Here is a 72,089-nt window from a genome sequence, read left to right as displayed (position 1 = left end):
TGTATACTATCTGTGCATACTAACTGCATAATTATATATATATATATATATATATATATATATATATATATATATATATGAAAATAGCTTAAGAAATATATTAAGCTCGCTAAAGAAAGGCAGTGTAAAGACTGTCCGGTCTACATTTGCTAAAGAGGAAAAGTCGCTCAGTTAGCGCATAGTGACAGTTAACCAATCAGCGTCATCAGTGTGTTCGGTATGTATGCCAGTGGTAGCGTGGCCGAGTGGTCTAAGGCGCTGGTTTTAGGCACCAGTCTCTAGGGGCGTGGGTTCGAATCCCACCGCTGCCAAAGTTTTTTCTTACTCTTTAAAGCTAATGAAGGAGGTAACCTAGAAAACCCATTGCATCATTCGATATAGTCGAGAGTTGCAAGATGTAAACGATTCAATTTATCTAATATGATTTCTTTCAATCTTGTGCTTTTCTTATAAACCACGATAAACGCTAACTAAGGGTAAAATTTTTTGCCATTTCGAAAATATTTAATCCTAAAGAATCCTAAAGCAGAAAATTCATTAAAATAGGGTCTTAAGCTAAATACCAAAACGTGAGAACCTACTTTTTTATGAGCGATAGTTATGATATGTGTTTATGAATTGGTTAATGAAGGGTGAAAAAGGCGTAACTGGTCAGTATAAGTATCAGAATGTCAAAAATTTTTAGCGTACTTGTGAGAAAATCGCTAGCCATCTTTTTTGACAAATATCAAAATGTGCGTATGCGTTGTTATCTACAGTATACAGATCGGGTAAAACGTAAGGTTAAATAACAAATATAGTTTAATTGAAAACACACAATGTTAGACAACAAGAACAACAACATCATTTTTAGTTAGGACCAGCAGGAGTTAGTTATATAATCATTTTTGTGTAACCATCACGTGAGCATTATTCAAGCACGTATAAAAAAGATCTAATCATAAGTAAATCTGCTTGGATAATAATATTCCCCCCATCGAACACATAACCGCAAGTTCTATGCCGCACCTGCTCTTTTTCAACGTTCAACAAAGTGCGAAGGCAGAAAAAAAACTGGGCTGGGCCGCTGACTTTCTGCAAGTCGTTTTTAAAATTAATGATGGTACAATAATGAAGGTGCCACATAACATTACGAGAGTGTATCTCTTTAAGGGATCGGACGTAGCTATACAATCGTTGCTGCAGGTTTTATAGATTTAAAATATCTTTTCTCCAAATCAAATCATAGAGTCAAAGTCAGAGATTGTGAAATGATAACACGAAAACAGTGGCGGTACCGGTTTACGCAAAATTTAGCATTTCGTCGAGTATCTGTCAAATAGATTTGAATAAATGACTCCATTAAAAGTTGAAAAAGATATTGCCTTGCCAAAATAAGGATTTGGCCAGGACATAAGGCATCCGTTTGAGGACTGAATTGTTGAATTTTTTTTATACTAATGAGAGCAGTTCTAAGTGGAAAACTTTATTTTACACATTTAATGTTACATCTAGCTGTGTAAAGCCGGGCTTTATTTGGAACTTTCTATCGAAAAGTTTTCCCTCGTTGATTTTGCTTGAATTGCTTAAGATATTAATGTCATTTTTTGAGATCCAAAGATTAGAAATTAGTGATTATTTATCAAACGTATCTGGAATTACGTTAACTGCATGTACTTTATATGCCAGACCCCGAAACTAAACTTACGAACCATTTGACTGGTACCGCAATATTGTTTAAATGACCATCTGTACAAAATACATTCTATTTTACAAAGACTTTCGGGCTTAGTACGGTGCATTTGAAAATGTCAAATTACCTTATTTCTAATCGAGATCAGAATTAATATGCCATTTGTAAGTAGAATTAATAACTAACGGCAAGTTTTACATGGCTTTGGTTTCACACATGGCGCACGTTGTTGTATCTCTTACCCTAATTGGTGGTAACAATAGATCTATAGGACAGCGCTGAGTTAAGCGTGACAGAGAAAACACCCAACTGGCCTGTTTGAAGCAGCACAATTCCGAATATTGTAAAATCTGCATGTTTCAATAAAAAGTCAGCTTCAATTAGCAAATATGCCCCAAGCTGGCTGTAACGGATAATCAAATTTCTACACATGGACCACTGTAGGAATGGGCTATATTATTCATATATCGAGCAACAAATTCTATGTTCATATATTCTCGGAATCAAAACATGGCACAACTATTTGTACAAGTTATAGCATCACACGTTATACATAAAATATTTTGTCTACGAAGCATCTTAATAATGTGCTATAACTTCGGTTCCTACTTGCAATAAGATAACAACTGCAAACTAATCTACGTAAAAGGTCTTATGTTTCCTTTCACTGCAAACGTTCAAAAGTATAGTTGTTGTGATATTGGATAACGATAGACTATTAATTTCCAAGCTTCAACAAAAATTTAAGTTGGTATTATGGGTCATCCCTATTCGATTGTGGTTTTTAAATCTTCAGCTGTCGTCGATTTTCTTCTCAAGTCGATTCTATCTTCAGGGTATCCCTGCAGCAAAAAGTCCATTGGCGTCAGCTTTGGGAAATTGACGGGGTACCCTATGAATTTCTTTGTTTAGCCCATCTGTTCGGAAAATTCCTATCAAAATATGCCCTTACCCCTTATGCCTCTTATTAGAAATACGATTCGCCTTTCTTATTAAGGTCTTACTCAAGCAGATTTTTGCAGTAAGTTCCAACTGTTCGGTATCAGTCTCTGTACTGTCAAAAAAATGATCCAATCGATCCTTTGCCTGAAATGCCGTATGACTCTTGATAAATTTATATAATACTCCTCTAAGACTGTCTCACAGTGGATTTACGGTTGCCCAGTAAATGCAATTATATACATTAATTGTGCTATTTAATTTGATTATAGCCGCACCGCTCTAAACAATCTTCCCCGAAAGCTGTATATCATATTTATATTTTTAAGCTACTCGTCGTTTTTTTTTTTTATTTACATTTTATTTACAATATGGCGGACATTTGCTTACGAATGAGTTGTCATGTACATATTTTTTTGGTGTTTTGTTAAAGTTTTGCGGTGTTTGTTTTTAGCATAAATATTCTTGATCTTCCAGAACATTCCCAATGAACATTCTAAATAATTGCATTCTTTTTCAAGCGATATTATCTCTGTAGTTCTGCTATATTTTTCTAGTTTCAATAGATTTTACTCGCTCAAATCTTAATTTTGGCTTACTTATATGCAACTAGTTACAATCTGAAAAGAAAGTTATAATTCGTTAAATAATGTATAGATTTTTTTGAATACACTTTGAAAAATTGAAATCAACATACATCAGAAAAACAAAGGGGCAATTTTCGTGTATTGATTTTCCCTTCGTGATCTTCATTTGCTGAATGTCAAATGTTATCTATAGCTAAAAGGCTCGAGTCATGATACTTCTGTATATACATAAGTGTTGGAACTCTAAAAAAAATAGTGTATCTTATACTAACACATAACACTTATATATTAGCGAAGAAACAAATAAAAACCGATATTACTTTCTAAGTAAACCTGCATGTTTGTGTTTATACATGCATAGTATGAATTCGCAATTGATAATAAAAACGATCGTAATAGTAATAATGGCATTTAGTTCCTTTCAGGATTTGAGAAGTCTGTACGCCCGTGCGAAGAAATTTCCTACAAACGTAGAGCTCACAAAATTGGTAAAACTACATATAGCGTGTCTTCGATATAACGAATACCAAATGGATTATTTATTTTAATTCATGTAAGCGGAAAATGTATAAGCTATTGATATTAACTTGGACAGAGAGTTATGCATCAGACGCTGGGCGTCACTTTTCTATGGCTACATTGTCCCAAGCAGACTGTACGGTGTATTCGTATAATCAAATATGGGACAGCATTCACTGGTTTCGCTACAGAGTTGTTGTGAAGGTACCTTAAGATATGCGAATTTTTTTAAACGGTTTTCGAAAAATGAAGATCGCATATTAAGTATGGTGGTTTCAAATAATACCACATATACGTATATATACATTAGCATAATTCGAAAATCAGCAAACCTACTATTTTTCCCGATGTAAAGCTCTAAGTCATTTAGGGGTATTTGTTCATTATCAAGACAACACATGTTCTTACCAAGGTACACCAAATTGTGATATAAACTTATGTTAAGAACTTATTCAAAATAATTTGTTCTCCATAGCTGCACGTAGATTTATGCACGTAGACCTTGCTTTTAACATATTTAGAGCTTGCATAAATTACCAGAATAGTCCGGTGATTGTCGCACTGCATTTCTGCGAAGGCAGGGTATATTTTTTCACTATAAAACAGATAGATATTAGCTGTATAAAAATAAAGTATATCTTTATGGGTAACAATATCCTATCAAATTATCTATTTTAACAAAGAATACTGACTTTATACTATTTTGTGTAAATAACCTTTAATTAGGTCGATGAACTATGCAAATTATGTAGACCTATCCCTCATTATTTGATTGATAGCGTGCTTTAGTGCGTTCTAGCCATTTTCGTTTCTGTTATTCTAAGAACTATATGAAGCCCAAAAGCTGTACGAAAGTGTCCCATGGGTAAGAAGGAAAGGATAGACTATGTAATTTTCAAAAGTGCCCTTCTTCTTTAGGTAATTACTCGTTCTATTGCATAAAATGTACGACTATAATGTAATAAAAAAATACCCTTAAATTGTTCATTTATACGTGCACTGAGCTATCAAAGTAATTAAATTCTTATGAAGTTGATTTGTGTTCTAAAAAAGCTATTGAGAGTATATGTTAAGCTAAACTATGCAGTGGAATGACACATCATCTAACAGAGGAACACAACAAAACTCTAAGCATGTTGTCCTATTTATTATAATTAATAGAGTATAATGTATTTAACGGGTTTCATAAAAAGTTTATTATAACATGAACTGTCTAGACTGCAAAATCTAGAAACAAAAAAGTATTTTATAAAGAAAACAATAAAGGAGGTTCGCTTATATAGAATATGTCATTGTATCGTAACTAAAATTTAGCACAATACCTTGTCATGTATTTTTTTTTTCGAAAATTTTATTCTGTTTGAGTAAAACACGGAGTGTGAGTAGGTGCTCGTATGCATAGGTGAATTTATATGAGCTTAATAGCTAGAATATATTTTTTGTATTTTATTTCAGAGCTCATTCAAAATGCGTTTACATTTTGCCATTATTGTTACGGTTGGCTGCTTCTTTCGTCGATCATTTCGAGCTGGTGACAATATCAGCATTGGCCTCAATACAATCCCATACAGCTAATCGGGCACGTGGCTTCCTCTCTTCGTCCAACTCGTCGACCCATGTCTGTAACTGAAAATGTTTATGAATTTTTTGAAAATAGCCAACTAAAAAATAGCAGCATCTTCTTTGCCATTATCTCATTGTAGGTTTTACTGTTGTTACATATACTATGCATACTTATTCGTATACGAATGTTGAACTTAAAATCGATATTGAAAAGAGCGTTAGAAAATGCTTAAGAAAATGAGTTACTTTATTTGATGTTTCGTCTCTGTCGAGTTTCAACATATTGCACTTTCTATGTAAACTAATGTATATTTTGATAGAATTAAGGACAGCTATGCTATGTTTTGGGGCATGTGCAGACAGTTAAACATTGTGTTACTGACATCTGCTCGATTTGTTTATATAGATAGAGAGGTTATGCAACTTTGTGAAAGGTTAATTCAAGTTTCCAATTGATGGGTATATGGCAGTCGTGTGGTTATGAAGTCGAGCACGCACATGCCGCTAGTTTTGTCATAGTGTGTCAACAACCTTAGAAACCGGAAGTTGTACGGCTTTCCAGACCGAGAACCGTCATGAATAATTTTCCTGTAATATATTTTTAATATAATAGGCAATATATAGAACTTTTAAGGTAATATATAGAACTTACCAGCATAGTGCCATCATCATTGTTATTTTTACAGACCAGTTTAAGCCCCTCGGCCACGGATAGACCTCCGAAGAGTTCCTTAACAGTTGAGGCAAACTCCGTTGCGAACTAGAAGTTAATCGGTACAAACCGCGGTTCATATTTGTAATAATGACTGTTTCATATATAGTACACATCGAGACGAGATGCTTATTAAGATATGTATAGGCTCCGGTTTGTGGATCCTGGCGACTTAATTGTAGTTGTTGCTTCAACTATAACCAAGACACTTCGTTACCTTATGGATGTTTGTATTTCTTGAAATGATTACGATGGAAAAAAGAATGGACAGGAAAAACAAGATAATACCAATGGTCTCTATGTTTCGAGTTTAAACTACGGTATCGCCATTATGCCTTCCATCACACGGCTGGCAATGAGATGCGTTTATGCCCAGGTTCAAATCTAGAGCGCAACGTGTCGCCAGGATTAATGGAAAAAATATTGACTATGCATAACCTAAGGCGAAAAAAATCGCCTCCGTACAACGAAACGTTGCAGCGGATTCTAGACAAAATTATATGTGCAGCTCAAAACGTCCAGGCTTTAATTCATTATCTACACATTAACAGGCCGTGTTTCCATAATAAATGTCATATTTAATATTATTGTCTGATTTAAGCCATGAAGAAATCATTTAAAAAAAATTAAAGAAGAAAAAGGTCTCAATTGGTAATTCAAGAGCAACATTGATGATTTTCGAAGGTATGTGTTATTTGGCGAAACTCAAGCGAGTGATTTTTCTTTTTTCGGCTAGAATCATCAAATAATAGGAATCAGCAGTAGAAACATGATGATTTCATAGACTTTCAGTATTTTTCTATAAAAATGTCATACAATTAAGTAGGAAAAAATAATATACTTTCAGTCTCCGGCATTACTATCGTATACTTCTGAACATTGTCATATGCAAGTTATGCGCATGTTTATTGCGTCACAAGATAGATAATATTTTCTAAAGGATACGTCCACAAAGTCTTACATTAGCCGCTAGTGACAAGATGAAGTCAGGCTCGGGTTCTAATAATAGAAACAATGTTTTAATGCCTCGTTGTTTTTTCGCATTCACCTTCCAGGATGTCGTGAAAACGAAAGGCTGTAGATCTCATAAACACTCGTATTGCTAGTAATCATAGAAAATTAGGCTAGTTGAATGTTGTACTTAGGTTAACATTAATCAATAACACAGTATTTTATAAGGACACTCACCTCTGAAGGTAGTTTGGCCAAAAAACAATCAACCAACACCGTTAATGGCTCCAGGCTGTAAACTGATGAAGAAAGCGGTTTAGACCTTCGATGTGTCAACGCAGATTCTATAGGACTGAGGTGAAATTGCTCGTAAAATGGTTTATGGACAAGTGGAAACATTTTATGGAACTTGCGGGTCAGCCAAACTGATTGCACGTCTCTACCTTATCCAGGACAAACAAAAATAATGATTTAACTCTGCATAGACATAAGCTTTTGCTGTATTTATAATGTAAGCAAAAATACCTATTCCAGAACAGCAGCTCCTATGTTGTCACTTATAGGCCCAAACCTTTACGCCTGCTGTATCTGAACAATTGATATTGTACGTTCCTAAGACAAGCCTGCTTTACTGTTCGACGTAGGGCAAAGACATTTAGATCTTAATCAAGTGTAGTTCATGCAAATCAAATTTTTTTGCAGGAAACGTACCCTAATAGCGATCGGTACCTATTTGAGATAGATGGTTTTTCAAATCTGACTTACTGTACTTGTTTTCTACCTACCGCAAAAATTGAAGTCGGGCTCGTTTTTTTTTTATAGTCGATGTCCTGTGCAACGGCACATTGCAAAAGCAATACACTAAACAGTAAAATTCTTGACTTCATGGTGGTTAAGTCACAACTACTACCAACTAAACAAGCTAATGATGCTCAAGAAGGTGAGGCTTTTATAAAGCTGAACGTAAATATGTCAAAGTGATGTTTTAATTGAAATGTTTACACAAGCCTCGATTCAGTTATTTGTTAAATCAATAAAAAATATTTGATGGACTGTTTCGTTTCAACGGAAGCGTGAATTTAGACGATCAGAAAATGTTATCGTTATCTAATTTCGAAATTACGAAAAACTGTTATCCTTCACAACTCAAATATAAAAAACAGAATTAAAAAAAACTATACCTAATCTAATTGATCTAATTAGTTCACGTAGAACGTCAATGCGTCAGTTGCAAATTTCTGTAGAGCATATGATCTTACATATTTCTTTCATAGAAATCTTCGTTCCCCTGACTTTCGAAGTAGTTTTTATTTATAAACAGACTTAAATTTATTAATCCTGCAAATGCAATCTGGCATTAAATTATATTAGGTAAATCAGCTCAATTAACAAGCCTGTTAACACAAATATCGTCAAGAAAAACATGGTCACTAGACTATGGCTCTCTAATACTGATAAGCACTGATGCTGGCGACAAAAATCGTGAGGTTTTAGTCGAGGTGATAGCCTAAGAGAGGCCATTATAAATAAATAGACTTGGCATAAATCTTGGGTTGCACTATATACTCTAATTTTGCTTTTCAGACTAGAGGCTTGCATACCCACGTTAGTCGCCTGCGCACAACAAAAATAGTACGTTTATTAAAACGTGCAAGAGGTCGATAAATAGGTGACTGTGGCTGAACACCCGTCGCTGAATTCGCAATCGTGGAGAAATTCCTATAGCGCGTAATACCATAGGAATTGGTGTTGGATTTATATAAGTTTGTTATTTATTTCATAAGTTACAAGTTTGTATTAAAGTTACCTTGATTGTATCAAGGGATATCCCCTTGGTAGCACACTGAAGAACATATTCACCCGCTAAATTTAGAAATACGTAATAATCTAAATTTGAGTTCGGACGTATACACACTTCGTTTCATGCGGGGTGCCAGCCGTCTAGAATAGCACCGGGCGTAAAATATGGAAAATATATTCTATCAAGTCATAAAGGGCTGGCTGTTACAAACACTTCATTCATTTACTAGCTCTAATCGTGGTCCTTTGCTACGATTACGGTACAAGTCACGCTATTCGAATGTACGTATCTCGATGGTCATGAATAATCTTTTATAACAGTGTATGCAAACACTTCGGTTATAGGTTTACGCCACGACCGTTTTCGTCTTTTCGGTGCGCTTTTGTATTTTCTAGAACCAACTGAGATATGTCACTACATTGAAGTAGTATATGCAATCTGCTACGGTTTATTAGTTCTGATGCACATTGAAGATATAAGCCAGCTCTATCTATTTCGCATCTCAGTGTAGCTTTGCGAACAACTTGAATCTCTGAAAAGCCGAACTTCCGAGAACCATCGTTTTTTTTTTTTTGTACCAATTAATATAGAATTTAGAATTTAATTACCAAGCGTCTGAAAATTATATCAGCCAAACATGATGTATTTGTCTTGTCTTATATATACATATATATAAATCGAGATCCGACTCAGATGTAATTGCAACTACGTAGTCAAATATGTCACTAAGTTAAGTACAGAAATGGTCACATCATTGAAAGTGTATTGACTGGGTTTACTGTGAGAAGATAAATTCATACCGTTCTAGATTCATGTTGTCAATGGGGTATCGCACAGGCGCAGCACCCGGCGCCCATTGAAATAATGGGCGATTGCCGACATTGCCACAAGGACCATACAGTTCGTAGCCTGTGGGGTGAATCCCAGAAATATCGAAGGTAAACCCTTATAAGTACTGCCCAGTCCTGAACTATTGTGACAAGCTGTATTGCCATTGATTTACCTGCACTGGTCCATATAAAAAGGCGGTCTAAATGCTAAGTAACGACGACTTGCTCGATAAAAATGTCTTCTTGAAGTACTCGACCTAGACGCGCTTGTGCTGCCGGCCGATAGTTATCGAGTTAACTTTTAAAAAAAAGTCACAAGCCAAACCATTCTGACACTGTCTGTTATTATTATGCACAAGGCCTGCCAGGAAAGTAAGCAATGCTCTTATAAGGACAGGAAATTTTACTTGGGCTGGAATCATATTTAACGGGAAGTTTTCTAAGCTTCTAAATGATAAGATCAACGAAGACAATTAACGATTGATCCTCACAGTTACTTACAATGAAGCTCTCGCATTTAGTGAAGTACCAGAGGCACAGTAAAAGCATTTAAAGGAGTGTCAATGTACTTCAGTGTTTACCAGATCATCAGAAATTAGGGAATTATCATTGAAATTTAAAGAAACTCGGAATACATACGCTTCGGTTTGTTGTGGAGCCCAACTGTCCGATCTAATGCTGAATCGTGGTATTGTACTTGAGACACGAGACATCTATTTGTTTAGAATACAGACGGAAAGAACGTTTTTAGTTAACAAGATCTGAAATATTAATGTATTGGTGCAGTTTCATGCATAGCATCAACTGGTTAGTTTTTAGGAGGAGCAAAAGTTGAGATGAAATGAGAGAGCTGAAGATACCGTCAACTATTCACAGTATATAGTCCAATTAACCTAAGACAATGCAGCCTTGATCAATACCTAGTCACATTTATAAAAGTATATGCCTCGTTCGGCATCGGCAGCCTTTTCTAAGTCAGCGATTGTTTCGAATAAAACCGCGTTGCGGATCAGGCAGACCTGGTGAATCAATTACAGATAAACTGTCTTTACATGAGAGTAGTAATACTACTTGAAATTCTAAAACTGTTCTGTTCTCGCTACCCTGGATGAACGAATTACATTTTAAATACCTGAAAAAATTTATTGGCAACATAGAAATTAATATATATGATGGTTTCCTCAGAAGAAGTGACCTTGCCCTCAGTCGACGATAAGTCACTATCAGAAGGTCAAAGATCGATAATTTTTGAAAAATCCTTGATTTTCTTGGCTTATAACGAAGCATGACTACCATTAAGGAACAGAACGTAATACGCACTATGTTATCATAAAAGTAGATTGGATTAAGTCTCATCCTGCACGAACAAAATTTTAAAGTCTTCTTAGCAAATTCATGTCAAAGCACCACCTTTTTTTAAGCCGCAATCTCGTTGCAGGATACAAAGACGATTATCAACGATCGTATCATCCTATGTCAGTAACATGATCACGTAAGCAAACCTCTGCAATCATTATGGTATCGAGACCGTGAAGAAGGCCCTAATTGCCCATGTCCTTACATGTCGAAAGTTTAGCCTTGGCTGTGTACATCAAGAGGCATATTAAAACATTTCGCCTAACTGGCGATAGTGATCTTCCTGGCACACTCGATGACGTTTAACCGAACGTATCTAGAAAGTCTCAAACCATCTTAATGGTTCTCGTTCTTTCGTTACCGAATTTTTCGTTAACAATGCTCTTCTTTCTCAACTTGGATCTCGAGAATGAAGATGCGCCTAGTGTTGGATGATGGAAGTAAAAATATCTTCGTAAAGGCTGTAATTAAACGACGAAGGAATTTGCAAGGTTGGCACTTGCTAGTTTATTAGGTTCATGATTCCGCCGTCCTATCTGCTACGACTTTCGTCGATAAATATGTCGAATTTTCGTTTCTTTCTGGGAAGAAAAGGCGTCTGTAAAGGTCTGTTTGCCATATTAATACGGTCTAGGTACCGGAAAGTTGATTTGTATGCAAACATATGATGTCGGTAAGTTTAACATGCAGTGTAACTTCAGCATCTATGTCTGTCACGGAATCTAGGTAAGTGTCGACTAGCTTTGTTAAGCAACAGTAGTAAACTGACTTTTTTTTTTAATTATTCAAATAATCAGACCGTTGAGAGTATTATGCGTAGCCCTCGGCGCGTTTATTTTTTATTAAGTTAAACTTGTTTGATGTTATTGGAGAAGATTTTGGCATTTTTGATTCTGAATACTTCTCATATTTCGGGACTGGGCAATTTACTCAAGCCTGGAACCATGCCACATTGACTGGAATATAGATGGAAGGAAAATCATTGACTTCGGATTTGATCCATCTCTAGCTCAACAGATGGGCTAAGGCCACAAGCCGTGTTTTGATTCCGCGTTTTTACTCGGCAATTCCTGATGACCCAACACAGTGTTTTGTAGATACCTGAGCATTATAGCGTTATATTATCATAGCGTCTGAGCGTTATAGTATTTGCATGCGCAAGGACCAACAATGGCAATATGATGCAGCATACAATAAAGTACAAAAAAATTCACATACAAAGAACATACATCTTGTTTATTAGTTATACTGCCATCGCAAGTGAAACATTCTGGACCGCTTTTCATAAGTAGCTATTCACTTATTTTCGACGCAAAGCTCCAACGACTCGTCGCCCGCACTATACCCCTCGCGGGCTGCGGGCCGCCTGCCGTGCGCTGATCGGCAGGCTTCAACCTCAAAAGGTATATAATACCGATATATACAACGAGTTTCTGTTATTCAATCCATGGCCTGCTCGGGTCAAATCCCTTCAATGTCAGTTCGCCCAGCTGATCCTCGCTATTCCCTTGCTGTTGTCACATAACCATATTCTATACACGCAAAAGAGTTAACGGCAGACTAGAACAGTATAGCCCATAGACTGTTATCTTGTTGGTGTGCTACAACCTAAACGAAATGAGCCCCGTTCCCTTCGCTGTCCCTGTCGTCGCCATCACTGCGGCTGATAGACTTCATTCATATCGCGGATGATTGATCCGCTTCGATGCTAAGGCTCCCGAGGAGAGCAGCGTAAGGACCCAACAAGAACAACGCCAGACACAACTATATACAATAAAACATGGTTACTGTACTAGCAGCACCGTAGCAAATAAGCCACCAGCCTGCGGCACCATCGGAAATGAGCTCCGAGGGTTGAAGAAAATTTTGAGGTGTATCAGGGGGTAAGCGGGGCTGCGGGAAGAAATACAATATATTATTTATTAAGGAAAATTGCTTTGTGGTAGTAAAGATTCTCAAAATCGCTACAGAATCGCTGTTCTCGAGATTGTGACGCGACAACGATTGACAATTGGTGAACATAGAAATAAAAAGAAAATGAAAGAGAAAGTTTTAGGTTACGCTCTGCTGAGTTTCGAATAGGGAAAGAAGGAGAACAGACCGGCAGGGAATTCCTGTGTTACTTGAAGGTTGGAAACGTAACCGCTGGAACTGGTCGCTAATTGAGTGACTTGAGAGACCGCCGTATGCCAGCGGTAGGAAACAAAACAACATTTAAGAGAGCAGATAACCCAAGGTCAAAAGAGAAGAAAAACATACAAGAGATGACTTATAATTTTAAGGGGTTTCCTATGACAATGAGATGTGTTGCATATATGGTGCCAACATTTATGCAATTATCTACAACTCTCGAGAGATTAAGAAGACTAACTGACAACCGGTGAGGCGGATCAGTGAGGTCAACTTACCGAAGAATATATCGCAAAAAGAGTTGAAAAGCAACCAGGACGGTGTTTCGAAAAACATTGCCGCTTTTGACATATATTATTTTTCTAATTCACCTCCTGCATGGGGCTGGCCTATATTTCGGTGAACGAAGCAACCTCAATGCAGGCTATTATTATTGACGAATTTAGCAGTTTGGCATTCACCTTAAGTACATAAGTTATAGGCGTTATTTACACTAAGCTGACGCAAAGAGTCCAACGAGAAAATAGAAAACAAGCTATCGTTTGAATAGGACTTAGCTTACAGGGGGGTTTACTAATAGACATTGAAAGATCAGCAATGTAGGACAACTGTAAAAGTAGCAAGACTTACCTGCATTTAGTGGTACGAGGATAATAAATTATTTTGTTGGAACATAAAAAGGAGTAATAAATAAAACGAAAATTGAATAGGGCCAAGCAATTACAGACCAACTATTGAGTATGAGTTTTTGGTTTTACGTCTATTGTTTCAAATACACACCATAATATAGCATGCTTTCGCTGGTCAAAGAAAAATAATCAAAGATCAATAACCTGATTTGACATTAAAAATATTTTATCTACAATAAATCAAATTGTATTTATTAATTTTTGCTGGTGGTAATCCGAACTTCATACTTACAGATCAACAACTCAGTATCCCAATACTAGGGATAGTATTTAAACTACTGTGCGTCGTGTGGGTTATAGAGCAGATTTAAAAGATTAGCCAAATGTCCTTAAGCTCCAAAGGGTAACTAGCCGTATGCTCCTAGATTTACCGTGAGGTTTGTGAAAACCCGATTTTTTGCAAAATCTACGGTGGAATTCATATATGGCAAACCGAGTGATGACATGCCCGTTTAGCTAGTGTATCCCTTTCCATTATTTGTTGTTCTTCATTGCCGAAAACAAAAAAATCCCCATCGATCTCTACGAATTTTTGCTCCCAGCTTCCAAGGTTGGTCTCGAAGATTTCCGTTACTGGGAGCTTACGGCGACAACATAGATCCTCGGACAGCCTTGTTGGCCAGGAAATCCGCAAAACGATTTCGGGTTATTATGCATGATCACAGTGACCTTTTGAGGAAGAGGGCTTGACTGCGATTCAGTTATTTGGGGTTCACCACTGTAAGATTCTTCCAAATGACGCGCATTTCATATGCTGCGATCAGAGCTACCCTGAGGTCGAACAAGCTGAAAGTGGTTATGAGAAATAGGCAATAAGGCAACTTCTTTCATGTTTCGGCGACGTGCGCAGTGACACTCGTGAGGTTATTGGAGATGAGTAATCATCGTTAATATATACAAGAGGCGATTAGCGTATACAGTGGCCGCTTTCCTGTCTTCCCCTTTAAACGTTATTGCCTCCGTTTTTGTTAGAACACAATCGGTCCCAAATCTCTGACTACCGGTTGAACCCAAGCTAGAGCCTAGTGCACGTGAAACCCATTCGACCCGCATATCACAGAATCGCATGCAAGATGACTTAGTCCTCTTAAACGTTTTACTTGATCCGAAAGGTTCTTTAGGAAGAAGAATAACAGGGGGTTTAGGTTGTCTCCCTAAGCTAGGCTGCTTGTCTAGATGAAAAGCCAAAATTCGGCCATTTCGTGGTCGATGGTATCTCTGTTCTTCAGAAGTATCGAAACAAAAAGGCTAAGCACATTCACAGGAACAGCCACCTTGGCCGGCGCGAACATAGCACTGTTCTGGTCCTCATGGGGAAGACTGTCTTCAAGTTAACGAACACTGCGTATAACGAGCTGCTTCGCGTGACTAATATTCTCTTGACGTTGACCATTAGGATCCTGCACACCATTCCTGCGGAGCATTCTCTCTAGAACCCATTGCGCTCCGTCGAGACGGCGTGTATACTTTCCAAGTAGCTCTTCAGCCTTTTAGCCAGCAAACCAGAAAGCAGCTTATAATAAAAGCCTTTATTTCGCTATTCCCCACAATGACGACAGCGCTTTCACCCGTTTACTAATAGAGTAGCGTGTCTCCACTGGGCTGGGAGTCTATCAGTATGTAGTGATTTATTAAACAGTGCCGTCCAGCACAGTGCCGGCACAACGGCGCATTCAGGGTGTCCGTTGCTGCCTTTATCTGAGTCCGTGACGTTCTTAGTGCGTAGGTTTTCTAGACCTTATATAAGTATCCGTACTGTTGAAAAATATCGCGTTGTATTGAGACCCCCCACTTCTTAGACTACGCCGAAAATTGACGTTGCGCGCAGTATCGTATTCATTTCCGTGAACTTACCGATCATAATAAGGACAGAACGATGTGGTTTTCTTTACATTTGCCTCGCAATTTTAGTTAGCCGGTTCAATGTCGTACTCAGAAAAGAAGTATCCTTAAGTTGATAGTTTCGTACTAGTTTCTTGCTGGCGGGTTTGAAACCCTTGTGAAGATTAGAAGAACTGCAGAATGAAGTATAACGAAACAAAACAAGAACTAATAGAACATCTGCATCATCAGAAAGCTGCACGGCTTTTTTTGTGGCAAATTTGTGTAAACAGTGCTATGAGAAGGTACGACTGAAGTTTAATCGTCCAATTATAAAAACGGAGGTCGCAGTTTTTTTTTTTTTTTTTTTTTTATTATAGAGCCATAAACAGACTGTCAACGTTACTTCTAACACGCTTTACGCGATGTCTGAAGCCACTGTAATGATTTAGATAGACAGTTCTGTTGAAGATGTTGAAAAAAGTAATTTAAAATTTTTCGCACTTGTATTATATATGAAATGAACTATACATATATTTAAGCTTATTTTAACGCACCGTGTTACCTGAGTCGACAGGATTCGTTATAAATTAACGAAATAACAACTATGATAACAAAAATGTTATGGTGATATGGACTAGTGGTCCCAAAAACAGCGCATTGCTTCTGCTAAACAAATAGTAAGTTAGTAATAAAAAAAAAAATTAAATTGTGTTATAGTCATCGTATAGGCATATCTATATAGTGGAACTGTGACATCTCTTTAGTCAACATTTGGATAAAGTAAATCGTAATATGAAGCACAAAAAGATGTTTTTTTTACAGAAGTAAAGGGTACAAAGGGAGATGTACATCTGAACTAAAAATTGCATGAAATAATAAACAAAATTTTATAAAAACGATAAATAATGAAAGAAAGCCTAACCGCAGATATTCCTTAAAGCGGACGCGTTACTCAAACACATCTAAGTGAACGAAAGCCTAAATAAATGCAAGAATGTCAGAAACTGATATTTGTCAATATGGCTCTGGGTTCCAATCGCTTTGAGAAAAATAAGACAACAAAAATAGGACAGGGTGTACCTCAGGTCAAAAATTTACTATAAAATACTATATGATATCGCTTATTGCCGTGGTCGTACACTATACTATTTTATTGAACTTAACACGAAGGTTACGAACTTAACAGAAAAATTCACAAAACAAACAGAACTTCAATAGCCCTGCCTTTTTCAATTTTTTTGATCTAGATGTGGACTTTCATCAAAAGCAACGAAATCAATTTAAACAAAATATCTAGTCAAAAGTATTTTAATAAACATTCAATGGAAGACTCGGAGAAAACATGATTGGTGCTAAATAATAGGTATGTGTCAATAGATAATAAATCGATCATTGACACACTTTGAGAGGTTTATGCACAAGGGGTTTTTTTCACTGTTTTCCTGAATATCCCCAATACTACTAGACTGAAAGTGCGTGTAACAATTGCATTGTTCACCTCCCCCAGTTTCTCAGAGATACTCCTCGTTAACGGTCTTTGGTAAGTCTTTAAATCTTTTAAGCAGACGCATGCCTCTGCTAGTTAGCCCATCTACGCGAAATCTCCTTGTTTCAGTAAGTACGCTACCACTATGGGTTCAACCTAGCGGCAAAAGCGAGCACCATTTCATAGTGACGACTATGGCAGCAGTGTTTTGAAACAATTTTTCTTCTTTTACGGCTAGTTCCTCATCGACGCTGTACTGTTTAGGGTTCTTCAGTGAAAGAGTTTAACGCAAGCCTGCCTACATGCTCGCTTTATTCCACAGGGTCCTCATCATCGTTCACATATAGCGAAGCGTTTGAACAATAATGGCTTGAGCCAAAATGTTTCTTCCTATGGGTACGTATCTGAGATCTATGCTATCACAGGGAAGTACGTGCGTTTACTTATTTTAAAGGAGAGTGCATCAGAAAAGCTGCCAATACATCGTAATCCAGCTGTTAGCTGAAGTGCCATTTACAATTTCAGCATCAGCAATTAATGTTTACGCAGACTTCTCTTTTAGACAGCGCCTCGTTAAGGTTTCTACTTTTTAACTAAGCCTGAAAAACGAAAGGGTTTCTATTATTATGAGTCTAATACATTTAAATTTACTAATATAGGAGTCAGAATGATTCTTTCGCACCTACTCATATCCCATTGTACAAATGGATGGTTACCGGACGTTCTGTACGAAGAGAACTTTATCAGGTACAACGAGTGAGTCCGTTAAATTGAGTTGTGAAACGTGAGCATTATCATCAAATACTTCTTTGTTCCGCTTGAAAGTACGCGATTAGAACAGAGTCACGCAGACAGTCACGCAATTGACTTATCGCCATGCCGTTCCCGAGGCGTTACATACATAATATTTGTAATTATTGGTAAACTGTGCTTATAAACTTTAATACAGACCCAATGAACTTTGACTCGGAGTTATTTCCAATGGGTCTGAACGGTAGTGAGAAGCTTAAAAGTACCATCTACCTGGAGCAAGTAAGCGAACGATTTTTTCCTGTCCTGATGTTGCCAGATGATGCTATGTTGAATTGTTTTTATAATTAGTTATCTGGATTTCCCTATGAATATTACGTGGTCCTCTCATCCTTTGCGGTGTGAATCTGACACGTAATTGGTTCTACATGAGCAATGTCGACGAGCAGACGGCACAAAGAACTACTGCCATGATCACAAATTTAGTTAATCACTACATTCGCAAGAATTTACGAACTTTTTCTTATGTAATTAAATAGAGGTAACCTTCAACATGCAATGTTTATTAGGGACACATATTTCTTCTTCAACTGCATTTTAGTTGAGCACTAACTAAAGGTAGTATAAACTGGAAGATACAAAACACAAGCGTAATTGCCTCCTCAACAAGTGTTATCCCTTCATGTAATACTTCTTTGTCGAGTATAATTTCTTTGAGCGAGATAAATACAACTGAGTAAATATCTGGCAGTGACAACATTTTGGATGCTTACCGTCAATCTCGTCACGGTCATAGTTCGAGTGACCCTCGCGGAAAATTTATCTAGCTACAATACATTACGTATAATGTACTTCCTTTTTAGTTAGAACATTTTTTCTTGCTGACAATGAATGGTCCGCATTCATTAAATTGAGTACTTGGGAAAATATAGACAGGGAAATACAAGCAAAATCTGCATTGTAAATTGTTACAAAACTTTAGCCACATACAGAAAAATTACGATACACTAATATCGATGATGATGATGATCTACTATGAATAAAAGTTATAGACTAGACAAGTATGCTATATATAGCAGGGGTTGCATAATGTAAGGTAAGATAGTAACTTACAAGCATTTTTTTTTCTAAGCTGTTTTGCAAAATAGTACGTTTAAGTACGGAAAAGTCATGTGCTTCATATACATTTCTGCGATGTATTGAGAAATTGAAGAAGTAAGTCGTAATGATAAGTTAAGAAGTAAAATATGTTAAAACCGACTCATTTCCAAACTTCTATTTTGGGCACGCCGTAATAACCAAGATGATGAAGTACGACATCTAGATGTCTTTAGATTATATAGGGAACATGTCTTAAATCGAAATCTTGTTAAATTGAAATGATGCGCAGTGTTTTTCATCTAGTTGCCCCAAGTATCCATACCACTTTCCTCTCTAGCGCCTTCAGCTCAGTTTTTCAATAATTTATTTCTCCGGCTAATGAAACTGCCTTGTCATCCATGTTCTTGACAAACATCATCAAATCCAAAAGTAAACAATTCAATTACTGAATAATTTTCTTTCAAGTGTTTCCAATAGTGCGTGCGCATTGCCCTTTCCATCACACCGGGCATCCTTGCTTTTCGCATATTAGGACGATGTTAATAATTCTGATCTGTATATATCTCATCCCTTCTCTTTTTAGTCACCGTTCGTTTTCCCTTCACATTGAATTTTCATGCCAGAGTCAGTGGTTCTGTTTGCTCAAAACTGTCTCACTATATTTTTTCCATTTGACGGTGCCAGAAGAAGGCCGTAGCGACGGCATAGTCAGTAAGTAGACGTTACGGACTAGCCTGAGACACATGGCCCAGTACGGTCTTGTCTGATGGGTTTTTTTTAGAATTCAATTGAATACAATATCGAGCTAGTCATCTTCATTCGGAATGCACCGACTGGCCTGCCGTCGGCTGGCGAAAGGGAAGCGCCTAAATTGAGGTCATTTTCTCATTGTTCGGTACTTCAGCAAACAGAATACAAGACGAGCTAGCGCCAAACGCTTAGCGAAGGACAGACGAATGGGTTTAGGAGTTTTAAGAGACTATGTCTGGGGTATGCACGCTGGGGGCTACGGAAAGCTACTACCAAAGGGAAGTCTCGAAATGGGATAGTGACGGCGTAGTTTCGGAAAAAGGAGGACAAGCACTGAATCATAGGGATGAAAAGCGGGTTGGAGCGACAAAGAAGTTTTGTCAATATCCTCAGCATCTCGGGTCTGTCTGAAGAAGGACACAGCTTTGGGAAGCAGCGACTAAGATGACTAGGAATACGACACAGTTTTTTGTGGGGTCTGACCTGGAATCTAGCTGAAACTTGGAGAAATCGTGTGGTGGCGTGGCCAGCTACGAAGTCACTTATACAAAAAGGAAGGACGATTCCATTCTGTCTGCGAGTGGCTGCTGCAGTTACTACCACACTGTCCAGTGTCGCACCTTTAGAACAAGACAGGGCCCAATATCGCTACTACCATGGGCAGCAGCCCAGCCTGGGGGCCTGAAGGTGTCGATAGCAAATCGCCGACGGTAAATATATTGCTATGCGATATCCAAGACAAAAAAGGCGAGCGGAAACTTTGCGAGGATGAGTCTACAGCAAGAATAAAATACCTAGCGAAAAAAAAGGAGCAACATGACTTTCACGAAGTTACCAAACTAAGTTTCTCAAGTACTTCCCAGGTACGAGGGCCTCGTGCCCTCTCGACGCAGTTGCCACATTCCGTTCCCTTCTATGCTAGTGTATAATGTACAGTGCATAATGTAATGTTTCTAATTCTGAGTCGAGTCAAGGCTTATGCTAGCTACAAGGAGTTAAGTTTAATTCTTCTTTCCTAAGAAATGCATTTTGCTATGTTACAGGGATGTTTACCCACTAGTCATGTTACACATTCATCATGTGCGTGTAGTAAAACTTCTGCAAGTAAAAAACGGAACTTCATTACCCACTGTTTTTGGTGTAACTAGAGATATAATTCAACAATTACCTATCTATGGAAAAAATTAGCCCCTTAACTTTTTCATACAATAGCGGCAAAGCGACTGCAAAGCCTAGTTACTTGATTATACTGTGTATGCTAATGTTTTCCACGTTTGTCGCACAAGGGCAGGGTCTATGCAGAAATAGCGTGAAGAGACCGTCTCGTCATTGCAATCAAATCCTTGCAACTACAACGACAGTGGCGGCAAAACATCTTGAACACAGTTGAAACTGTGCACACAACACCCATAGCGTTATATTAAGATAGGCATATACGAAGTAGCAATCGCAATGATGGTCATAGTAACAATTCAGTTGAAATCGAACACTTTCGAACATGTCGTTCTTCACTCGGATCCCCTCTTTGCTCTGCACATGAATTATTAATCTGTTGAATTGGTTTGTACATCTACCTGTGTACTTGCTGATGAGGCTGCAGCGTTAGTAGTCCCGACAGCCGACAAGGGGAATGGCCTAAAGAAATGGTTCAGTATGTCATTTCCCACCGAAAAAATGTTCCATTCCGTCGAAATAATATGTAGACGATACCGATGGCCGCAATGCTTCGATGCCTATGATGCTAGGAAGTTCATCGTAGCAGTCCAGAGAAGCAAAAAAAGACAGAGTAAAAATAAGTTCGTGGCTGAGACCAATACGTGTTGTTGCGCTGCACTAATCGAGGCATCGGTCACATCGATCGATCAACTCCCCGAAAAGTGTATCACCTTCGATTATCACTGACTTACCCACACATACCCAGCTGCGTCTTTCCCTTCTCGTCCTGCTCCCTTCTGCTATGGATGTTTTCCTCAACAACTTCGTCTGGTCTTTGCCCTCGGTGACTTTTTTGTGTTTGTCTGGGCAGACGTACGAATAACTGGGGCGAGAGGCCAGAAAAAGAAAACCGGATAGCGAAGCAAAGATCTGATGCTAAGCGAGAAGTGCCCGCTGAATTTGAGATGATGATGGACAACGCAGCAATGATGGAATAGCCAAGAAGCCACGTATTCGCTAAAAACATGTATGATTAATACGCATGTACACCATATTCATGAGAGCTGTTCCGCTAGTGCTTTTTGACCGCTTGACTTCTACTCATATTGGTGATGGCAGCAGAGAGAAAAACAATTTGATAATTCCTTCCAAATCGACCACTGAAAAGATGTTCAATCAGCACACGATCGTTTTCTTTACCAATTTGTAAATCACCGATTTTTCTTTAGTACTTTAGGTATCATATAATGAAAATGTAAAATGGTTGCTATTTTACGGATATTGCCAACTTTTTTCCTCTCATCATCGTTAGACTTTTCTGCGCAGACATGGGCTTTCATAGATGTCGAAACGCGAAGTCCGACTAGACTGACTAATAAAAAGTACTCTTTTTATAGCATTATAGTGAGAATAAATTACCCTCACTTAAATGACAAGTATCACTGCTCGTAAACGACACGCAACACGTCTCATTTTGAATGTCCCTACGCTGCAGTGTTGCTATTTCTATTTCTTCCCTATGATATTTGTTCCTTAGCCTTTTCTCACTGCTTTTGTATTGAGTCTCCTTTTTTTCACTGGCGGCAAATATTTCCCTTCACGACCAAACGCGCACACATATACACACACACACACATGTATATATTAATTCAATAGAAAAACAGACATCAAAGCTCCGCATTGTATCGGTATTAGGCATCATTGAATTCCGATAGTCCTATTCGAAAGAGGAAGGCAGAGACCATCATGCAATACCTCGAAGAAAAACACAAGTCCGATCGGATTTGTAGCCAGCAATGAAATACCCTTGATAGACGTGGAGCTTTTGCTCGTTGAATTAGAGCTGGTGCGTGTTGGCAGAGGTTTTCCAGCTACGATACAAAAGTGGGAAAGACATGGTTTTTGTCTATATGTGGAATTTATCCAATGGAGATGGTGACGCAAATTTCACACTGAAAATGAAAGGGAAATCGATGTATTCACACGAAATTCTACGAAATAAATCACTTCTTAACCACGAATACCATGCTGTTATTTTCTCATAGGGTAAATGGTGATTTCTTATAATGCCGTAACATAAATCTCCTGTATTATGTATCCGGTGCAACATAAGTAGTAATTTGACATTGAAGCGTTACAGCCACAATCACTTAACAGAGTCATATAATACGACTATAATATTTCTTCTTTTAATCAATCAACAATCAGTCTATAGCAATAATACATATGCATGGCCATTCTGTGTCGACAGCCTCTCACCATCTAACCCTTTGTTATCCCGATAGATTTCTATTGGGAATTTGCCTTAGAAGCTAAGGTACTTTTTTATCTTTCGAATCCTATTATTTTCTTTATTCTTCCAATTTACATATCGCTGACTCCATTCGGTAACTCTCGCCAGACACTTTAATCCATTCAATACGTTTCTATTTATTTATAAATAATCCACTAATGTATTTGTTTCTCATTGTACCCTTTGCTCGTTGAGATGATCGTAGATTAGAGTTTTGTGCACAAGGCACTGCTCTATCGTTTTCACGCAGCCTTACTAGTAAAATTCCTAACGGCTTAGGGGATCCTCAACAAGATTAAATAAGGCTTCTTTCTTCGTGATCAGCAAACCGCACTTCCTAAATCTTATTTCTACTTCCATAGATCAAAGACAGCCTTCAGCATGGAATTAAATGTCTGTTTTTTGAATATTTTTTTTATATACTACTTTTAATTGATCTCTCCTATTTTTCAATAATGACAGAAACATCTTCTTTCGACCTTAGCAGGTTATTTCAATTATTCTCTTCGAGCAACGTTAGGCAAAATCCTTTCGAACGCCGAAATATCGAGGAACCACATAGCTTGCTATCAGTAAATCGAGAAGCATGTGATTAATTCTTGTAAAATGTTTTGGTTAGCGATTTTCATAGATGTAAAATGATGACTATCACTTCATTCGTTGACCTTTATTCTAGCGCATATATATATGCCCATTCTTCACATGGAACGACGGGATCTTGCACTAAGACAAAATATGTCACATTTTGACCCGATAGTAGACCTCGTTATGTGGCGCACACAGCGGGTAACTTATACTCGAGTGGCAGTAAAGGTTTGTCCTAGAATTATTGTAAATTTTTTTATTATCGAGACCAAACCAGCTGATATTGATTACATGTAGCTGGAAAAAATATTTTACGAAATTGCAGCCTTTATAAATCTGTAGTTTAGCTGGGTAGCATGTCGCAGACGAGAGATTTAGCGGCACCTGATACTATTTTCAGCAGAATAAAGACATTATTTAGTATTAGCTCGGTAAGCTGCATGTACCGCTATTTGCTGTAGAAAATGCTCACTCTTTACACGAGAGGAAACAGTTTCAGGGGTATCCTTGAAGAGCTTACAACGGATAGAAAGGTACATCTTGCGATGTATTCCCATTAAACGCTTCGGTGTTGGATCGAAAAGATCATCTATACTGGACTTAGACATTATCCGTTTCCCCATTTGGTAAGTCTTCGTTGATTCGGAAATGTCTAACGAAATGACTAGAATTTTATAGTAAGAAATATTTTCATATGCTAGGTAGTGTTTATTCTTCCCTTGTTACCCAACGTTTTTTCCTATTGTGAGTTCCTCACTCGAGGGTGACGCCATTGAAACCTAGGACCATGGGGATGTTAAGTTTTCTATCTTTTTTTTGAGAGCTCAAGGAAAAAGCGGCCCGTAACCTTGTAGCCCGTAAAAACAATTTTCAAGGCTTTTTGACTCTTATTAAACAAAGTTGTATGTCAAAGGCACACCTCTGTTCGACTAACATGACGAGATATCGTGCAATATTATGAATATAATTTAGACAATGCAGTAATTAGTACAATATTTACTTTTGGCAAAAGCAGAAAGACGTATCATATACGCGAACAATTCAAAATAGCAGAAATCCGAATGATTTTTGCGTCGGATACAACAAAATCGCAAAAAATCGTACGATAATGTTACACTTTGATATTAACTAAGAAGCGGAAAAAAAAATCATAATCACAGCGTTTAAGCGGTGCCGGTTCCAGGGTACTTATCACCTCTGAGTAGCAGGGTTCGATTCTCTAGTGACGCTTAATGATGCTGAAATGCACTGTTATAGCAAAGGTAGCTTTTATTTGCCACTTACCTGGACTTTGGCCAAAAAAAAAAACTGTGCAAATTATTTTCTACACAAGTAAATGTAGCTTGTAAACGACAGGTCAAAATCTCTGTTTCAGTCACCAATCTTTATCCAACTGCAAAAAACGTGTTATTGAAAGAAATGTATGAAAAACGATACAATGCACAGCATGGTATGATTACACGAAATGTACCAGCTTTGTCCTTCCAACAGCTTGTCTATTTTGACATTTGAAGTTGGTGCTACCCAAACCCGTGGGGGCATACCTCAGCAGACTGTCGCACGGCTGACTCTTAACGGCTGCGTGGTAATCACGACTAAACAGTGAGTTTATTGCCCCATGCTAAACAGTGAGCAGGCTACAAGCTCGCTAGATTGCCGACCCGACCCGTCGTGCAATAGCTGAGATCTGTAAAAATGCCGCAACAGAATTCCGTGTTTTTTATCTAGCTTTGCGAAGGGGGAAGGGCAGACTTCCTAGCAACCGATCGCTAATTTGATGGGTGGCGCGATGTGCATAGAGTGATGAGAAACCATCTTCGCGTTTTTATTGCTATGGATACTGCTGGCGTTAAAAACGGGTGGCTCGATACATCGTCCATCATCAGCCTTTACCATGCAGGAATATGCTCGAAAATGTTCTAAATCATTACATACGATTACTGTATAATGATGTCGATGAGAGCATGGATGCGCAAGCCGCATGTTAGACGGCTGATATCCTGTAATATTGATCAGCCCTACGTGAGAGGTTGCACGCTTGATTAAATTACTAGGCGTAGTTGATTGCATATACAATGTTAACTTTTCGGCTGCAAAGAGAATTAAATAATAGAGTCTTTTCGGCCCAGTTATAACGAGAGGGAGCCGTCAGTTTTATATCGAACCTTCAACTCCCCTTATATGGTTGATTTGCCCCCATCTGATCAAGTGCATATCTAGTTACCGATAGGTTAGATACAGTATTATTAGCATAACTGCATTCTGATCGAACGCCTAACAGCGATACTGAACGTAAAACTTGAAATATAGAGAATAACAAATATATTTTTTTGGACAACCCATAAAGCGAAAACAAAAAACCGGCACAGATTTTCGAGGGGGGCGTAGGGGGTGAAGCACCCACGTGTACGCCGCATTAAGGAGATCTTGATTCTGGCATGCAGCAGGGTCACTGTCATTTCAAAGCAGGGTCACGCGTCAGCGCTATCTCTGTCCCGTGCCTCATCTAGTTGAGCCGCTCCGGAAAGGATTATTAAATGTTATCCATTAAATAATTGGACACTAAGTAACACTATTTTTAGTGTTTTACAGCAGTGACTAAGTATAGTTGCAGTTTAGCTTCTATAACTAGCTGTCCTGGTATAATGCGACGATGGTTTGCTAGATACGAACTTTTCTGCCTATTATGGAACGACCAAGATAGTACGTTCTACACCTGCTATTAATTTAGGCGACAACAATACGTCCACCCAACGAGTGGAATCGGAAATTAGACACTGAAAAAAATCACATCGTGGGATGCTCAGTGACCCGAGCACTGTGGCCGTACCGTCTGCTTAACCGCGCCCATGGTTTACTCTCTAAGCCAGCATCGGTTAGCTTTGGCAGCTACTGCTGAAAATATTCTGCATGCATAGCAAGCAGCGTTGACCAGAGTAGGATATCCGCTCTGTCGATCCATTCAGTTAAAAAAGATGGTCACTGAAGGCACGCTAAAAAGAACGCAGTAAGGCACGAAGCTGACCCCGAAGCTGAATGGGAAGAACAGGCTGAGACTTTGTCAGGCCAAGCAAATCGAAGGACACGGGGAACAGCAGAGGAAACGCGTAGCCGAAATCGTTCCAATTCGGATCCGACGGAGTACAGAGACGTAAGAAATCAGAATATCGTTTCGCTTGCAGTCCTCTAAAGGGGAGTTAGATGGCGATGAATAGTGAAACCGTTGCCCCGCTAACCTAGACAACTTTAACGGGACAAGTATAAATTAAAATGGTGTAAAAAAAATTAAGCGGTAATGACGGAAACGGGACCGTGCCAGTAGTCGTATTAGCCTTTAATAAAGCGTAACGAAACGAGATGCGATGGGCTTAGCCGGTTTGGGTAGAGCTGGGGTGTAGTGGTAGTTTGAAATTGCGAGCTGGGAATCACTCCCGGCAGTCTCCGGAGACTCATCGAATTTGCTCAGGAACTCGCCAAAGTTAGAAGGTTCGAAACGCAGCTAGCAACGATAAAGTCTCAGCAGCCATCTCTTGATACGCACGATCCCTCGAATCCGGTCGCAATCACTACACTGCATGGTCAGTCTGAACGACGAAACTATGAAATTCCGAAGCCCTTTGATACTTCATCCACTTCTCGAATTGCTCCAAACTGCCTGCACTTCACAGCTAAGCGTCAACTTGGCGTAGGACTGTAGGAGATTGATAGAAAATTGCAAAGAAAAGCTGTATCGAATGGTAAAGCAAGCGGTCGTCCTCGTTTAAGATCGTCCTTGTCTTTTTCCTACACTCATTTCCCAAACGGCGAATCGATGAACGGGCATCAGGGACGATCGGTCCAGAGCTGAAAATTGTAGAAGCAAGAAGAGACGTTTCTTACGCTAAATAGGAGCATGCTAATTAAAGTGCCTCGCCTAAGGAAATTGCTTTTCCTAATGCTCGGGTTTAAGACGGAGAGAAGGGAAGGAAATGGTCATCTGAGCACAAGTTTTACGAAGAACACTCATTTGACCTCAAAATCGGCAGACGATAACTTCTATAAACACACATACGTACATTAGACGTATATATATATATGAGTCGGTTACGAATGGACAGATACTTAATGCAAAACTTGAAACAGCTGTTTTTCGTTTTAATAAAACGTGATTTACGAGAGTAAACCAGAAAACCTAATATCATAGTTGGTCTTCAGCCTTCTAATAGGTACACTTTAAACAACACTGCGGGGTGACACCGTAAAGCCAATCATACGGGTATTATGGTGCGGCAACTGGCTTTACACTGCCTGTCAGATACTAAAATGATAAGCCAAGTGCAAACAACAAAGCTTCCTGCTTTATAAAAATATACTTCGAAACAAAGGCCTCCATTTGTTCCAACAGTAAAAACGTGATGGAGGCATATAATGGTATATCGATATTGGGGGATTTAATCGTAAAATCGAATATATTTATATTTTGGTCGCAACTCACATCGTAAACCACTAGAAAAACCAAACACAACCGAAATTCTTTTTAAAGGTAGCGTAACACCGAAACAAAGCTGGTTGCATGGAAGGCAGTGATGAGATACGACCATAAAATAAATTCGTCCTATTTTTCAAATGAACTAATTGCGTGGCAATCCTACAAAATATCAGCCCTGTGTAATGCTACACTATGAGCTAAAAAGTATTTCCATGTTCATTTTAATTTTCAAAAGCGGCTCTACAACGCTCTCAAAACACTTACTTTTTATTTAAGCGTACGTAAAAGTTCTGGCAACAAACTAGGGGAGGCTCTGTCGTCGATATTTGACTAATTACTGAACAAACATATTGAAATTGGTTCTTTTTAGTTAATCAGGCAATATCAGCTCATTATTAAGTACTTACGTAGAAGTGAATCAACAGATAAACAGATCAGTAAACGATAACTAAAAAAAAAAAGATAAAGCCACAATACTTTCCACGTCATCAGATGGCATGCACCCTAACTACAAAGAATCTAAAGGTTGTTATGCAGTGAACTTAACAGTTTCTAATGGATTCCCTAAAAGAAACTGCTAGCTTTAATCTGCCTTGAGTGTGCAGCAACATTTGCATAGACTCAAACTGTTGCAGAGCAGACATTTTAAATTTTTAATGTTTTTATGGCCTCAGCTCATAGCATGATAAAGAAACAAGATATCTACTCCAGAACGCTATAACGATACAAGCTTCTGCTTCAAAGAACTAGAAAATAGGTACGCAGTTGAATTTAGGTGAAAAAAAGCTTGCAATCGTGCCACTACGAGAACGAACTAGAATAGGAAAGATTTAAAATTAAAAATATAGACAAAACTACGGCAAGCGACATTATGTGACGTCGCAAAATAGAACCGTGTAACCTTAATTTTTTTAAATCTTTCTTTAACCCAGTTATGTGTATTGTACCAATTATGTTCCCTATCATCCTTCTTGTTGCTTATGTATGCATATAGGGTTCTATGAAGATAAGTCGAAGCGTGCATGCACCACTCACACACACATACACACACGAATTTATCTATGCCTAACAACCCTTATATGTATATGTTCCCCAACCATCGTAATATCCTAATGCTGGCGTGGCTAACACACATGAATGATCTGGCTCCCGCCTGCACGCAACATCCTCGTGGAGCGTCGTTGTCATGATTGTCTTCATGCCGCCTTCGTAGCGTCACTACCGCCACCGTTCTTGCTCAGCTCCATTACACATTAATGTGTTGTCCGCTCCGATCGCAGGCTGCTGTTAAAAGGCTTTACCATCGAGCGAGGACTTTGCCGCCTGCTACTACTACTGCTGCTGTTACCAGGCAAAGCAGCTTTTCTAAAGTAACACAGTAGGGAGTGAAGGGGAACTCAAAGAGACCGACAAGGGGGGTTCTCGGGTCTCTAGGCCAGAGTGACGGACGAGGTGACCCTTTCATGTCCTCGTCGTAATAGCTGCTTGTGCTTAACAGTGTAGGTCAGTAGGCATGATATTAATAAAGAACACGTTTTCGGTTCTAAGCAACATTTTTCGCCAATCTGAATAGTGACTTCTCTTTGCTGGCCTCAGCAGATGCGGGCCCGGCATTCTCTGCATTGGTGGGGTCCTTTAACACGAGCCGATGAACTGGGTGCGCTCGTTAACAGTGGTCTTCCCTGGCTTCTTTCATTGCCCACCCATTTTAAAGGCAACGCATCGAGAGTGTGGTAAACTTTGCGCGCCAACGCGAGTAGTAGGCGAGCGGCCTACGCGAGTCACGCTTTGAAGTTAAGCGTGAAGTGTAGACGAGACACAGTGAGGCGAGACTTTTACTCTCCTGTCTTTCTGCACCTATCTACTCTTACTGTGTGTGTATGAGTTTGCCCCAGTATATGCACACTGTGTGGCGATTAGCTGTGTGGCAAAGTGAAAACTTTACGAAAGCCTTCTTTACGTCAAGACTGGCAGAAGTGAGCAAGCTAGTCTACTATAGAGTCCTTAAATTGCTGCATTTTATCGGACATTATTTTCACAGCCTAAAATTTTTCCTTGTAAGAAATCCCTTTTTGAAGAAAGGGACATTTGTATTATTACTATGAAGTTGAGGATTCATTTGCCTGCAGGGATACAATGATACGAATAGAAACACCAACTGCAGCTATACAATATTGCAGCTATAGTAATTATAAAGCTACACACTGAAACTACGACTATCAGTTATTATATTATTATATCAAACTGGCAAAATCGTCGTAATTATATTACTGGTATCTGACTGCACTATTGTCGGAAGAAATGGCAGAGTGATCTTCTGGTTTATCATCCATTATATATATATATATATATATATATATATATATATATATATATATAGACGAATAGTACAATCACACACTGGCAATATAATTATGATGCCACGATATATAAAATGGATGAAGCCCGACAGTAAGTTCTTTCCTGGTTTGTAGACAAGTTTTGATGTGGTGAAGAGCTAAAACAGAAACAGTTCATCCAGTCACTACGATGATAACTATGAGGTGGGTATAACGCGATTTGCCGCGCTAAATTCAAAACGTTTTGTCCTTTGCACAGTTCCTATTTCAGTTTAAATTCCATTTACAGCCTCATAAGTCTCATGAGCCCATTAACCTTTCACATAGTCAGCTTGCCACAAAAACGTGTCGAGATTTCTTAAGAAGTTATTTCAGGTTAAAAACTGCCAGCCATCGACGATGCTGGATCCACGTATCTCCATTGTCGCTACGCATATATGTGTCGACATTACCAGCATGCTAATCAGTAACTGCGGGACAAGCGGCAGCAGCATCCAAAAGATAATCAGGGATGGCTAGCATACCGCCCGTATGATCGTTGTATCTCACCCCCCCAACCTGTACTATCCTGAGCGTCGTTCCCTCGGCCCAGGATAGCCGTCCTATAAAGCCATACCAACAGTAGCGTGACCCATGTCGGAACGCCAGCATGGAATGCGAGCGGAATGCGAACGTAAATAAATTTTATGGGTTAGCAATCAAGCCCAAGATTGACCCCTAGGGTGGGTCAACTATCTAATAGGGCTTGTGGCAGCCGACGGCTGCCCCTGACGCGGTCTGTTAAATCTCACGATTGCTAAGTCCCAAATTCTGCTTTCACCGTACTTCACGTCACTGGAACGGGTCAGCGCTGTTACTGCTACGAGGCTGCGATTGCTAAGAGTACTACTACAAGCGAGCGAATTGTGGTATAAACAGTTATCGGGTCGGCCAAGATCAAGAAAAATTTGAGGTCTCGATGCATGTACGTGAACCTGTGCTGGTCGATCGTTAGCGGATGAAAGTGTACGTGTTGCAACTCTTCTTCATGCTTCATCAATATGAGTTATAGGCTCTAATAACTGTTTATGGTAACCATGACGTACCTATGAAATTTTCTGTGCTTTTTAAGGTATTAAAAGCAGGCACCTAACGCTTCAAGTCTGCAACAGCTAAGACATGCCGTGGGGCAACGTATGGAAAAGACCTTAAATCGCATTTGCTTGCCTTCCTAAGACTCGGAAAATAATGATTGTCACTGATCGAACGAGACCGATTCAGTTAAGCAGCGTCCGTACAATATACGGACGATAGCCGCTAGGTATATACATATATATATATATTCCGGCGACATCTTAGAAATCACACCTGTACAACACAGCGGCGCTGACCCAAGTTGTGCTAGCTACCTAGCGGTACGACAATTGAACTATACATGTATGTATTGAATATAATGAATATATTAGATAATTGATGTAATGAATTTTTTAGGTCTGGACAATGAACCGCACTATCAGCAGCAATACTTTGCAGGATAAGACGAATTACGTGACCTTTATACATATATTTATTTAAAAAACAATGAAGTTACATTTTGAAGCAATGAAGCAATTTCTGATGATGCTAAAGTGCTTTATGTTCTACCGAGTTGCTAGTGAAGTTCAAGGGAAGGCGAGCGCCAATAATATAGATATAGACAATACTACCTTTAAAGTGTGTGGCCTTACTAGACATTATTATATATGTTATCCGAACCCGTAAATGAATATATAGTCAACGTAGCAGGAAAAGGATGTAATGTCTTGAAATGTTCTGCTTGTAATATACATTCTGGCTCTGATACGTTTTACAACAAATAAGTAATCAAGTTATAGTATCGGTACACCATACTAGTCACCTTAATCTAAGGCTTAGGGAACACTCAAACTGACGAGCTAGCTTATTCGAGATCTTGTTCTTTTTATTGATTTTTCTTCAGGTAGATTTAGAAGCCGTTTGACAAGCAAACATTGGGCGGGACGCCAATAAGATGTGGGTACTTGAATTTGGACGTTACGGGTGATTGAGCCCAATTTGTTGAGTCAAATTTTAGATTTATAAGTCTCAATACTTTCCTGACCCAACCGATATTCCGTTTTTCCAACGTATTGTTATAGTTCCCTAAAAAAATACATTCTTCGACTTCTTGTAAAGAGTTGTAAATTGAATTCTTCCGAGTAGCTTAGGCACCACTGAAGGATAATCACTCTAAAATCGAGCATCACCATAGGCTCCTGTCCTATGCGGTTGATTCTTTATTTTCTTTTTTTTTTACAATTTTTTTTTGTTTTATAATTTAATCTGGATTTAACTATAGATGAATTAATTCAATGCAGTTCGGTACTAAGCTTGCGAACGCGCTAAACGGCCGATCTACTTTTTCAGTTTTTAGAAGAGAAAGACCACTTATTTAAACATGGCTGTCATCGAAAGTTTACCTTTAATTATATAAATAAAGAATATGTATACCAGAAATGCTGACATGTTTGGTGTTAAGTGGGCCGTTATCCTGTTAAAAAGGGGATTTATAATTGCAATGCAACCAGAAATGATTTATGTTTAATACCTAACGCACTGGATGTGGTTCCATGTATCTACCTGGAGAGTTCTCTTGCTATCCGCAATTTCAGTTTGAGATGCTGTCCTCGTGCTGGGTTAAGCTTGATTGATTTGGTTTGGTTGGAAAAACTCTTTCGATGTGCGGATATACGGACCGGATATAGCGTTTGAACATATCCAAAAGGATCATCAAGTTCGTTTCAAGCAGGAAACGCGCACTGTAATAATAATAGGTTCTGCAAAAAAAACCTGCTTTATAATCCCCTTAATCATGAGAACACTAAGATTTACCTAGTTATGTTATGTATTCTTTATTAGAATGAAGTTAAACGATCGTTTATATAGCTAGATCTCTTTTGATAGTGGTAGAGAAAAACGTAGTATTCTCAGTTTCGCAGTTATAGATGGCCACTTCATTGTTATATCAAAAATAAATATGCCATATAATAAGAAAAAGAAATGCGGCCTTCCCAAGACGCGTTTGGGATATAATACCTGTCTTATGTCCTTGTCGACTAGATAAACCCGATTCGCTAAATAGGAACGTAGCCATTTTAGCGTGAAGATTTCTTCGCGCAGAGTCGATGTCAGCATTTCTTCATTTAAAGAAAAAGCTTCTCTCTGTGCTTTGGCGGCCTTTTTGCTTCACCAGCACGATAATAGTCAGCAGTCTTTGTTCTACCTGATTTTGAGTAAGAAATGACCTGCACTTAGAACCAACATGCCATGATGGTTTATACGAAGCGATGACCTCAGAATAAGCACTCCCTGAAACTGTTCTTTTAACATATCGGCTCGTTCCAGATGAGATGATCCATCTTAGCTGGTAACGAATCTTCGACCTTGAAAATAACTGACGTTTCTTTATCGCACTACGAATTTTCCCTCCCTTGTGGGGAAAATATTATCGATTTGCAGTAAGGGAAATAATTTATTTATTTTTTCTCATGGTAACTTGAAGCCTAGAAATGATCTTAATTACTGCCTGAAAATTGTGCTATTTTGTTTGTAATCACAGTACATTATAATGGCCAAGTGTACTTTTTTGTGCTTTCCATATAGTCTTTAAACATACTTTGTCGACGAGTTTAGCAATAGTGTTTCAATTGAAGCTTGAGTATAAATAGAACGTGTAATTATGCTGATCAACGTAAATATTAGTACCCTTGTATGGTACGCCGTCTATAATAACATTTATTACGGGGAAAGGGGAGGGGCTATCGCTAGTGCGTTAGAACGCCTTCGAGATTTAGAAGTAGGGGGCGAAATTTGTATAGAACGAAACTCGCGCATCGCTGAGACTATTTTAAATAGCATTTTTAGATTTCTTGTTGTAATTAACTGACCATAAGGTTTGTATCAAAACGTTTGTTCGTTATGTTATCAGATCTGAAGCGAAATTGTTAACTAAGGGAAAATACTCAGCTGTCTTCGCTTGGTTGGGCGTGTAGGGTGTAAAGCATCGGGCTCATAACGGCGAGGTATTAGGTTCTAACATCAGCTTATACTCACTGAATTTTTTAAAATTGTCCGCGCAGGTACATTTTGCCTGCGTTATATTTTTAATCCCCTTTTACGGGATCTTAATGCTGAGAGCTTTTAACCATAGATTACAGATCAATCGAAATTCGTTGAAAATTTTCAACCACATTCTTCTGACAATTGGAAAAAGGATTTGCACCGAGAATATTTAAAAATTTTAGACGGACTAGAAATAAGGCGCTCCATGAAATAATTATTCCTACACAAACGTATCCGTTTAGTTCTCCCCGTGAGATATAAAGAGACCTAAGGTTAAGCCTCCTTATCGATTCGTCTTCTTCCTAGCACAAGTAGCGAACGGGCGACTACTTGTATTTTTATTGTCCATATTTTAATGACTCAGAAAGAAGCCTTTCTTCTGCATGCTACAATGTAACAGCCTCTTGTAGAGTGGCATCCGCATGAACACGTGCGATTTTCTTTCGTACGCACATATTATAGCTAGAAAACGCTGCATTAAGGTGAAGACTATAGTGGCAGATGCCCAGAAGTGAAGTCTGGTGTTCGCGAACAATATATGCGTATAAACTAAAGCTACGTAGCAATGTATTCGGAGACCACATCGAACGCAAGGCGTAGCTCATATCTCTTTGCGAGCTTCTCTTTCTACCGTTACACGGAAAAGCCCACGTAAGCACATAAACATTGACTGTGTTTACGCGGGCTCATTCATTGGCTCGCTATTGATGGCCTGGGAACAGTCTATCGCCTTTGGTTGCTGCAACATCGGATCAAACCGGGCTACTATTTGTGTCCAGGCACTGTACGAATAGAAGCAAGCATGACAAACGAAAGGAGAAGAGATACGAAGTGTATTACACCTAGTTACTACTTTTACTAGTACCCAGTTCTGAAAACTTCATTGTAAGCTTCATTGATTTGAAGAGGCTATGTTTACGTATGCGTAGCGACCGCAGAAAGACTAGTCGAGGTCAACGACTGTGTTCGATGACAGTAAAAAAAAATAAATGAATATGGCCCTGGGTTTGTGTCATTGCTAGCCGATTTTCATTCAGACTAACTCGTCCTGCCTCTCCGCTGCATTTTATGTTTCATACTGTTATATGGTATGCGTTATTGCTTGGCGTCGACAAACCAACAACTGCTACGCAAACAACAATTAAAGCAAACAGAAATACAATCCTATTTCCATACAAAAACTTGGTCTAGCTACCATAACCCATGGTCGCTATCCAGTATATGTACACTCCAATGTTTGTAATTAAATGGTCGCGAAAGCTGCTGCGCCAAGGCAATGCAGCACAAACGGCCGACTGCCTGCATTAATCGCAAAACAAATTAAGAAAATCATTCCTCTAAGTATTCCACTTCGAATAGAGAGCCTTGCAAGGCCGTGCATTAAGATTGCAAAAAACTTTTCCAGACTATTTGTTGTAACGGCCATTCGCTGACCCGTTACTCTTATATTATATAAAGAAACCTAGTTTTTTCCGGACCAAAACCACACTCAGCGAGTTATTATCCAATCTCTTTATGCCAGGCAAAACATCAACCGAATTTCGCCTTTTCGTTTGCATTTGACTCGCTATTGTTAGTTCCCATGCGGCTTCTATGAAGCCTGAAAAATACCCCCATAAGGCGAACCGAAAGATAGGGGTTAATTAAACCCTTAATAGGAGGGCTTAGGTTTGAAGAACTCAAACGTTCACCAAAAAACTCAGAAAGGCCAGTTTTGATAAAGCTGGATTTTTTTATACGGCAGCGAACGGTTTTTTGCAGAGAAAAATATCGATTACCAAAAACAGTTCGGTTAGATAGACTTAAAAGACTTTCTGCGTTTTTTTCGACGTATATTCTTAGCCCAACATTCAATTCGGTTGGGACTTCTTATACGTAGCATTTCTGGGCCCGGCTATCTTGAGCAAACATGATCACCAGGCGTGGTATTTCTAGCGTATGCAAATAAATCATTAAAATATTCGTTACTATTTATATACAGTCTCAAGAGAGAAATTCTCAATTCAAGCGTGCCACCCTGAAGGTTACTGCTCGCATGCTGGCCGCCGCTCTAGGCATCGGACATCGTCTGCCATGCCCACTGCTTGACAACACTCTAACTGTCTAAGTTGAACCGGGGAGACCGTATAGCATGGCCAATTGCTTGTCCGCTTCTGTCCGTTACTTCTGTCTGGCTCAGCTGTTGAGTTTTTGTCGAAATCTAATTACATGCACGTGGTCAAGGACGCAGAGCACCCACTAGTGGCTGGCTTTTGTGGTTAAGCCTCTACCAAAGTCTCGTTTTATTTATGTCATATACAGCATTCCACTCATTCGGCCAGCCGTCTTTTGCCATAAGGCTATGCTCCCGCAGGTCTTCTTGCCTCCGCTGGAGCCCGCGAAATCTTTTGCTGTTTAGAATTATCAACGTTTGTAAAACATCCACACAGACAAAAGCAAATACAGCTGCGAGATTACATCAATGCATTGACTCACGCAGGCGTCTGCGGCGAAAACAAGCCAAGAAAGAAACGAAGGGGCGACCAAGATCTAGCCTCTAGTTATGTTTCGATGGCCGTTCCGATAGCAGGCCCACATGAAATATTAAGTAAGACACAGCACCTTCCTAGTGTGATGGAAGAAGCGTTTGTTGTAGTTTTCTAGTCGCTTCCTCTTTAAAGATTATCTAGATGGAGTAATGACCTCTGTGGCGAAGCACCGATTTGCTTCTAGCTAAAAGCTGACGGAAGTGAGTGTTTTTATTTTCCATTTACACTTCTTATGGTCACCCGTTATGTATCGTTTTACTGGCATTCTGCTTTGTTGACTTTTAGGTGATTAGATTAACGACAATGTTCCCTAATATCCGCAGGCTGCTCTAGTACTTTTCGGGCCCGTACATACGCTAGCCTATACCTTTCCCTTGCATACGCCTTCCCCTAAACAAATGAAATGAGCGAGAAGCCAGATACAATGATACATGTCAAACGAACAGAGCCACTCGAAAGGTATTTACGCTAAAAATGCAGGTAATTTCTGTGTATCAGTTATGTAGGACTTCCTACCATCAGGGAAACGCGCCCTAGGCCCCTCTCAGTCCTGTAAAATTTCGTTTTGTATACCGCTAGAACTAATTTGGAGTATTCTTTTTATTTCAAGGCTTAGTGGGCTATCTTTGGATTATTTTTATGTTCTGTATCAGTTTGTATCAATCCTTTGGTGTATAGCACTGGAAAACAAATACAACTAAAGAAATAATAAAGATAGGACTAATACAGTACGGCACATCGTGCATGAGCTATCAAAGAAAACAGTAACGTAAATGCGTTCGTATGTTGTTCGCTTCTACTTCATTAGTGGGAAGCGGAATCTTCAGTAAAGATAATTGGTCGCCAAAAAAACCTCGAACGACTTGAGAATGCATAGAAATCAGCTTACTTTAGCAATGGCAATCTGCCTATTAATACTCGACCCACGCACGTTACACTAACCCTTTCAACACGCACTGTGTTATTGCAGATCCATTTAGACTGAAGGATTTCTTGTACTAGTGAAAATAAAGGTCTGATTCCATATCTCCTCAAAACGGTGACTACTCAGTCATGCCGCTTGACATAGATAATTTACTTATTCATAATGAGCTCCCTATTTGGTTTCGTTGTCACACCAATAGATATAACCACAAACGAATCCAATATCAGGAGCAAATTCGAGCGGTAGAGCTAAAACTCTGATCACGAAGGCAGCATGCTGAACGCCTGCAGCTCTGTCTATTACTTCGTTTTTCTTTCAACAACAGGAAGTTCAGCGTCTGCTTCGTTGTCTGTCCATATTGTCATTGTAACTTTTGTTTACATTTTTTATTCAGCAGCGTAATTAAGTTTTTCTATTAATTAATAAATGTGTTTAGTGCATGATGTGTTCGAATTTCGCAATAACTAAACACCTACATTTCAAGTTGTATTATACTTCCTCAATGCAGCTGAGGTCGTCTCGTCCCGAACTCTCCGCGGTCTAGGCAGTTGCAGAAGAAGTGATAGAGTAAACCGAACTTTAACTTTGCGGAAGAGCTGAAGAGGATGTATACAACATTGCGATGCCATGCTTAACAACGGCGAAAGAAACGTGAAGCTAGTGCTGTATAGTTGTTGTAAGATACCACAGCAGACCTAGCATAAACTAAAAACGCCCGTATATAAATCGTTAATGACGTTTTTGCTTTACTTAAAAGTACAAACGGATATCGTTTGATATGGCGTTGTCTTCGCCCCTACGAAACATCATCCGTTCAATTGATACCTGCGACCCTCATCGATATCGTCTCCGTAGCCCAAGGCCTGAAAACTGGAGCTGCAACCGTTTCAAAGGCAATAATAGGTTTAGAAAGTTCGCTACGCTTATCTTGCGACCATCGTAGGCTTATGATTCCTGAATCGACCAATCGCCAAACCACAAGCCTGCTGGTTGCGATGTGCCAGTGCGGATCTTGCAGCCATATGTATCTTTGACTATGCGTATCACTGACCGTCTGCGTTTTTCTGAAAAACTATTGATGGGTTATCGTTGTCGTATCAGCTAGATCGGTCCAATATTTGTCTGGCGCCCTGCTGGTGAATGAAGCGGTTGTACCAACGTCATTGCGAAATCCAGCCTAGCTTTACCAGTGCACCAAAATCGCGCATTTTGAAAATCCGTGGTAAACCCTACGCGCCTTTTTAGAGATCAATCCAGAGAGGACGTAAGCCCTCAAGGTGAACAGGGGCATCCGCAGGAAATCGCCGTTGCCAAACAGCGACGTGATCACGATCGCTACAAAAATCTGGCAACAAAGAAAGTATAGTCCATAGTTTAACCTAATTCGGTTCACGGCAAACACGTGCGGTGTTTCAACTGAGGGAATGGAGGTAGCCTTCTAAATTGACCAATCCCAGTAGACTAGCTTAATCCATATTCCACCTAAAGTGAACGATGGGATTGGCAAATATATATCTTTTTCATAATAGGTAAACACAAAGACGCCTCGCACTTAAATAAATATAAGAAGATAATAAGAAATAGTGTGACCTCTCTTTCTACGTATAGTTTTTGGGGTTTAGCTGTCGATACCCAAATATAGATAGGGGAATGGTTATTTACCGCTGGATGACTCGAATATTGCAAAGTTCGCACTATTCCTTATTTAATTATGGCGGTGATTGAACGTCACCAAATTTACTCTGTGGCTACTTATTCGTCTACCTGAACGTTATTATATTACTGACTTATTGCCTTCCCCTATTTTGCGCTTCAAAGGTTACATGCCACTCTAGTCAGGCAAGCGATAAGAAAATCCTCTTACTTTTGGCGACGACTCACGAGCATAAAGGCTTTTCTAAAGTATTTCTTTACGCTGCATAGGCAGGAATTACTCAGTAATTTTTTTCCCGTACACTGTTATCCTTTCAAAGGACGTATGCACCGTTTTTACAGTACCCTATCTCTGATTCACGTTTAGAAATCACACGAAAAATATCAACTATTATTGTCTTCTCTGTTGCCAGCTAACGGCAAGTTGTCAACTAATATTTGTCGTTAGGAAATCGACAACGTCAATAAAGTGCAATGACAATCACGACAGCGATTGCCATAAAGTCCCGGTAATTACGTGGTTATCCATGATCCGTCTTTGTCTTTTGTCGGACGAAAGACGTTACGTGCTTTTGCAGGACCCAGATGCTTAGCCCAGCTATAAAAATATGGCCAGACGGCATCCCAGTGTGTGGACGAACCTCCAAACCGCATCATGAAGGGTGAAATACCCTTTGGAACGCTACGCTTTGTTAAGGCTTAAAATGAGGACATCCGGACATGGGTTCAGGATGATAGTCGAATCGTTGCATTGTTGCAATATCCTGGCATACATTAGTGGGCATACTGGTACTGTCGCTACGGTCGTCGTCCACGGTATTGTTTGTGACATGGCCACTAAACTGCAATAGCAGTTGACCCAAGGCTAACGATTAGGGCCAGTCATCTAGCAGCAGCTGAGTCCTATATTGTGACTGTGCGGTCGGACCGCCATGTTATCATAATTAAAACTGCACCTTGAGCGAGATTCGATCGCTTAGATTTCGTTTATCATTTAAACCAATTTTACTATGCGACCAGGACACATTAATTCTGTTACCGTCCTGCTGTTAAGACATGTGTGTATACGGATATTTTTCGAAGGTGCTGAATGTCCGTCTATAGACTTGAACCGCCATTTTTCAGTTACCATGATTTGTTTTTGAAAGAGCTGTACCACAGGCGCGTGAAGAATTAGTTTGCTTTTATCTGCACTATTTAATACAAATGGCTACTGAAATAAAGACAAACTACAAAACGCGAAAGTTGCCGGCGATCTTTACTGAAGGGAATTTTAAGAGGAAATTAGGCTAGGCAAGACGCCAATTATCTCCCATACTTAGAGTCGCTGAAAGCCAACTCACTGCGCTCACCAGGCCGATGACGCAATACTAGATATGAAGTCGTATTCAAAGTCGCTCGATCTCGCCAACTTTTATTATTACTTATATCACACGTTCAGACTGAAGCGGCAAGACCAAGAGTTGAAGAGGCTTCATCGGAGATTAGTAAATTTAACAGGTAGAGCAGAGATGACTGGACTAAGCATTGACCAGTGTCAAGGTTTCTCGTCTACAGCATAATAAGATCGCCACTGGCACAACATAACGGCCATTTTTGTTATCGTCGCTATCAGCCACGGTCATAATACGTGCGCGTCAGTGCCTGTCTTTATTCATGCTAGATGCAGAATCAGTCATAATAATACGCATGCGCTGTGTACGCATTCAATAGAGTGTGAGACAATACTCAGGGAACAAGGTTCGGGGGGGGGGGGGAAGGGGTCTTTGTATTGTCACTACGACAATCTATCTCATTAACATGTAGATGCTGTTTCCTCGTGGCGACTTAGAGATGTCTTGAAACTTCGTACCGCATCGCGTTGCGGCTTCGACAATAGACTCATTGGCCAATCAATCGTCTTACAGCAAAAGGCGTGGTACGACGGGTGCTAAGGGAATAAATTACGGAAGCAAAGCTACCGAGAGCTGAGCGAAAAAGAATTTTAATCAGCGAAGCCGTTGATCCATGTTTTAACCCAAAGGAGCATTATTTACATTATAGGCCATTTATATTAGGTCAATTACGTAAAGCGTTTTGATGACTGCTCTCACAGTCGATGAAAGTTCATTATTGTTATTTATTGTTGGCGGAAATTCGATGTGGCCCTCCATTTGTTAGTTATCATTGCCATCAATAACGGTAGGGGCGTACTTCTGTTCATGTTTCCTTTAGAACTCGTTAAGGGTCTGTACGGCCTCACGTTGCAAACGAAATCTATTTGATTGCCAAGTATTTCGAAAAATCTGAGCTTTATATGAGGAGAATTATACTTAATAGTTGCAGGCAAATTACTGACTTTTTAGCAATATTTGATCCAGATCCGCCTGGAGCGAAAGCATATGAGCTCTAACAATTTAGAAAAAAAATGCCAATATGGCCCCTAGATTTACCAGTATTCTTGAATATTCTGCTTCTATATAGCGGAATAGGTTGATTTTATACAATTTAGCCGACATACATGCTTGTGCCCTTAAATCGCGTCTATAGAATTGATACTAGATTTCGTTACAAGTAATGAAAAGAGTAAGAAACTGACTCATAGCGGCAAATTTTCCAACCGTATATAGATTTTATTTTGTTTTCAACTATTATATTTATTAAGATATTTTGTGCAAATGTGGACTATTGCATGTTTTATAAGGCTAAGACATTACCGTACCGGAAAGTACCGTTTGCCTGTACTTGTGTGACTTGATCCTGAAGGGTTTTTACAGAAAACAGTTTTTGATTACGAAGTATTTTTTTTAAATTCACATAGAATTCTGATGATAGCAGTGCGGTACCCACGTATGAATCCGAGTGAGATTTATCACTGAGCTGAAGTGAGAACTTCGTTAGCTTAGGCATAGTCACTTCGATTAGCAATTGACCAATGTACAAAAACACGTCATATTACGGGTTAAAGCTAAATTCCCACGCTCGGTGTTATATACGCGCACGGTTCCGTGCGTCGTTGGAACTATGGCCTACGATACTGTGTTGCTCATTATACGAAGCCGTTACCGGCAACAGAGTAGCTCAAAGTCATTCAAAAAAAGAAAGAAAAAAGGCCGTTTCGTATCCTGTTAATACATATCGCCATTTTTATGACGATTGTTACAGATCGGTTATAGCTATTGTGAAGTTTGCCATTAGTGATATTTGCTCGATGACTATCGATACAACGACGTCGTAACGATGACGGCTATTATAGTAAACGGCTAAAATAGTTTTATTGCTATCGATGAAAAAGTTAGAGGAACGATGGAAAAAACAGACTACCTTTGTCGGAAAGCAGACACACTCAATTAAGGCAATATTACAGTGCTAATAAACCGGCCAACATATATATATACATAGGACAACATATTGATCTGAGATATATGTATGTGAAGGTTGAATGGAAGGAATTAGGGCCCGACTACGTTACCGCTCCGTATAGAAGCTATGGAAGATCATGTAGCTGGCGATGAGTGTTTCGTGATGGCTGAGACGAGATAGTAAATATGAAACTTCACTATTTTGTCAATGTAACCTTAACTGCATGGTTATGCCCTTTTTGGAAGAAGGTACTTGCATCCGAAACGATGGACGTGATAAACTTTTAGTGCGGTATTGCTTTTTTTTAACTCGTTTAACTGCTTAGCGGGCCCTCTTTCGAAATTAGACACGAAACCAGTCGATTTCTCGATGCGCCTTGACAACTCTCCTACGAATAGGTGAGACGATTGGAGTTTGTGAATTTTTTTGCCTAATAATTATTTTGCCTTGGCTAAAATAACATTGGCAAAAAAACTGTTAACGGTAAATTGCTCAACTTCAGTACCTTTTCTTAATAAAAATTTAATTTTTTCATATAAACACAGGTTTTAACACAATATTGTGAACGGCTTGCTCGAGGAAAACTAGTACCAAATGTTAAGTTACCCACACTGCTGGCTATATGACGACACAGTCAGCCCTTTTCTAGCTTAATGAGCAGGACAAACTCTTGAGCTTAAACAGCAGAACAAAAGCGGACAAAGATAGCGAAAATCTTGAGGATCACAGCGGTAAGAACTACCAGAATTCTATTGTTTTTCCAACGGCCTCTGTTTAGGTGCGCTTTTAGGTCGAAACATTTACAATCTAGAGATTCGAAGTAGAGAATTGTTATTTTAATTGAGCCAATTCGGTCTCGCGCGACTGGGTAAAGAATAAATTCAATTAAATACCAACTATAACGTTTCAACTTAGCCCATACTCGTGTGTGCTACAAGGTGCAAAAAAAATAAAATTTCAAACCACTAATTACATCTGACTCTCCAACCTGCTGCCAGGCCGTTAAACATCGATTATCTTTTATGTTCCAAAGCGAGCTGAGACTTATAAGAATAAATGTATTCCAATGTAGTCCATATGTATTTGCGCCTTCGCCAAGCATAGAACAGCAGACAAGAAAAAAAATAATTATAAGGATACTTACGATCTAAACAAGACCTGCGAAATTGGCCTAATGCTACTGCATCCATCTGGACAATAGGTTCGATAGTTCCATATTGCTAGAAACCATAAGACTTGTTATCGTGCGGCGGCTGATATGCAAATGAAGCACCCCCGTATTGGGATAATATCAATCTTCTCAATACAGACTTAGATCTAGACCCGGTTTACAAGGAAATTCACAAAACCTTGCGGATAAACCGCAACACTATTATGAACAGCCTATAAATAGAACACAACAACATACGAAGCGTCGCTGTATAGTTTAAGGGGTTAATGCATCGCCTCTTATTGCTTTTGTTGTCTTTTAATTGTGCGCAGGCCCTGTCTTGATCCAGGCTTAGGACATAAAGTCGGCACATCGTTGTAGCTTTCGTGATTATCGCAATAACCTCCATTGTATAAGTCCGCTGACCTTGGTATGTCGCATGTTTGCCTATCCGTTTCTTTTAAAACACGTGATTTGGCCTGTTGCCAACAAATCCTGTCTTCATTTGTCCGCCACTTGTTCGTCAAGGACCTGTGTCAACTATTCGACTACGGCATCCGACAATATAAGGCGACGAGACCTTTTGTCGGCGATTACAAGTTTTGGTCCTCTAGAAATCTTGGTAGGACAGGCCAAGGGTGCCAGTGCATTTCAGCCAGCATTTTTCGTTTAACAGCCTGAAAAGGAAAGGCCCACTTGAGAAAGCCTGCGGTGGTGCGCGTTTCATAGCTGTGTAATGCGAACAAAGTAGGTTGGACGAAATCTTCCTTATTATAGTAGCGTTCATATTACGATGTCTGTAATAATGTTTGCTTGATTAGCAAGTACTTTAGTAGAAGACACAGAACGGATGCAGACGGCTCAGAAAGCAAAGTGAGGGTTCGAAACTTCACAGCAGGGCAATGAACACCCTGTCCTAAGACGGTTTAACGTCTGCGCGTCAAAAAAGATTGAGGACCATAAAAGATATCAAATGTAATGAATATTTGATTTACGAGTTCGTAATGCTATACATATAAATCATTACAATGCCTGAGACCTAACGTGACGTCGACGTTATAGTCGGATAAATTTTGCCACCAAAGTAACGTAATCAAGTATAAATAAGTATCTACAAAATGTCATTCTTCTGGCTATAATCGCGAGATAATTAAAGCGTTTTAGTTTCGTTTCCGCAATTCACAACCCAAAGACCTCATATCAAAATTTACAGTTTCATATAGAGCAGGTCACTGATGCGTGTAACTCATAGTTGAGAGCTCTTGCACGCAATAATAAGGTTTTATGTGCAATTTGATAAGGGGTTAATATATAATCGTGCTAAAGTTGAATATACTGTAATTACTTTTCAACCCACATATTATCCTTAAGGTTAAATATTATGGACATCCCGTACAGAGTTGTACAAAGTGGACCAAAGGAAACGTCATAGACCTGTCGGCTTATCTTATACGACTTTGATTTAACGCTAAACGACTCTTGCATTATGGTGCCGACCCTCCCCCCCCCCCCCCGCCGCGGGTCGTTCCCCCATTGAAACCCAGCTCCTATATGAGTGTGAGGTAGACAATAAAGTATCCCTTTTATCTTGAATAGACAGACGAAAATAAAAACGCATCAATGGACCTTGACACAAAGTGGGGAAAATACCCTTTCGAACTCTATCTCAAGCAAGGCGCGCTCATCGTTGATTGACCGGTGCTTGTTTTCACATGGGGGTGTTACAGACAGCCCAGTTGACTGAAAATGGGTAACACAATTGGTCACGGTGTCCAAAAGCAATGGATACATCGCCGATGTATCATAGTACTATTTTAGTAAGACGAGGCCAGTTTGTTTCCGCCTTGATGGCAGAATGAGAATCACCACCACCGTGCTGCACGGAGTCCTAATATGGTTATATGTCTCAAGGTCTAGAGCGAAAAGGTAGAATGTTCGGATTGAGTAGGTCTAGACAAGAAAACCCTGGCTATAGAGAGCGAAGACAGATACTAGCTAACGAAAATAAGATGCAGCGACGTCCACTGTCGCTCTTCGGCCAATCTCGACTCCAATAATTGAGACCCAACAGCGACCACAACAAGAGACGAATCCAAGAGGTTTTTTCTTGGCGTACAACACATCGAAGGATTCTAACAGGCAACTGTTCTATGGACTGCTACGGAGGCAGCTATGAAGATGGCCGATGGACACAAAGCCGCGAGCGGATCGGATAGCAAGGGGAGTACGGCTGACGCTGGCGGCGCTGTCCCAAAAGCAAGCGAGTGGACGGTGGAGAAAAACGCACAACACTGCCCGGAGAAAAGAGGCTGATTTCTTTTTGAGGAGGAAAAAAGAACAACGTCCTCGTCGCCGGGAATCGGGAAATCCGATACTACTCTGCTTAGATTTTCTATACGCGGGAAACGATCGTAGTGCTCGGGTGTTGGCGAACTAGACTCGCCATCCCCTGCCATCGGTGAGAAGTATGGGGGTTGACAACATCGATGGACAATCTGCTTTGCTTGCTCGGCCTTTCGTCCTGTCGTCTATCCTGCTACTTTGGTATCCTAACAGATCATCTCTTAGATGCTAAAGAAAAATATTTTCTTGAGGGCTCTCCAAAAATGCCCCACCCTTTTATTTATCCTTTCCGGGCTAGCTAAGGGAGGAGACTGCGCTCAACACCAAAATCTATGTCGCAGAGCACCGCCGTTATCGCTGTGGCTGTCGTTCGGCACCGGCGATGAGGCCACATCCTTTACCTCAGTAGCCGTAGTCCTGGGCGTACTGACATCGCAAAGGAAATAAGATACGGCGATGTGTTCGCCCATAGCAGGCACCAGACGCACACTTGGTCCTTTTTCTTTCTCTTTTGCTCTTGCATGCTCTCTCTCTCTCTCTTCTACGCGCGCTCTCACCTATACGTTTCCCCTCGTTGCTTTTACCGCAATAGCAACTAGTGTGGGCTCATGAACCTTGGCATCGGCTTCGAACTACCATCCACAAACGCTTTCTCACGAACTGCAAAACTCCGCGACGTAGTAACTGAATCGACAGCGAGCGTTTCGTAGCAACGCTGTTTTTGTGGAAATTGAAAATTCCCTTCTTTCAGACTGGGAATAAGGTTGAATGAAAAAAACAGCTGACGTGGGAGAAAACGTAAGAAAATGAAAACCGCAATATAGAGCAAATCTATATTTTTGTCTTGGGGTTTTCGTTTTTGGAACACGGCGACGGTTGTGATCAACCATTAGGTTCCACAGGAACAGAGCGCAGGTCCGGAAATGCCCTTTCGTCGTCCAGCGGAAAAGGAAGACTATTGGAATTGAGTAAATATAGTCTGGCAGGGTCTACTAGCTCCGAGCAGTCCCTGTAACCTGTTCAACGAATTACGTAGAGTAGTCATCAGTGCATTGAGGAGTTCACTGCGTACGTTTGTATGCTGTTGGATTGGGTCAATATTGAAAGAAATTCAAGATTACGCAAATATAAAGCTATCAGGTTCCTGTGGAGGTGAGGCATTTCGCTATTAAAGAAAAACATTCCTCTCTGTAGCGTTGTCGACCTTTGTTATTTAAAATATATTAAAAAACTACTCTGAGCTTTTAACAAGTGACCCAACTACTCTTTTAAATTTCTGGCCTTGGCAAATTTGCAGGTATTATGAATGGCATGGATTAATAGGATTCGAACCGGAGCCGACAATATCTTTAATAAAATGATAGACACACTTCGTCTTTTGCCGGTCGTCTGAAGCACTGCTTAACCGCAATTGGGGTAAGATTCGAAAAACCCGTTCATTCAGAGAGACTGATTAATAAATATCTACACCAGTGTCAATACTCTGAAACCTTGTCAACCAGCTCGTAAAAGGGCTTTCGCAATTTTTCGGTCACTTGAAACAGACCTGCCCTTAGTTACATTACACAAGTCCTATACACTAAATTGCATTGTACGTTGCTTTTTTTCGGTATTTAATGTATGTTAGCGTGACAATTTTATCACGGTGACACCGTGGACGGTTTTGCACGTGCAATACCGCAGAGTGCGTGACAGCCTCCGCTTTTCTGAAGAAATTGTTGACACCAGGACCTAAAGCAGCGAGGTTCAAGTTAATGCCAATTTACCGCATTGAACCTGCTCTTTAGGCTAAGTTGTCCCATAACTCGAATTTATTTCTGGGAGGCATGTTCTTGCTACTTGCTGGGCCCTAAAATAAGTTCGATGTCAAGGACAAGGAAACTTTAGACGCTAACGTTGTAAGGGGCTAATGCGCATGGCTGTTTCAGTGCCAATCTTTGTTATCTAAACATTGCAAGCGAAGTAAGTACACTTGTTAGGTTCTTTCTTTGCGTAATCGAAAGCTTGACAAAATCAATTTAATTACACTTACGTTAAACACGAGTGTAGGGGTACGAAATTCTCTGCCCGGAGTGCAAAACTCTATATATATATAATATTCGAAAACCAACACTTAACAAATACGTTTACAGGGAAGATATGTCCGTTTTGTCACCACCATTTGTGATCCACTGAATCTACACTTTATGACTATCAACTTGTTATAGTTACCTTTACTCGTCCACTTTCTCCACAAAAATATCAATATCAACATGATATTTGTCAAGTTAGATGACGACATTGTTCCACCTTTCCAGCTCTTCTTCGCGGTTGATGCGATATCAGATACGCTGCTTGATATCTTTTGGTCCTACCGTTGGCCGGACAACTTCTGCTTGTGCAGAGCTTCTCAAGCGATTTATTTTTCTGCTAGTGGACAGCATCAGACTGGAGCGCTGGCAGCAGACCCATTGATATCTCGCTTTCCAAATACCTTAGTCTTTGACAGCTTATCTCTCGTTCTTTCATATGTACCGCCTTGACTGAATTTGATACTTGGCACCTCGGATAACATAGCTCATGACGCCAGGTTGGTCCGTCGAAAATCTTACATCACACGAACGTAGCAATCTGGCTTAGTAAAAAAAGAAAACCGCTTAGCTAGATCTTGGCGTTCACACTGAAATTTTCTGCTAGCAAAGCAAAGTGCATTGTCTTCGGCCAGTCACCATGAGGCTCCAAATCTGCGTCTACTTCAAATATCCCTTTAGGCGTAACTCATCGACGCGGATACCGTATCGAGCCCACATATTCTAATTATCTGAGTCAGCTAATTGCTTTGGCGGTCATAGTAACAGATAGCGGTGTAGAAAGCGGGAAACTACTCGGCGAGATGATTTGGTAAATTGTTGTGTTGCCTCCTGTGGTTATTACACTGACTATCCTATTGGTTCAGACAAATTTGTATTGTAAAAACGTCCATCACACTGTTCATCTATGTAGTTGCTCGGATAATGCCCACACTTCTGATCCGTTAAAAGGACGCGATCCGCGCAAACGTTTGAAGCGGCGGTCAAATTAAACCTTCAGGAAAAGTTCAGTTCAGGGTATGAATCAACAAGGCCATAATTATGTCATTACAAAGCCCTGATAGGTCGATGTCGCGGAACGTCGATCTGGGTTCAGTTTACTTCGCATTATTATTTTATTCAATAGGTAGCTTGCCTAAGCTTTATCGTAATCCTCGCAGACAAAAATAGTAAAGTAGGTTGCAATAGTTCTTCCACCAGGTGTAATTTTGAAAATTTTATAAGCCCTTTACTTACATAATGAACCATACTTACTAGTCTTAACAAAATGTAACAAAGCCCTGAACGAACTATTCTTACTGCAGCATTATTTTTATTGTTTATATTAACGTTAGGATTGTTGTTTAATATAATTACCGCCAAACAAAATCGAATGTGTAAAGCTTTCGCGGGTAGAATGTAAATTCAAAGCTGTAGATGAGCTTTCGCTACCGTTATGTGTACATAGCATTTTAGTGAAATACATAGTCGTCTCCGGTAAATAGCTTGCTTAATAGCTTCGATACTATGACCTCTTTAAGTACAAATTGGAGGTAAACCGAAACCTGCCGCACCCTCATGTCGACTTTACCCTTACGAAACTCATGATCCCCCTGTCATTCTTCAATAGCTACGGTTCGTGCACGTACAGCCCCTGTGGATCTGAGCAATTTTCAGTCGAGAAGAAGATGTGTACCGCCTGGGGGGTGCAAGTGTCCCGTCTACGCAGGAACATGCTACAGATTAGCTTTATTTTGTCCGTGTGCAGGCTTTTCAGCTTTTTTTTTTGGGATTTATTAGCTTTTTCAGATAATATTAGTTCACAAAACTTGACGCATTAAGCAGGCTATATTGAGATGTATCTAATTATTTAGAAAAGAACATCTCTTGCGTAAAAATTAGCGTTTGCCTGTTATGGAACCATGGTGCTCAATGCTAAATATATTCTCAAAATCAGCTTGAAAGTAGCCAATTGTCATTAGCTTAGGGATCGTTAATAAGTGTCTGCTCTTAGCTAAATCTGTTGTCTGCTTGTTGACAAATCGCACGGACACAATCACTAAATTCGACTAGTTCGGCAACAGTCATTTCGACAGAAATTCAAAAGTTTTTGTCTCTTATATATATATATATATATATAAGCTTCTATCAGCCCTTTCTCTGTTGTACTTAATTCCGGAAGGTGTTCCAGGGTTATCACCTTGAAAAAAGTCGTTGGAAGGAGATCGGTCGCTTGGTTGACAAATTTGACGGCTACGTACACCGTTGCAATCAATTTATTGCTGCTGCCTGCTAACGAGAAGATCCTCGTTGTGCCCCATTCTTATGGCTTCTACTGAAATTCATGACGGCGTGCATCCGACGTCAGTGTTCATTAGTAGTCTTTACTGTTAGTAAACGCGGGGTCAATCCAATGAAGCTTCGGTGGCTTGCCATATCCCCCGCTCGCTATGTGCCTCCCTTGCTCCGATGTTTGTTTCGTCTCAGGAGTAGGTACAGCTAAAATTAATAACGATCTCTTAGGTAAGATAGTGTTCCCCTAAAGGCGTTTTGCTATTCACCGGTATAGCCAGAGTTATTTGTAACGTAAACTCACAAAAATTAAGGTCGTTTCTATTTTTAATGTATCTTTAAATTATCTATGGTTATTGTTAAGCAACAATAGTTAAGTGAGGAGACGTATTAAAAGACTTTTTAGTCAGCCCATCACCACAAATTTTTGAGGTGAGGTCGTTCCATTAGGATGAGATGAAGTGCTCATAACTAAGGTCGTGTTGTCTCTCTCTAACTGCAACTTCTGAAGTAAGCAGATCGCTGTCGCGCTGATCACAACTTGCTTCCTGTAGTTATTTAAGAACAGCATCAATGCTACTGGCGACTTTTGACCACTGCCAACATAATTATATAATTATTGAATTACAGAATTTCTTCACAAACCTACGCCGTTTTCATTATGCAGTCGACCCAGTCGGGCCCTTACATGTATGTAAAAGTAAGTTGTTATACTTCGTGATCCTGTGCTCAAGAGACGGCAGCGTTGAGTGGGTAATAAATGAACTGCAAAGAACTGCTTAGGAAAGCGCTTCCAGCGCAAAGATAGATGCATTATCTAGCTAGCTAGAAATAGTTTACAACCAAGTTATTTATATGAGCATGAACTTATTGCTCGTTCGTTTTAACTGAATACGGTCAATATACGTGGAATCAATATTAGACAACAACCTGGGATTGTTTTATAAGGCACAACATTAATTGGGGAAGAAATAGCCTCTTTCGAGCAGTGCTGACAACTTAGTGTATCGAACAATAACGTCTATAAGATTTTGAGCAGAGTGCAAACAATTTTTTGATCAAAGTCACAGAATAACCGTACTGTATAACAGAATGAGCTAACATAAGTTGCTATGACTACCTAACATCGTTAGAAGAGCCTACCTAGAGCCTTAATTGAATAAACGGTATCAATAAAATTTGGCATGCTAGTGGTTTCGTGTCTATTCGAATGCCCGACCTGAGGGCGCTCGGCCCCGCAGCTTACGGGCCCGTGGACGTCGAGATGAAATTTAAGGAAGGAGAGCACGCGAATCCCAACGATGAACGTTCGCGTCAAGGAGAGCATTGCAAGCGACATGACAAATGGGCTCGATCTGATCGATTATATATATAGATAGAAGCAATTCAATTGTGATAAAAGTACCGTTTTTTAGTAAGTAGATACATATGCAGCTATTTGCTTGATAGAAGATCATAATTAATGATAATAATAGCAATAAGAGTCAAGGCGGGCGAAAATCTACAATATCGGACGTTCATTGACGCCCTTAGCGCACTGCACTGATATACGCTATAGCCGATTGTATCGACCTAGTAATTCTGCCGAATAAAAATGTCACATTAGCTGCCCTTAGTTAAGATATCCGCTTAACTGTTCCTTGCTAAACATAAACATGCTGCTGAAAAAACCCCTAGCGTTTGACGCATGAAGCTTAAGTCAGTGCTCAATCAATATGGCTAAATGCTAACACTCGAGTCTTTCTTCGTAGTTACGAATCAGAAATTGGCTAGTGGACAAGATTTTTTTTAAAGTGTGTCTCAAATCAGTAATGTTGAAGTCTGTTAAAACCTAAAATATAGATGTGCAGGCTGACTTAAGCATAATTGAAAGCGAAAAAAGAAACGAGAAAGAAAAGCTATTAGATAGATATAATGGCTATTGTATGCGCCCAAGCGTAAACAGTTTAAAAAAATATATGCCTTAAATAAGCTGTTTATCTTTAATAAATGATTGTAATAGTCCGCTTTGTTGGAAGTGTCACATACGCCGTAGGACCTTTGTCCCGTTGTTGTCCTGTAAAATCGTTTTGTATATTATAGCTACTCGTTAAGTAGAAGAGGTGAAAATGCGTTAAGCGTTAGAAGAGAATTTGTGGGATAGAGTGGACAGAAAGTTATGCATTTTAAAACTTCAAGATTCTTAGTCTCAAGCGGTACACCCTCATTGGTACAGTATCAAATGTTATTTATATAAGTTTACGTTGTTACTGTATATTATATTGACGAAGCTCTTTTGCAAAATATGGTTAACAATCTTAGCCATCTCCCCTAATTGGTTTTTGTTGACTTTGCCCTGCTGCTGACAACGGCCTCTTCTTCCCGCTGCCATTTGAATTATATTTATTCATCGAGCATTTATGTTTAGTGGCCACCGTTAAAAGTAAAAAAGAAACACCAACATGTTGTTTATGAAATAATATACATAAAAGTCATTAAGTTACTGAAGCCAATCTGAAGAATAGTCAAAGCAATTTTTCTGTAACCTGTGTACTTTTACAATCCGTGACGTAGGTGTAGCGTTAGCGTGGTTAGTATCTGGGACCTAACGCACCATCTGAAGCTGTGTCCGGAGAGAAACCTCGAAACAATGGTCCGTGTCCAGAACTTGCACTGCGCAGATTGAGTGACTGAATTTGTAACTAAAATCGTTAAACACGAACAGTGGAATACGTAATGAATCTTTAAAGTGCGAATAAACACTTTATTTCCTTTCAACATTTAACAAAATATCTTTTACGTATTAACGTCGCACGTCAACCAAAGGTAACATCTGGGCACCCTGGCCTCTGCTTTTACGCACTAAAACCTATCGCTTGAAAGGAAGTTAAGGGAAAATTTTTGCTTATACACAAACAGCCGTTTGCATTCCGGAGTCTGAGAAGACGAAGGCCTTCCTTAAAACTTCTCGGAGCCTGTTTACATTTGTTACTTTGTACGAGCGTGCCCGTGCTATAATTGAGTCCATTTATGGCTAGCTCCGCCATCTTTGATTGGTTACACCTCACTAATAGTACTATTCTATACCGAAGCTATAGCTGAAGTTAGTGAGTGCCGAGTTTTACGCGATGAGCTTCTTCTTTTTTTTTTTTTTTCGAGAATGGCTATATTGTTGAGTATGTGCCACATTACTAAATTTAGAATCTCACAAGTATAAAAATAATGTTGAGGTCAACTTCAAGATCTTCACCTTCAAAAAAAGTTAGCTAAGTTTTTTTTTGCCATCAGGATCGTGCGAATGTTTTTTCCAGAACAAGCATGTGTGTGTACAGTTGATGAGAATATTAACATTATTCTTGGAACTAACTGAAACTTACCCATAAGATGGTTGTTTTTGTTTACTAGAATTGTTCGATGACACTTCTGTGGATTGTACGTAACTTTCTAAATGTTAAATGACGTCTTCAGATTCATACAAAATATGTGTCGTCACAATAACAACTTAACTCTACCATAATTAAGAAAAATACTACTTTCTTCACTGTGAAAACATTTATGTGATAGCAAGCGCTAAGTTTTAAAATCTTACTGGAAAAATTGTTTTGTTTAGGAGTTACACTCGATCTATAATGAATATATAGATTATCATTACTAGAATTGTTATTACCTGGAAGCTTTAGGAAACACATAGAGCAGTGATCTAGGGTGGATATGCTGTGTATGAAGTCTGTGCATTTCGGAGCAATCTTGCGAGAAGCACTCCAATATAACAACCTATATATATTTAATTTATATACGGGCTGTTATAAGGGAACCCGACTGACCTGGAAATCGAATAATTTTTTTAACAACGTACCGCTAGAGAACGAAATTTGTGTGTCAAAGTCGGTTGAGTTTACTTCAGGAAAAATTACTTCAGAACGAAAACATCTTTCGATCTTGAAAATCAACGCCCAGTTTTTTGACTTTGAAAGGGTACTGCGCCTTGGGAATTTATCGAAGATTGGTGAAGAAATTAGGCAAGGAAGCCTTAAGTGAAAGCACAATACGTGAAGAGTGCAAATGTCTCAAGGTACCCAGATGTGAGGATTCGTAGTATAAGAACACAGTGCCGCAATTGAAAAAGCTTCCTATGAAGGCAGAGCTTAGAGTCTGTATCGACAAAAACTGGCATTTTACGCGGAACGTGTTATGAAATTATAATCCAAATCCTAAAAGTGCGAGAACTGGGCAAAAACTTCATTCTCATCGGCTTCGGTAAGTGTGTAGTTGATTCGGACGTAAGCTAATGGTGGTACTTGCAGTGGATATGAGGGACATCTGCTGCTATAGGATGCTTGTCGAAAATAAAACAATGAATATAGTCCGCTATCTCGGGTTCCTTAAGAGGTTCATAGGTCATTGGCTGGACAGTCGCAAGTACGCAGTCTAGTTACTTGATGACAATGCTTGTCGTCACCGCCATCCTTCAGTTACCTCGCGGATTTAAAAAAAGAATATCCAAAGCTGATTTCAACCCGTTTTTTCTCCCAACCTAAATCGGCCTCATTACGGTGCTTTTCATATTCTAAAAAAGGTATTTGTTAGGCAAGCACATGCCACTATCGGTTTATTTCGAGAAGCCATACATAAACAAGTTACATATGAGAACACAGATCACAGGCATATGACAGGGCAGCCAGCACGCCGGGACATGTGTGCAAAAAAATAAAAAGACGTACCCTAACATGTATTAAAAAATCATCATTTTAACTCGACGAAAAGTTGTTCAATTCCGAAATCCTCCACATTCGCCTGTAACAGCATAATATGCTATTCCGTGAACATTTATTAATATAGACCATCGTGTTATCCATGTTCACCCATCTCATACAACCGCGCTTTATTCTACAGCAAAGCAGGAAAAGAGAGGTCGTTTCCCGTCAAACTTTGTTGACCCGCTATACGGTCTGATCTGCAATTTTTGAATCGGTTTACCTTTTGCTCAGTTGAATAACACCTAGCCGCAACAGCAGCGTAAAGGAAGTGGAGCTTTGTAGCAACTCACTTGACCGTCATTCCTCTCGCCATTTGGCTGGCCGAGCAACTAGAATAGAAGTGAGTGTGGAAGCAAAAGCAGCGTGAAGCTTACTAGTTAGCTTGTTAACCGACCAAACCCATCTAGACCTTTGTTCCTGCTCCTCTGGTTACTTGACCATAAACCGCACGCATCCAGTCAGGCAGCAAATGTAACCTAATGCTCCACATTTGCATCCAAGCGTTGTCTAGGAGTCGATGGCAGGAAGGCCGTTGCAAACTTTGGCACTCATGCTTTCTGCTAGCAGAGTAGCGAACATGGTCACCCTTCCGTTAGAGTTTGTCGTTTGAATGCATCAGATCCAGTCAAGCTTTTGCCTTCTGCTGGAGAGCTTTAACTCGCTACTATTTTCCCCACGTCCAGCTATCTAAAACTAAGCAGAAGAAAAAGTCAAGTCCTCCATCTGCGCACACACGGACGCGTGGGAGGTTCAAGCTGGCGTTAGCAGTACGCACACTGCATGCAAACGCATTCATTGTCCGTTACACCTCCTCATCATCCTCGACGTACCAGTGAACTTCACCACAAAGGCGTGCTGTCTTTAGATCTTTTCTGCTGCTACTTTTTGGTCAATCAAGGCTAGATCGTGATAGTAGTTTGTAAATTCCCATTCGCTAGTGTGTCACCCTTTCCGGTAAAGGTCCTTCCGCAAGCGTTACGTACATATTACTCCATGAATGTAATACGGGCTGCTTGAGAAAACTAGAAGGACAGGGGGGAAGTCACGAAACGAGGACATGTCCGCAAAGAGGTCCTTAAAATATCATCATTTCCTCACAGCCTTGGCTGCCTTCTTTAGCTTCCCTCTCTTTTTACCGCATAGCCCCCGCGCTACCCCAATCGCGACTAGTCTATTCCTTCCTCGTCCTGCGATGCAATATGGTAAAGGAAGCTATGGCAAAGATCGCAGGAACAATACTCTGTAGAATCCTGTAGCGAAACGATGACTTCGAATATCATCGCGGGTTTACCAGCTACTAGGCTACCTCCAAACGTGAGCTGCTTGCTCAAATAAGGCAGGCGACACCGACGAATGAACCTTGTACGAACGCTGTAAAGTACTAGCACAACTTTTGAGTTTGCCGACGGCAGACGGCTCCGTCCTCGAGGCATGCCGAATGTGAAGATCAGAAACCACCTCGCGGCCTACGACAAACAGAAGGAGAAAAAGAAAAAGAGCGAGAAAGTCGAGCTCAGATGGTATGCTCCATTAGGTGGCGTTCTGTATGAACTTCTGCTCATTTGGTGGCATCAACTGGAAACATTGGTCACAACAATATAAGTATAAATAACAGGGAAAAAGTACGTAACATCGTAGGTCTGACCTAGCAAAAGTAACTCACAGCGAGAATCCGTGGCGGCCAACCTCGTTGTTGCTCACTTGACGGTTACACACCGACCCAATGTGCACCGATTTATAGTCCTTACGCTACACAACTTACGCCCATTATGCCGCTGTATCGCAAACAGACCTTGTTCCTTCAATACACCCGCATAATTGTTTCTTCTTCTTCTTTCTATAATTTTGATCTATAACTGCTTCTCGGGCAAAGGACTGTCGCAGTGGCGTGACTGAGTTTTGCCCCATACCACCTAAATTCGCCCATGTGTTTCGTAAATCTTGCACGACCAGTAGCTCCCCTTTCTTCCAAGGCCTAGGCGGGCAGACTGCAGTTCCGTCTGACCTATCGTATTGTGTCCTTGAGCGATTTTGATATAGGCCCGTCGAGATACCCAGAGCAACTAATGAGTCTTTCAGCTTAAATCAAGTATGACGAGTGCACACATCGGGACAGAGAAGCTTTGTAGACTCTGGGATCGGCAAGTTCTGGTTGGTTGTGAGACAGTGGTGCTTTGATATCGTGGAATTTCACCAAACGACAAATACTTCCTGGGAAAAAGCTTCGATGGTGTCATTTATCTCAAAATTGTGTACTAGGCCCTTGTGAACAGAAGTTGTGAATTTTCTCGCATCAACCCGTTGCATGTTAGCCCCATCGCACAAGGCCTTAGTCATATGAGGGTTTGCGCTACTTAGTGAATACGCGTTTTTGAACGTATGGAGCTTTATGTATCGTCATTTTTATGCTAACGGTCTGGAGAAAAACGATGAGAACAGCATATGTTATTTCCTCTGTAATATTCATTGTGCGTCTTTAGGCGTCTTTGCTGAATCGTTTTCACCAGTGCAGCTTTCGTGGGTTTAGATCACCGCCATAAGCCCTGGCGCTGTTCAATTGGCGACATCAAACTCTGTGTCGTAGTCAAAATGCAAAAAAGATAGTCTATATATGCCTGTTACGGTCGCTCGGTTGCAACCGTCACTGGCATAATTTCTGTAATGGCCGTATCTGCGTAGCTACGGGCTATCGTGCACGCCTGGCAGCTAAGCGCTCGCGTGCTGCTCGAAGAGTACGCATGGCAAGAGACAGGCGAAAGAAAAAACTGTGGGGCATGACTGTGAATATGCATGTGTGTTCTCAGTATAAATTGCGTTTGCCCTTAGTAACAAGCAGCTTTACGTCAACGAGAAGCGAACGGGTCACAAACAACAAAATCCGATGTTGGAGGTATGTCATAAATGGCGATAGGAAAAGAAACATCAGCATCGAAGGTGCACTCCCAAATACGTATTAAGTATACTGCGTGCTAGATACGCGTTACGCGTTTCCTACACGGCGCTTTACTTGTTTCCACTGAATTTCTCTAGAACAGTTTTCGCGATTGGCATTTATTTTCATGTCATTAAGACCAAGAAAACGCGAGATTGAAGAAAAGCAAATCAGAGAAATGGACCGATTAAAGCTGTCACTACTACGCATTCTACATACGACCGTCTTTTATCAACGGCTTGTACAGGTATCGAGCAGAGTGTCGCCGAAGTTATCCGAACCATGAAGGAAAGGAGCTCCTCGAATACGAAAATAGAATCAATAGATATGTGCTTAAGCATATAGAGAAGACGCAATAAAATATTCGCACAATTCATACGGATCACGACAGAGAATGGCACCGTTGCCAGGTCTCAGTTTGGATATAGATAGGAGCTTTATCAGAACATACATACACTGCCCTTTTTCTCCACCATGCGACCATTCTGCCATCCGTTAAGAAAGTTTGGAGAGTAAAGCATTACTCTGTCTGTATCCATTTCCGTATTGTAGTTTGAATAGATGCGTTTATCCGAACGTCAATGAAAACATACTTAACTGCGTTGATGCTTTTCTGGTTCGCCTGCTATTTATATACACTCAACGTGTTACGTTTTCGTTTCTCAGTTTGGCAGCTTGGCTCAGTTTAGCAGCTTACGGGCGTAATCAGGGCTATGGCGCTAATGTCCTGACAAGCTTCAATCAAACTCTAAGACAAATTGAAATCAACGGCCAACAGCAGTAACATAGGTTCTCGTTCGAAAGAAGTAAACGCCTGCATTCGCGTGAAACTATCGTGAACAGTATTTGCAGTTTATTAAATAACATTGCATTATACTTCACCGGACACGTAGTCTGTGTCGACATGGCCTTTTTAATGCTCAATGAGAATCCGTGAAATATACGTAACGATGGAAGAATTTAGAGAGAGAATAACCAAAAAAAAGCCCCGTGAACAAGGGCTCGAACATATACATTTTGTTTGTCACTATCGCAGACTACTTCCATAAAAAAGTGTGCTGTGGACATACATGGTCTGTGGGAAATCGAGAGTGGAAAATTAAATCGAGAGTGAAAAAGAAAGTAGGAAATCCACTGAGGGTGGAATATCGTACATCGCTTTCGATATGGGACTGCCAGTAAGCATTGTACGTGCGCAGTACTATTATTATAGGCTTTCACGGTATGCTCCGTCCTCTTCGGCAGGCGTGTTGGCAGCTTGGCGGTCGACCGAATGCTGCAGAAATGTTCGAGGCCATATTCTAAAGTATATGCACTATCGGCGCAACGTCTGTAGGCTGCCTTGGTTCATACGGAAGTTTAGTGAAACATTAGTAGCGCAGCCGAAGCGGTACGATGAGCTCAGCGTAGCAAATCCCATGGGGAACATTGAATGGTAGGGTGTGCGAGCACAGATAGATTAGAAAAGTACAAGACGTATTGGCTTGTATGTCCACCCTCTGTGCAGGTACAGTTGACAGGGCCTACTACGTGGAGAAACGGGGAGAACGCCTTTTTAGTTAGGAACATCGTTTTACGTACGCAGTGCGGAAAAAGAGCATGAGGGAATTGGCATTTGTATAGGTGCATTGAACGACCACCACCTTGAATTTTCTGGCCCTTCACATTTCTCCCCGTCCTGAAGCATAAGAGTATTAATCACTTACCGCGCATTTGCTGGCAAATATCTTTAATTCATGCACTTCGCTCCGCCGTTCGAACTCCCTAAAATCGTGTTCTCCTCAAACGAGAAAAAAAACAATGTTCTAACATACTATAAAAATGGTCCATGTTCAACGAGAAGATGACCGCGAACCTAAAACTGGCCGCGCTTATGAAACATAAGCTGCATTATAGGAGACTGTGTGTAGTGCTTGGGTCAATGGTTGATGGCAGCAGCCCAATTCGTTGGGTTTCGGATTGATAGACAAAATTGGGCATGTTAGGTCTGTACGGGATGTACGCCTAGCCGTTGCTAGCTGAAAACAACATTGGCAAGGGTCATTGAATTTTTACTCCGACCAAGCAAAATTGCTGGAGACTACCGATTCAGGGGAAACGAGAACAGCAAATACCTGGCGTCATCAATACGCATATAGATTTCGCGGGCAGGAAGCCGGTGATATGGTTAGTCTGAGTCCACCTATTAGCAAGTCATTGTGGGAGCTATACACAATAGTAGAATAAAATTTGCGCGTAAACAAAACATGTTCTGAATGATGTTCATCGAATACTCACACAAAAGTGGCAATTATGTTTCAGGCGCTAACATGATATTTCGTTTAGGGTTTCGTATAAAGTGACTTCTTACGTGAAGTACACGATGAAGCCGGCAATACCTTCCAATATTAGATTTGTGTAGCTTACTCTAATACTTTCAGTCAAATCTATTGCTAACGGTATCTAAAAATGAACATAACCGGCTGCGTATGTTACCACTTGTGAAATAATAACGGTGCTTTAGCTTTTCTGGTAAACGGTAAAGCTATTCGAGTTAGGTCTTAACTATCTTGTCAAATACAAACCTTTTTTTTTTTTTAAAATCGCCTTTCAATATTCCTCAAGGGCGACAGACCTAGATCTATTAAACATCTTCTACCAGAGTTTTTTTCTATTTGCTAAAATCAAAGTAAAACACGTTTGACAAAGGCGTAAGCAAAATCGGTTTAATTTTTTTAGCTATCAAAAAATATACTGTATATCCGCACAATAAATACTACCACTCTCATTATATCGACCCTTGTAGATAAATGAATAAAACGATCAATAATTTGTTTTAAAATGCTAATCTAAGTTATGTGTAGTTTTTACCCTTTCGAGGCGACCTTTTTGTATATCAGTGTGTGATTTAAACGAAAAATATTTTCATTTCCATTTTTAACCAAAGTTGGCGCATGTACAAGCCTCACAGTCCACGGAGATACTTTCATTTATAGATCCATATCCACGGCAAGCAAGCGGTAATCCCGATCTTAATATTAGATTCTCTGTTTTCGACATTTTTATTTTAGCTGGCGGTGCCCGACAAAAAAGTCCGAGAGTTTTTGCTAGATGGTCCTTAAAAAAAAAATGTCCACTTTCAACAACTTGTGCCTATTTGTTCTATTTATGTATTTTTATGCTCTTAAGTTATAGATCTTGATATGAAAAACTAAAATGGTATATATGATTATGTACCTAAATTTGCACTTTCGTATTTAAAACGTCTTCTGAGGGGCAACATTTTAACGTGGTGTCCTATGTAAGGGTTATTTTTCCTATTACATTCAACAGGTCCTAAAAAATTAAGTCAAGATTATATATATATATATATTCGCCTAAAATTTGAACTTCATGATGAAAAACTGACTTCCACTTCCTAACCCCCTATGCATGATTAAAAAGTGAATTGTAAGCGATTTTTACAACTGTTTCTTGTAAATTTATTATACATTTAAACTGTGAAATTGTAGCAGCTGAAGAAAATTACGTTTTGTGTAATTTATTTTTTAATTTTTTTTCGATGGAAAATAAAACTTCCGCTAAGCAAAGTCTCTGTTTTTGATGATGATAAGTTCTGACAAACTATAACAGTGTTAGGTGAGATATAATAGCCAAAATGGGTTTTTGCTTTGATAACGGCAAAAAGCCATTCTTGTATTAATTTGTTATATATGTGAAAATAACGGTTTTTATGTGTTTCGAGGGCTTCCTGGCAAATTTCTGACAAATATCAATTCGAAGGTTGCAACGCCCGCTATAGTCTATATTGTGGTTATAGAGTATTTACCGAAAATGTGCTAGGAAGCTTTCCAAGCTAAAAACATTGTTTATTTAATTTTGTTTAAAAATTTTAGAAAAAAGCGTTCTTTACTGTGTTGCTTGTTACCAATCGATAGATTTCAAAAAACCGAAAGAGAATAGTACATGTGTCACCATAGCAAATATGGTTCTTTTCGCGTCAAACAGGCAAACGGCACATTATGGGATCTGCTCTCTCGCGTGCGACACTGGATATGAAAGTATTTTCCAATCTATTTTTTTAACCACCGCACCTTCCAATAAATACGGTCAATTTGAAAGTTAGCTATCATAGGATTCCTTGACGATGAATAAAAATGCAATACGTATCCCTATAATACGAAATAATATTTCAAAAGAAGCAAAAAGAGTATTTTTTATTTAATTATTATTATTAATTTGACAGCTTTCTTACTTTTATTATCCCGCGGCCAAGATTCCGCTGAGAAGTCTTTGCAAAAGCTATAATTTTACTGCGATTATTATAATACTAACCGATCGGAGGCTTTCAGTAAGCTGAATTGAAATCTAATGCATGCTCATATAGCCAAGTGTCAGTCTTCGTGGGTGCCAAAAATGCTTTCTAAAGATCACAAATTCAATTTGGCCTTCTATTTAGCAGCGGTTGTTCCCACGGCGGGTCGGTAAATCTCAACGAGCTGAACGAAAGTGCTATGCATATCCCTATACTTTTCCAAATTAAAAACCTTGGGGTGAGAAGGCCAAAAAACCCAATACCGCATTTATTATCTTTCATGCGGTAAAATACGTTTCAAGCACTTTTTTAAGCTAATGCTTTATTTAAGACATCCTAGAAATAGAGTCCGTAGACCATATTGCCATATTTTATGCGATAGAAGTGCGTCATGAGTGCTTTCTTGACCATAAGCTTTGCTAAGGACAGCCCAGAAATAGAGTCAGAAATAGGTCATATCGCGTTTGTCATTTTTCATGCGGTACAAATGTGTTTTGAGTGCTTTTCTAATTGAAAGCTTTGCTTAGGACATCATAAAAGCAACGTCGATAAGCAGCCGATTCTATCAACCGCAACAACAACTGAAAGTCGGCCGATTCTACTGCCTGAGATGTCGGCCAATGGCCGACCTTAGTACGTACGCCGTTGCGACATCAGTTATTAACCCACTCTATTGGCGTACGTTGTTGGGGTGTCGGTTGGTCACTGGCTTTGTTTACCTACGTCGTTACGATGCCGGCCCATGCCCGACCGTATTCACCTGCGTTCCAGAAACGAAGACAGTTTACATGCTTTCCTCGCGCATCGGCCGACCATATCTGCGTGCATCTTGGAAACCAATGACGGATGAGACAAAACCTAGAGTTAGTAAGTTCAGTTTGTATTTTATTCTAAAAATTCGCTACAAACAAATTGAGCTTACGTTTTGATATGCTAAATTCAATAAAACGGTTTTAAAGACTGAGGGGTTTTATACAGTGCGGAATAGGAACAAGGCAAAAGACCCTACTGATGATTAGGTAGGGTGGCATCGTGTAACGTGTTAGTGTGATCGTCACTGTAAATATTAGTATACTTGCAAATCGTTATAAATCTGCCTTCTGCGTGTCGCAGAAATAATACAATGCAAAATGTTCGTAGGGGAAGGTTGCGATGCAAAAAAAGCTTTGTAACAAGATTCAGCCAAGACAATGCACTGCCGTAAAAGCGACCCAGTAATTACGGCTCTGTCGGGGCAATTTTTGCTCTTTAAACTTGACCGGGTTCATACCCTTCTACATGCTCTCAAATATCGTATTCCAGATTAGAATCATCGTACTTATTTTTTTCTGAATTTGGTTTTTTATTTAATTATCGCGATTTATTACAATGACAGTAACCACAATAAAGACACCCCTTCAGATAATAGCTTGATTCTTACGAAATTTATTTACAATTTCAGTGGTAAAACTTATTAACTTATATTATTAGTATTAATCTAAAATAACATGCTTCAACTTCGAAGAATTATTGAAGTTTTGTGTGTTCTAGCGCAGATAACCTTTTCCATTTCACGTTTTCATTTTTTATGGATCATACATAGCTTAGGTTCCTCTGGCCTTTGCAGGCATTCAAATAGCGAACTAGGTAAGTTTGATCTAATCGCTCCTTTGTCAGCTCTACATTAACGTACGTCCATCCCCACTGACCTCACTGTTTAGTCGATACTTAACTTTCTTTTGTGGCTGGTTCCTCCCTTCGCAGCGTCGGTCGACTTGATCTGCGTTTACCTTTTGTGTCGCCTTTCGTAAAGTCGCCGCCTCGCTTTGCCCCGGCCTTTCTTTCTTTCCATTTATCATGGCCATCATTTATACGCCTGCACCAGCCGGTTGTCTTGGTCTTTGATTATCAGGCCAAGTCCAGTCTTTGCAACCTATGACCGCTTACCGTAGAAAGGATGGGGGGTGGCTGTAGCTTATGGGGTCGCCTGTTTGGCTAATAAGCCGTTTCTTTCTCTCTCTCTCTCTCTCTCTCTCTCTCTCTCTATATATATATATATATATATATATACATGAGAGCTTCACATATTATGTGATCCCTTTTATTGCTGTTACTGTACATTTCGCTAGGTGCGAGGTCATTTTATCGTGCGGTGATACCGAATAGGCAGGCAAATTCAGAGCAAACGCTTTAGTTAAGCTTCCTAAAATGATTCGCTAGTCAGCCATCTAGACCATTGCGAGAGTCATCGCGTCTGCATGCTTAGCAGGCAACAGTGATTCGTCAGGGTTGGGCAATTCTACCGAAACAGCCTGAAAACAACGAGGAGAAGATACGACCTCTTGACCGCCTCTTCAACCGTGCGCACGCGCCAACACATATGCCCACACATAAAACAAGACAAAAACATAGATTTATATATATATAGAAATACAAGGAAAAAGCTTGTTCGGCTTACCTGAAGGTACGACTTACTATTAGTAGAACAGTATCTAAAAGCAAGCGTAGAAATGAAAACTTGAAGATTTGAATGAACCAAAGTTACGGCCCGCTCTTTTTGTACCTAAGTTGAGGCCTCCAATAGTTAGGTTCTTTTGGTTAAGTGGTATCAGATATTGAATTGAAAACCAAGCAGTCAAACCTTGGTCCCTACACCGTATGTTAGATGAGTGCAATTAAAAAGTTTCCTTCTAAAGGGGTTTTAAACCGGTTTGTTCACTAGACGACCCAATAGCTCATTGTTTCTTCACCGCTTGAAATTCTCGCCGTCGCTATGGTCAAGATGATTATGGCAGAAGCAAAACCGTTTCTCAAAATTGTTCTGCTTTAAAAAAGCAGCGAGCTGGCGAAGTGGCCTCTGATTAGCCGCCAGAGATTTCTGAGAGGAGTCAGAAAAGTGCTGGAACATTAAACGCACCGCAGGCACAGTCTACACGTACGGGCTGAGTGGTATACGCCTCACGTTTAGTGAACTTAACTATGGGCTGATGGTCAGTAGACATACAGGCTCTCGCGGGTTCTTGTCTTAATTCACTACATACGTTTCTTCTATATCACTCCGTAACTTCATGTTTGATCTAACCTTGTTCTCGCTTTGTTTTTTTTAAAAGTACCTTGTCTGCTTTCGACAAGCCGTACTCAAGATCAATGAGACATAATAATGGTGTACTGATTCAGAGAAGAGGACATGAATGTAGCTTCGTATGCTGGAACTAATTCGTGCTTTCTGAGCGCGCATACACGCGTGCCATGCTGGTAGACATCAAAGCTGTGATCACTATATTTACCTAGACACGAATTATGAATAGATTATCAAACTAGACGGAATAGAAATGGGAATACTATCTCTAGTAGGAACTGTCGATACCGAGTGCAGACCAGATGTCGCTATGCGCGTTCAATTATTTTTAACATAAAAAAAAAACGTTGAAGTACACGGTACCAAGAGAAGTGTTTGTTTTTTTTTTCTGTGCTAAAATAGTGTACAGTTGAAGTGATAATGGCTATAGGTATATTGATGAACATTTAGTTGATTTGAACAAGATGCGCATTCTCAAAATACTCATTAATAATCATGAAAAACATTTTTCTTATGATCGGATGTGTTTGCTATTTTAACGTTAGCGCACGCAGCGGTACTTAAAATAGTAATTTTTACTATGCACAGATGATTGTAGCCTGCTTAAAGTACATAGGCATATATCGAAACGTCATCCTTGTCGTAATCGCTCCCGTCATACGTACACATAAACTGTTTTCACGATAGGCCTATTTTGCTACAAAATAAGATTAAAAAAGGTGTTAATATTGACGTTTGACGAAACGGAATCTTACATAGCTAAGGCTTGTCAACGAGCCGGTAATAACAGTTAATTCTGCCCTATATATAGATCATTTAAAAACATGTATACAACAACGAATCGCAGGGCGTGTTGAAGCACTATCGCTGTAAAACAATAAATATATTTTGATAGTCGCAATTATTTTAACATATAGCGCTTTTTTCAATTGCACTTTAAATTGAAACTGGAAACAACTCATAATTTTACCCCTCTCAATGGGACAGAGCAGGGATTGATTAGCCAACCGTCGCCTATCAGATAAGGCTTATCTGAAGCTCTCGTTTCACTTGGTGGTTTTTTATTGGAAATGTTCCTGATAAGTGTATTTTAAAGAAGATATAGGTACGAAGCGAAATTATTTAAATATACAATAATATATTGGTCGACAAGCAAAATAAAAAAACACTGTGGCCTAAATGACTGGTATGGTGCCACCACGAAAGTACCACTACTGCTAGTTTTTTTTGGCAACCCTGATAAGTTGCGACTATAGCGCTTTGTTGCTACGTCGCTTCATAGGTCTGTTAGGGAAAAAAACAAGTTTAGCAAGACGCGTCTGATTGAATGCCTAAGAGTTTAGGTGCCGGACGTAGAAAAAAATACAAAGAGGTGGGACGCAGACATTCAATGATATGTAGATTAAACATCGCCTGTTGTTAAAGCTGCCATGTTGGAGCACACAAGACAGCGTGTTCGTCATTCAATGCAAAAGCGTTTACCAGGAAGTAACGTTTCGAAAGAGGCATGCAAACACGATATTTAGCTAAATTTTGTCAATAACTAGGTAAGAATAACAATAGATAGTCTATCTATCCACAAAGTGACGGAAACCAGCAAATCAGTGGCGGGTGCCCGTTTTTTTTCTATACTATTACTGTTATTGGTGGCTATGTACAAAATTAGTATTTCTACACCACGCTAAACTTGGACGTAAATGCATAGGCTTTCTAGGCACTTTACCCTAAAACTCCATAGAGCCTCTACCATAGTCAGGTTTCGAGCCAAGGACGCCCGTTTTTTTATTCATGTTAACAGTTTTTTTACACATTTTGGCATCTCCATAGTGTGGAAGATACGATCGCTTTGTTTAAGATGTGCGGATGTAGACCGAATTTTTGGAAACTGAAAAAAATTGCTGGTTGATGTATTGTTCGTATCTCCAAGCATGCTGGAACATAACCCGAGGTCAGGGCTGATTATGGAACTGATTAGTGGAGCAGGTTGTAAACGGCAGCTGGCAATTTTTTAGCCATGGCTTTATTAAACTGTGTGAAGTTGCCTCGGTTGATGTTGATAACAACGACTCCCCACATCAAGGTGCTTGTATCGAATAATGTCAATAAAACATTTGCCTAGTCCGTTTTAGATTGCATTATGTGTAATTATACCTATCGTTCGATAAAAGATAAAGAGCGTTTAGATAGGGCATCGCAGAGGCTCTGAATGAACGTTGCATCCGAGCACGAGGTCGAATATAATAGGTTGCAAGTGAGATTTGCGCAATACCAGATTCAGAGACTGGCAAGGCGAACGATCTTTATACAGAGTCACCAAGTAAATCCGTTCATGCATCCCGTTTTCAAGGACGTTTATATAGCATATTTTTTTTTGTTTAAAATCAAGTAATTATGCTGGTAAGTATTCATATCATGGACGCAAGCAGAAAAGTCTCCGTGGTCATCGTATTTACTTTAATGCAAATGCTGTTAACACATGTCCCACAAGGGCGCCCTCTACCGAAATGAAAAGTGCCCAACAGACCTTGTCTTTGTCTGTGTCTGTTAATTACCTGTAATATTAAACTCTAATTAACGCTATCCCCTTTCGTGTGTGAGCGAATAGATCTTTGTTTAAATTACAATTAGTTACAAATTGTTTTACAGGCGGTTCTTATAACGCTCTTCTCAGTCTATCGTCTCAAAATAGAAAAGTAGTCATTCACAGTCACCTAGAACAGTTATGTTGATTAAATTGAACGTTAAATCGATGTTATGCCTTGTTAGTTCTGTTAGTGACGAAGTCGATAGTTTCGTTACAGATCTAACCATTGAGGATATTGACGGCATACTCTGTAAGATAGAATACCCTTTTCATTAATGGAAACGAAAATCAACGCAGCTTCTATAGTCGGAGCATTGCAACGATGATTGGAGGGTTCCGGTCGCACCTCTTAATGGTAATCTCATCTTTGTTAAAGAGAATGGTCGTTTCAATTAAACGTCATCTGTAATGTTTTTATTTTCTGTAAATTTCGGCTTGTTCTGCTATGTTCCCTATGACGATTACTGCCACGACTTGATTCAGCCGATTGAAAAACGATGATATCTTCTGGAACTTCGAAAGCTTCGGAAAATATCCTAGATGCATGTTCAGTGGTACAGAACCGCTAATTATTACACAAAGCTGGGTCACTAAGAGGACAACATCCTATTTTCGAGACAGGCGGGACGACTCTTTGGAGAGTTATTAAAAATTGTTTGGTTAAAATCACAGGAAAATAATTTGAATGTTTGGTATCCACGGCAAACGCTTCATATGGGCACTGTGTGAAATTTTATCGTTAACCAAATTTCCTTCTATACGAATAGCTTATGCTGGTCAGAATTTTCAAGCGCACCGAGATCAACTAAAATCAATACACTCTAGCGTACTCCACTATAACAATAGTAAATACTGTACGCCCTAAAATGGTACTGTGGAGTTCACGTTTTTGGGCGCAATGTGGCATTTGAATACCGGCTTGACCCCCACCCCCCGCCGCCCACCGTCCGCATGGCTGATAGACCCTTCGGCTGTCTCAAGTACACAGTCTAATCGATGTCTCTTGTTAATGAATCTTAATCTTTTGCGCCACAGTAAAAAGTTCGCCGGTAAATTGCAAATTTGTTGACGGGCAGTTCTGCCACAAATAGGTAAAAGAGGGCAAAAACACAAGAGTGGAAGGGTAACCTGAAAAAAAAAGTGCAGATGCCAATAGTATAAAACGCAAGAACTTGTGCATAAAAAATAACATCTGGGATCTAACACCTCTTCAGTTCATTAGAGGCCTAGCAAGGAAAAGAAAGACGTCGCTGGAGCAACACATATGAAGAATAGGTGGCTACCAGACCAATCCCGCGCACTTTACAGCTAAGCCTTTCATGGAACGAAAGCTGTGAAGCATTCTTTGCCGAAAAGCGCCATCTAATGTGCAATTAACGTATGTTACTTAAAAAAAATCCAATGTCCTTTTTTTTAAATGCTAATTATACCAGAAGATTATTAATATAAATGCTGTTATATTGATAGAGAATTTTAACGGGTTAGCCAACCTCTTTGTGCTATATCTCTTATGCAAAAAGGTCGGTAGCTAATTCGTTGTTATTGTTACCTGTACAAAGCTGGTTATCGAGGCCCAACTGCAGACTAAACGCGTCTGTTCAGAGGCGCGAATTTGGCTCGTTTACGATATACTGCACCTTAGTGTATCTACTGCGAATTCAAGAATCTCAATGTAGGATCTTTTCTTGATGCCGCAAGGACTATAAGACAGATGATTCGGTATTATTCGGCGTACACATGTGTAGAGCATAAGGTTTAAATGTGCACTACTACGCCACAAAATACTCCGATCGAACGGTGTTTCCGCTACTTGAAAAGCGCGCTTGATCCGCGGCAAAGTTCATGCTATAGAACCATTATATATGATACGAATATCAAGCTTTCTTCTATCTTTGTCATATACCGATTGTTCACCGTAGCTGTTGTTTCTGTATGTACATGCAATCGTGCAAAAACGATCACTCTGGCGCCCACATTCTACTGCATGTTGACTCGACCAGGGCGACCTAATTAGCGAAGCACACGGTTCAGATATTTATCTGGAACTTTAGATCTAAACTATGCCACATCGCAACTATAGGTAAACAAAATAGTTGGTATAATTGTAACCGTAGAGTGAAGATGATTCTTCTTGTGATTATATTCAAACGCCTATATTTTTATGTTAACAGAAAAATGTTAATTGGCAAGCCTGCCCTCTCGATATATACAATCCACTTTGTACGATGCATGCCATCTCACAGAACCTACCTGAACTAGAATGAGGCGAGTAGGGAAAAAATACGGTACATATTTTTCAGCATAATTGACTGATTTAACTATCAAAATGGCTAAGAGTAACGATAATTTTTAATTTACATATCATTGGTGGTCAGCCGCCAATGGATTGCAATGGAAATCTATTGAAAGAGCATCATACGTAAAGGATCTTAATTGTTCCATAGTTGCTAGCGGATAACAAGACAAAAAAAAAGCTTATCGTTTTGCATACAGAGGGGAATGCTGATGAAGTAAGCTCTCTCGTTCTATACCAGTAGATAACAAGCAAACAAACGAACGAGGGACTTTCGCAAGACATCTTCTCGCTTATAGCTAAACACAAATTTGATAATCGAAAGACCCAAATTCACCCGGAGCTTCGTTGAAATGTTAGGTTTCCGGTGTCGGATGTTAGATTGACAGTAGCTGCCTCATTATAACTGGGGCTAAGCAGTGAATACATATTCATATAGTATCTATGGTTTCTCTATGCAAGCCGCATTATTCCTGCAACCACCCAAGCTCTAAATCACTATTTCCCATGCCTTACTGGCCCAGCTCAGTGTTACCATAGAGCTTCATAATCACAACGGTTAAGCCAGAATTCTACTAGAGCACTTAGAGAAAGGAAAACGCATATGTTTGATTTCCAGGCTTGCTTCATTCTTCTCTGCCCGCTTCAACCTTTTTGGCCCTTACCATGGCACCGGAGTACCAAGGACTACTACTTTGTAGTGCCCGGCTTCCCGCTGTAGCTTACATTGCTCCGCATCCTCCTTTATTTTTCAGTCTCCGAAAGTTTAGCTGCTTACCAGACCCATGAAAGACTAACACTGTAAACGTTTGTGAAATCAAAAGGCTGCAGTCGGATGCCCAACTAACCCACCAGCGATAAAAGAGAGAGGCAGAAGGTGATGAACTGCTCACCAGAGGGCGTTATTCTCTCGTCTGACACTTGCCATCATCTCGTGCTAACAGAGATGTACGGCGAAAGCTCCGGACTCTGTTCTCCTGATCCTTGACTTTCGAACTCCTTTACAGCTACCACCCAAGGACGTTTGCTAATTTCATTTTCTTTTAAATGGCCGGTTGGTTAGTCTCTGTTACGCCTATCATAAACGTTCCTCCTATCGTCCTTCCTATAACGTTTGACCTCCTATCTGCCGAGTTATGTTCTAGTCTTATTTTCTCTCGCTGTTCATCCTGATACATTAATTATTCTTCATGATAGATTTCGCCCAGTCGATTCTCCTTCGTGCTCTTTCGTTTGCTCTTTTTGTTATTGGGCTAATGCAGAGCAATTCCTACAATCTTCAATTTCTTTACCCGTTTGCTCACTCTCTTCGA

At 39.7% G+C, this 72,089-nt stretch overlaps 1 long non-coding RNA gene and 1 other non-coding gene across 4 annotated transcripts; both read left to right on the top strand.

The window, feature by feature from the left end:
• Positions 1–231: 231 nt before the first annotated feature.
• On the top strand, positions 232–311 carry TRNAL-UAG (transfer RNA leucine (anticodon UAG)). Its single transcript has one exon. It is a non-coding gene; the product is annotated as a tRNA-Leu (tRNA).
• Positions 312–37,206: 36,895 nt separating this feature from the next.
• LOC111258542 (uncharacterized) lies at positions 37,207–53,613 on the top strand. 3 transcript variants are annotated; one of them, XR_002679053.2, is made up of 5 exons: positions 37,207–37,326; positions 47,837–47,955; positions 50,770–50,950; positions 51,510–51,579; positions 53,433–53,613. It is a non-coding gene; the product is annotated as an uncharacterized LOC111258542 (long non-coding RNA). The 3 variants fall into 3 exon arrangements; XR_002679052.2 differs by lacking the exon at positions 37,207–37,326 and adding an exon at positions 44,791–44,943; XR_015310186.1 differs by lacking the exons at positions 37,207–37,326; positions 50,770–50,950 and adding an exon at positions 44,791–44,943.
• Positions 53,614–72,089: the final 18,476 nt, after the last annotated feature.

The sequence above is a fragment of the Varroa jacobsoni genome, unplaced genomic scaffold, assembly GCF_002532875.2.
Source record: "Varroa jacobsoni isolate VJ856 unplaced genomic scaffold, vjacob_1.0 scaffold_244, whole genome shotgun sequence".
Lineage (NCBI taxonomy): Eukaryota > Metazoa > Arthropoda > Arachnida > Mesostigmata > Varroidae > Varroa > Varroa jacobsoni.
This window is presented reverse-complemented; position numbering and strand designations above follow the sequence as displayed.